Source organism: Sorghum bicolor, chromosome 8 (assembly GCF_000003195.3).
Source record: "Sorghum bicolor cultivar BTx623 chromosome 8, Sorghum_bicolor_NCBIv3, whole genome shotgun sequence".
In the NCBI taxonomy this organism is placed as follows: Eukaryota; Viridiplantae; Streptophyta; class Magnoliopsida; order Poales; family Poaceae; genus Sorghum; species Sorghum bicolor.
The window spans coordinates 53,166,414-53,237,302 of NC_012877.2; the positions used below are offsets into that span (position 1 = coordinate 53,166,414).

Here is a 70,889-nt window from a genome sequence, read left to right on the forward strand (position 1 = left end):
AAAATAATACATGATGAGTTCCTATATGATGAGAGTTTAAATTCCTACCACAGCCATATATACATACTTGCTAGACTTTGAGACACACATTTACTTTTTACTGCTTATGAGCATTGAGTGTGGTCAACCTATGTAGACCCTTAGGAGCTTGTCATACGGTTAAAAATCAAGATTCACTTGCACGTTCACTCACACATGCTGCTTCTACTCCGGAAGTACGCATCCACATATATCCACTCATTTCCATCTCCAGAGCCACCCAAAAGTATTCTACTCCTAATCCGGGAGAGAATAGCCAAAAACATTCTCCTATTTCTGTTTTTCCCTATGAAATAAATGCTCGAGTTATCTTGGTTACTACCACTTACTATATTATTTCAGGAGATGAGTGTTCTCTAAAAAAGAGAAAAAAAGGAAAAAATACGAGGAAATAAAAAGGGGAAAGTGCGCGGAACCTCGAAGAAAAGAAAAAGTGAGACGAGAGGTAAAAATGGACAAGTGTCCGACAGTAGAATTAGGGGTACAAGATACCCACCTGAGAGAAAAGAAAAAGAAAATGTAGAGCATCTCATTCTCCTCAAAAAGCTTCAAAGTGCAAGAAAGGTATGTATCCCCTTAATAGAGCAAAAAGTAGAATTAGACTTTCACCATTGTTATCATCATCATCACCATACACCATTCACTCGCCACACATGCACATCTTGATTTGACTTATTGACTTGTTCTTCTGGATCTATGGTTTGACTATGCAATAAATATCTTGTAAGTATGTATTATCTGTCTCCCACCTATGAGCTCCAGATTTCAAAACCTTATTAGAGTAGGGTGAGAGAGAAGGCAATATCACTATGCCTCATACAAAAAATACCACATACTTTGAGAGAAGGCATATACCATTACTGCCTTGGAAAAGATCCAGAAGTACCACAAAAAGAGAAATTTGAGAGAGTCATACAAGGAATCTCTGAGTTTTATTTGAAAACCTACAAAAACTCCAGAGCTATAGCTGATCAAAGAACAAGAGACATGGCGCTTGACTAGACTGTTCTATCTTTTAACTGCTCAAGACACAAGTGACGGTTGCAAGCCCCATGGTGAAAGGTAAAATGAGTAAGTTTTAAGTGTTAACAGTTTACTCTAACTCAGAGATGAGATCTTGCTTGAACGCATGTGTACTTTTAAGGCATGAAACCTCTGCAGAAACTTTTGAGTCTATCCTTGCTCAGGGACGAGCAAGAGGTAAGCTTGGGGGAGTTTGTTGAAGGTCCTTAAGTACCAAATATAATCATCAAATAAATAAAGAAAAGGATCCAAATGCAACCAACACCCAGATTTAGGGTTTTATCTGACAGAATTCCACGAGTTTTGGTGTTTGTCTATTTCTGCAGGGGGTTATCAGGAAATATGGAGAAAAGACCCACATGTCAGGTTTACATAGAGATATTAACGTGCCGCGCAATTTTCTATCATCTAGAAGTGTCCAGAAGCCATGAGAGCGAACGGGAGGCCGAACGGGCCGGAGGCAGGGCGCCCGCCCTTCCCCTTGGGCGCCCGCCCTGGTACAAGCACCAATCACAGAATGAAGTACACCATTACAAAATCTCGTCGAGCTGATCAAAATGCATATATTATTTGCTATATTTGGAGTTCGGAATCAAGAGATATTAATAAAAGAAGGACTCCACGTAAAAGAGCTGCGGGATTAATTGGGCCCAAATCAGATTTATGGTCCATTAAGACCTATGTGCATTTTAATGAGATATGATGGAAAGTTTAGTACCACATCGCCTGCTGAACCAAAAAGGCACAAAAGGAGGAGGCTATATAAGCAAGGCCCCTGGCCCCTGGAGGAGAACACATCAATATAGATTTGAGAGGTGCCCTCGAAGGATAACCTTTCCTCTATATAGAATTAGGGCTTAGCATCCAATGTGAGATTAGAATTAGTTCTTCTAAGTTCTTCTAGATTGAGAGAGATAGAGTGGAGGTGTAGATCGGAGGAAGCCCGGTCTATCGGTGTCTACTCCGAGGTTGTACCTGCAGGATCAAGTCTCCTAACCCGAGGCTTGCTCCTAGGATTCTTCAGTATTTCGAAGTTCTTGTTCTTATTGTTCTTTGGTTTATGAGTTTACTTTAATCTCTTCCGGTTGAGTTTAGAGTAATCATTGCTAGCGTAAACGTGGTGTTTGGGCTAGGGTACTCATAGATATCCCCTGTCTAGCCGGACCGTGGTAGTAGCGAGGAACGTGACATTTTCGAGTTACCTTTGTAGCCCACATCCCGTTAGCAGGATCGATAGGGTTTATAGGTGCGGGTCGAACATCCTTTGTGGTGTCTAGATTCCGTGAGCCTCCGCAATAGAACAGTAGATCATCCTTACCAAGGTTAGAACGAGAGTACGGTTGTAGTCTTCTCTATACATCGCTCACATCGAATCACATTGTTTGTAGCCTAAAGGGTAGTAGCAATAAATTTGGTTAGTCAGATACACGCTTTCTTCCAGTGGTAAAAATATAAATACGATACTCTGGATAACCTCCCGGGTGAAATGCTCGCCGATATCCGTGCGCTTGCGGATCAATTCCTGATGGCGTTACTAAATATCAACAACTAACACTGCCTACTATCTGTTAGCACGAAAAATAGTTTTCGTGTAACACACTTGAAGGCCCTCAGAGACTGTCTAGAAGCTAGACTTCCTGATCTCCTGAGCCTCAACACATGAGCCGAGTATGGTGATTTGGGTCTATGGTGTGCCAGTCAATTTGACCTGTAAATTAACAAGGAGAAAAGAAAATGTCAAATTATGGAAGACGTTGGTTCCTGCTAGACAGTTCAAAATATATGACTTATGGTAGCCATTAATCAGAGGAAATTAACTAAAAAGTCAACTAATAATAATGCTTAGATAATAGTAGGATGATTATGATATTTATTACTCATTAATCTATCATAATGTTGTATCACAAATTAATTCATTTAAATGCTCTTCAAAGCAAATTGTATGATCGTATTATGAGTGAGAGCGACTAGATCGACTAATTAGTCGATACGGGGTTTATACGAGAAAAGATAGCTTACACGTGTTTATTCTATTCATCTAATCAATAAAGGATAACCTACCAAAATTGGTCTGAAGGCCTGCAGTCTTAATAAGTTATTTTTATAAATGCATTAAATTTATATTCACCTAGTCTAAAGGCTAGCGGGTTTCAAAAAATTCAACACACATTACTAGATTATTTAATATCCTAATCAAATTTACATGCATGCGCTATTCGTTGAAGTATAACTGGATCGGCTATTTAGCCGATACAGAGTCCATGTGGCACGAACGAGATCTATCTATTTTATCATAACCAAATTTGGATCTAGTTAAGCTTAACTTAATATACTTGACAGTGAGGTTTGAAAATGCAGCCGATAACAAGTGATATTAAGCTGAATCTTATTCTAATTCCAAATTAATTATGATCAAATAAATATCTTAAATGTGCAACATGTAACAATCGAGATCGACAAACTACTAGACGTAGGCTTAATTGACTATTTTGATAATGATTAACGTTTATTAGAATTCGTCAAGACAATTTGGAAGTTAACAAAGTTGAAGCTTAATCTAAACAGTCAGATCTCGATTGGACAAAATATTGTTGTAATAAATAAATCATTAAATATGAATAATATTGGTAACTTAATGAATCTACCAAGTTGCCGATTTGATAGAGCCGATAACTAGCTTAAATCAGTTACTTGCAAGAGATTGGAGCAATGCAGCCTTACAAATAAGATCCAAACCGATAAATAACTAAATCAAGCTTAACATGAGATCAAATGATGCAGCCATGTTAGCTAGATATGAACCGTGACAATACTTACAAGCAAACCAAAGGTTGAAATCAACCGATGCAGCTCGATTTGTCGAAAGTCTTGCCGAGATCTATTTTTACTCCTACTCCTAAGGTTTGTGGCTGGAGCTGAAAATATTTTGTATTTGATTGTGTCTCTCTTTACAATAATCGAGTCTTTGATATTTATAACCCGGAAGCCTAAACATAAGTCTTAACAAAATACGACTTGTAGAAATAAAAAGTAACTTCTTTCCCTATAATGAAGTCTGACACGTTCTCTTCTTTTACTTATCGTAGCCCGACACGTCTTGATCGACTATATCACCGTTGAATCCTCTGTTTAGTCGATGCAACAAACTAGCCACCTCTCCTTCCGTGTAGCGACCCCACAAGCAGTCCCTACTCATAAAAGTTTGAGGTCAACACTATCCTAGGCAATGTACAAGGCCTCAGTACACAATGATCACACTTGTGAGTCCTTCACATTCATCTGGCACAACTTTGCATTGTCTAGAGTGAAGTTCTTTCCCTAGGTCATGACCTAGGAAAGGATCCACTGTAAGGCAACGCTGGCCTAGAAGAATATCCTGTAAGACATAGGCTACGATGTCTAATTGTCTATGGCGGTGGCGAAGAGACTACGGACCACATCTTCTCTGGCTGCCCCTTTGTTCGCATATTCTAGCTATGAACTCATTGGCTAGCGCCTTGATGCGTTCGCCAAGGTGACGGTGCTTTAGGAAACCTCCAACCCACCTTAGATTCCAAAGGTCGCAGCTCATAGCATGATATTGTTATGTTGCTATATATGAGATTTGGAAGCACCGGCACGACGTGGTCTTTAGAGGGCTTTAGCAGGACCATGACAAGCTGCTTGCGGTGTGCAAAGAAATGGTGAGGCTCTAGGCTTGCTGCATTCTGAAGAAGTCGAGCACTTTAATCAGGAGTCGACATAGGATCTTATCCATGTAAACCCCTTCCTTATCTATCATCATGTAAACTCGTGACGCTTTAGCTCCCACCAACAGGGCATGCCCCGGTATAAGTGGAATGGAATTCAGGTGAGGATCTTTTCGATCCTCCCGATGTTGACCTCAAAAAATAAATTGATCTACATTACTTCCTCCATAAATAACATACATGCATGACTCATTCTCCCCTTTCTTTTATTCATACATACTCATGGCTTTTGGAACTAAATATGACAGGTTGTATTTTTACAGTAAAATTATACATAAGCATCACATATGTGGTATACTACTTCCGTCCTAAAATAACCGTTATTTTGGGTTTTCGTGTTAAAAGTTTGACTAGATTTATAGAAAATACGTGCACTATTTGTATCTCTAAATAAATTTGTCAAAAAACTAGATTCAAAGATCTTTCCAATAATACTAATTATGTACCATAAATATTAATATATTTAATATATATTTAGTCAAAGTTGTTTCTTGGGAATTGAGAACGACAGTTATTATCAGTATTTTTAATTACACTACTATATGAGACATGGCAATTTATGCTATAATTTTGCTAATTCATCTAAAAGCATTATCTGTTTTAACTTGGTTTTGCATATAAAATTTCTCAAAGCAACACACGGAATATAACATATTTTGTGAATTGTGATGTTTAAGAGCGGGTACCAGCTTACTAGTTCCGCTTTGAAATAAAAAAATCTCTCTCTCTCTCCTTCCGACTGGCATTTCTCCCTTCGCATTCAAAAATCAAAACCTGCGATCGTGATCCAGTGCATTGGATATACAAAGAAATTGGTAGGCCGACGCCATGAAATCTTCACCAAAACTTCCCGTCTGTTGTTTCCTTGTCGTGTCTAATGTTGCTCTCCTGATCACCGGCGAGGCTAGGGCATCCCTGAGTTCATCGACGTCTAGCGCCATCGCTATTCAGCGAGCCAGGGATGGGTCGCTTATTGAAGATGATGGACATGATCGCTTATTTCGCTGTGGGCGTCTGGAATTGGCCGCCTTCCTTCCGCTCCCAGACCACTTGAAAATGGATGGGCTCTTCCTCCTTCGATGCCTCCACCACCACCGCTTGGAAGCGGTCGTGCTCACCCTCTTCCTACTAACTTCCTCATCGCTGCCCCTTGCTCCATAGCTTCGGTGTTCATGGCAATCTTTCCTTTCACCAAAAGCTATCAAAAATTCAAGTACATATACCTTACCCTTTCTAAAAAACATATTAATGAAAATCAAGAATTATAACGATGTTTTGAATATTTTGGCTAGTAAGGGTTATTGTGTTGTTGCCTTTGAAGGCACGTTTTACTACATTCTTGGGTATCAATATTTTGTGGATCTTATGGTATCAATATTTTGTGGATCTTATGGTATCAGTATTTTGTGGATCTTGTGGTATTAGTATTTTCTTTGGTATGAACATACCGAGTGGAATTATTACAGTTACAGTTAGTGCAAGAGGACTGAAAAAAGATCTTATGATGTCAATATATTGTCGATCTTTGGTATGAACATAAATTGCGATTGGAAATATTACAGTAACAATTGGTTGGTAATAGAGGACTGAAAAAAATAGAAACTAGTCTAGCAGACTATACTTTTACCAAGGCATCTACAGACTATAATGAGATGAGCAAAACTTGACTAGATACTACAATTACAATTGGTGATATAGGACTGAAAAATGGAATGTAGTCTTCTCCTTATGGCAAAGAACAGAAATACTTTTATATACACCTTTGCTTTTTTCCGAATCATAGTGTAAGAAGTGTTGCTGCAAAGACCCTCTCCATGACCATCAAATAGATGGTTTCATATATTATGACTGTGAGCCACCAGAATCCATCAACTGGCGCAAATTAGGAATGGTCACACCAGTACAGGACCAAGTTGTTAATGGTAAGACCTTTTGTGGTATATTATGTCATAGGTACATGTTTCATTGTTTTCTAATCTAAACTCTACATGTTTTCCCTTAGGTGTTTGTTGGGCATATGCAGCAATAGCTCCTATTGAAAGCATCAATGCAATAAAAACAGGGAAGTTGGTTAAATTATCTGAATAACAAATCATTGATTGCAACAACTTATCAAATGATGGATACTTTGGTGGCCATGCTTATATGGCATTTGATTATGTTGTCCGCAATGGTGGCCTCATTAAGGACAGTGTTTATCCAGCTGCAGTTAAGCAATGTACTTGTCATAAAGTTTCAATATGTAATTGATATGTTACAATACTACTAGCATACATGTTGAAATAAGCATACTATATACTGGTGGTTCCTAAAGTTGTCCTTTGTGTTACCAACATAACTCATAAGTCTAAGGATTGTCCTTACATTATACTCATTTGAACTCTTTCATTTTTTGAGAAGTTACATATGTTAGATGTTATGACGGGGCAACCCCACATGTATAAGATGTTGTGATTTGGCTGTTCAGTGTCACCACTTCAGGAGAAAGGATAAGACAAGACGGTTCTAGTTTATCAGTTAGATTTAATTTCCTACAAGTTCCATGAAGTTTTAGATCACTAGTGACAAACTAAGTATAGTTACCAGATTCTTTTATACATCTTTTGTAAGGGTGATTAATGTTCATAAGCATAGGCATCTATTAGAATGGTTAGATCCATGATTCCACGGATGTGCCCATTGTTGGGATATGGATCCCCATGACTATGATTTAGGAATAAGCCCGAGAAATGTATCCAGTGCTAATCTAGTCATGTTTTTTTGTTTTCTAGACCATATATTGATCTAACGGACTCATTCATCTGTTTTTTGCTTAGAAAAACTATTATACTAGAATAGCTTATCTAATGACATGTAAGCTCATCTTTGCAACAAGCACTGTGATGATCCCAGCTCCTAGTGGCGTGACTAAAGCGTACATTCATATATCATTTCCTCTTTTAAGTAATATTAATATGTCTGATATCCTTCATAGTTCATACTTAAGTTTCAAATATTATGTTGAGCAAATAAAAAAAATTTGCATTAGGAACTGCAGTTTAAATTATAAAATTGAACTTTTGTTCTTCCTTAAGCTTATTTTCATTTGAGCATCATCTACTTAAATTTGCAATGCGCTATGATTTTAGTGAGGAATGAAATATGAACTCCATATAATATATTAGAAAGTTGCATATTTTATTGATGACAAATTGCATAAGCATCCTATAATCATCTCAAAAACTTTTAACTAATGTCTGCTAATGAGAAAATTGTTCTTTATATTTGACCTCAAAAATATTTTCTTTTTTCCCTTGATACTTCTGATATTTACTGATTCATTGAGGCATTACATTTATGTTGGTATAAACATCACAACTCATTTCATCTTTCAAGAGTAGCAGATAAATGATAACACATTGCTGGGAAAATAATTCTAGAACAGGTTTAGTACAGCAGAGAGAGACAACTATGGTTTTTTTACTAGGGTTGTAAGCAGGAGCCCCATTGCCCTCATGATCATGGCATTATATAGGCAATTGGAAACTTACAAGCGACCTCTCAGTGGGGGTGGATTTTACGTGCCACTCCAATGGCTCTAGTTGGGCCTCTTCTAGGAGACTTGGCCCATTTGAATAGGGCATGTCCCAACAACTAGCTCCTCATCTACTAGGTTATGGCTAGTACCACATGACCTAGTACACTAGAAGAGGCACAATACAACTCAAACCTTGGTTGCGAGGATTGCCCCATCGGGAACCACGCATGTACGCCTCACTAAAAAATCCATCCCAAAACCCTGTGGGAAAAAGGGCATGGAGAAAATAGCACGTGCATGACTCTAACCAATACATGTTCTAAGTCCTGAAGCGTCTACCCCTGAGTGCCTCATTCTTGCAGATGTCTTCACCTTTAGGCTTTGCCTTCTGTACGCACTTCTATGACATGGTTCATTGGCTTTGCTTGGTGCGCATAGGCCTTCATCCTCAATGCCTTCTCCTCCAATATCTTCTCGACGTGAAGGTCTTTGGCACTGAAGTCTTCTTGGCACAAAGTTCTTTATCTTTGAGCCTTCTCGGTGTGGAGGACTTCATCTTCAAGGCCTTCTTGGTGCGGGGTCTTCATCTTCAAGCCTCCTCGGCATGGAGGTCTGAAAGCCCAAGTTTGGTTTTGGTAATTAATGACACCAAGTTGCTAATGCCTTGTGTTTAAGTGATGTGAGTTAGGCATAGCAACACATGTGATGAAGGTGCATGGTGGCATGGAAAGGTGGCCACATGACTATAAAGAGATGAAGCTTGATGTGGAGATCATGGTGATAGACGAGGAGCAAAGTTATCAAGGCTAAGGTATAAACATAGGGTTTTACTTTTGCCGGTCTAAGATGAGTAGAGAAGTGATTGACCGGGCTTAGGATAGATAGCCGACTATCAAGAGGGGAAGTCACGGTCATCTCTCGAATCAAGTGCTACTAGGTCCATATCTTGAGCATATGCATTAGGATCTAGTAAAGTGCTAACTTAACTCCTTTGGTAAAAATGTTTGTGAAAAGCTAACACACATGCACTTTGGTGGTGGACACTTGTTGGTGTTAGCACTTTTACAAAGGAGGTGGAATTCCTAGGGTTGAGAGGGGTGTGGGTTGAGAAAATTAAGTGTATATTTTCTATTGCGCCGGTGGGAATTTTGGAGAAGTCGCGGAAGTGTTTCTCAGTTGGAAACACTCACCGGACGCTCAGTGCTGAGGCACCGGACGCTGGCCCGAGCGTCCGGTGTGCTGTTAGAGCTTGACTCTGCTAGGGTTAAGCACCGGACGCACTCTGGTAGCGTCCGGTGGTTAGCGTCCGGTGTGAGGGGTTTTTGTAACCCTCTCTGCGCACGAGTCCGGTGAGCACCAGACCGTCCGGTGCCCAGCGTCCGGTGAGGTCGTGAATTTGACAAACTCTCTGCGCATGAGTCCGGTGTGCACCGGACACGTCCGGTGTGGGTTTGCAGAGTGTCCGGTGTGTTGCAGGTAGCCGTTAGAGCCCGACACGCGAGATTCAAATAGGACACGTGGCCTATCCCTGAGCACCGAACGCTGGGGGTCGAGCGTCCGGTGATCACTTAGTAGCGTCCGGTGCCCCCATTTTCAGCCCAGTAAAAACAACCAACGGCTAGTTTCTTTGAGGGGCTTATAAATAGTTGGTGGCCGGCTTTAGGAGGCATACTCTTGCACTTTTGAATACCTGAGACATACATTGAGCTAGAGAACACTCCTTCCACTCATCTCCTTGCTTGATTGCTAATCCTAGTGAGATTGAGTGAGATTCAAGTGCATTGCTTTGAGAGTTGCATTTAGTGGCACTTGATTCTTGAGTTTGCTGCGGATTTCTTGTTACACTTGGGTGTTTCCCGATGCCCTAGACGGCTTGGAGCAGCGGTGGTGTTGAGCTTGTGATTGGAGATTGTTTCGAGCCTCACCAAGTGATTTGTGAGGGGTTCTTGAGCCTTCCCCGCGGGAGATCGCAATTGGCTACTCTAGTGGATTGCTCGTGGCTTGGAGGATCCCCATCTTGTGAGTGGATGTGCGGCACCCGCTGAGGGTTTGGCTTTGGATTGCCAATTAGCTCGTGATCCATCAAGTGGGTGCATCGCCACAACGAGGAGTAGCTTGCCGGGAAGCAAGTGAACCTCGGTAAAAAATCTTGTGTCATCTCTTACCGAGGATTCTCTTGTGATTGTGAGTGATTGGTTGGTTATATCTCTACTCTACAACGTTGGTATAACAATCACTCTCCACTCCTTTACTTACTTGTTTACCTTGCCAGTTGTGTAGCTTGTTTAGCTTAGGAGTGTAGCAAGCTTCTAGTTGTGCTTTCTTGTTATAACTAGTGTTTAGCTTTCTTGCTAGACTTGTGTAGGTGGCTTGCATAGCTTAGTTGTGCTAGTGCTAGAATAGCTTCGCCTTTTGTTTTACTAATCAACTTGTCTAGTTGAGGTTTGTAGAATTTTTAAATAGGCTATTCACCCCCCTCTAGCCATTTGGACCTTTCAAGGTCTTCTCTCGAGCCTTCTTCGTGAGGGAGTCTTTGTCCTCAAGGCCTTCTAGTGAGCACCAGACAAAGAGTCTTCATGTTTGGAGCTGTTGGTCCTCTGATATGCTCCCCAAACCCTCTTAGTTGTAGTAGTGGAAGTAGATGTTTGCTAATGTAGACACTGGGTAAGACGAAGTTCCAGCGGAAAAGGTCCATCAATGAACGTGTTGTAGAGCTTGGTGGTGAAGAAGTTGGTGTAGCCCCTCAAGCTTGGCGATGGGGGAAAGGTGCCATCGATGTCAATGTCAAAGGAGTTGATGAATGCTCTTGAACCATTGTAGTGGGTGAGGATGATGGTGAAGCCCCTCTTGTCGAATACTCTCCTACAAAGGTGCTTGGTGGACTAGATATTGGTGTGGACGATGAAGGTGTCAGTGGAGCCCCCTCACGCCGATGTATCAGCGGAGGTGAGTCATCCTAGTTTGCCACGACTATAGACGAAGACCCTCCTGCATAGGTTTTTGGTGGAATTGAGGTTGGTGAAGTCACTGAAGATGACGGCGAAGGCCCTCCTACAAAGTTGTTTGGTGAAGGCCCTCCTGAAAAAAGTTGTTTCAGTGGAGATGATATTAATGAAGTCACTAAAGATGGTGGCGAACCCCTCATGTGAAGGTCTTGGAGAAGGTGATGTAGACACTGATGCCATTTGCTGAAGGTTAGAGAAGTCACGTGAAAATACACCTAAGTTGATCTCCTATATTTTTTAGGGGCTTAGGTTGGGTGTTACAGCTCCGTCGAATATTGACTTGCTTGCAAGTCTTTCGACACTTAGAAAAGCATTGGCTTTCTACTTGCTGCAAAACATGGTTAGTCATTTATTTGATACATGACGGTAGCATGAAATCCTTGGCTTCATGACCTAGTACCTGTGTAGATTTAGGACTTCTTCTAGGATTTTGATGCATAGAGTCCTGGTGCCCATGTTTTTTGGGAATTCTTTTAGGTGGCCCGAGCCATGTTGTGCGATGCACTTATGCAAAGTATGTATGTGATGATAAAAATGAATGCATTTGCATGAGGATAGTAGAAGGGGTAAATGTATTGTGTGCCCTATAAAATTGATGGTTGATCTTGAGCAAAATTTATGCTCTATGTACGAAGAATGATGCCCTCGAATGAGAAACATAGTTTCATATGGCAAGTGATGGTTGCCATTTAAGAACCTGCATTGGTATAGATATGACTTATAATATTGAATGTAAAGAGTATTAGCTCCCTGTGAAGGTTATCTCAAATAACATTTATAAGACCTAAGAAATAACTTGAACAATACAGCCTGTAAAAAGTAGGAGAAGTGTTAGTGTCTCGAAGGTTGATTGTTGGTGGAGGCTGCTGACTAGAAGGCTGCTGACAGATGAAAACTACTGAATGACGATGGCTGATAACTTATGAAGGCTGCTGATAGACGAAGGCTGCCAACTTGTGAAAGTTGCTAATAGATGAAGACTGTTGAATGACGAAGACTATTGATAAACGAAGGTTGCCAACTAAACGTTTTGGATAGACGAAGCCCAATAAGTGACGAAGACTACCGACTTGATGAGAATCAACTGAATAGCAAAAACTATTGACTGGTGAAAGCCACTGACTTTGAAGGTCAATAACTGATGAAAGGTGTTAACCGATGATAACCAATTATAGATGAAGGCCACTAACAAACGTTGAAATCTAATAATTGATGAAAGCTGCTAAATGACGAAGACCATTACTAACGAAGGTCAATAATTGACGAAGTTTGTTCAGCGATGAAGGTCAATAACTGACGAAGACCAATAACTGACAAGACTATTCACTAACAAAGGCCAATAACTAACAAAGCTGACTGACGAAGGCCAAAAGGCTAGTAACTTACAAAAGTTGTTCACTGATGAAGGCCAATAACCGACGAAGGCTAACAACTGACGAAGGTTGTTCACTGATGAAGGCCAGTAACTGACGATGGTTGTTTACTGACGAAGGCCAATAACCGACGAAGGTTGTTCACTGACGAAGGCCAATAACTGATGAAGGTTGTTCACTGATGAAGACTAATAACTGACAAAGGTTATTCATTGACGAAGTCCAACAACTGACAAAGTGGTGGCAATCTATATCTTCTTCTCTACTATAATGAAATAGTTAAATTATACTTGCTCCATCCGGTAAAGCGTCCCTCGCTGAGAGCCTTAGACCACTGTGTACCCAGAAAATTACACACAGAAATCCTACACTTTTAAAATCAATGTTTAATAAAACACATAAACCAAATCCGACGGCCATGATTACATATGGCTTCTCATCCCGCGCCTTCCCACGTGGCTTCTTACCCCGCGCCCGATTAGGGGTGCAAATGAGTGATGATTAGGTGCACCTATAAACCTCTTTAGTTCAAATATTTATACTACTTCTTTAAAAAATTAAGAAGTAGTACAAATATTTGAACTAAAGAGGTGCAAGGTTACCCCTTTGCACCCTAGGCCCGATGTTGCGAAGTCGATCATCAGCTAAGTAAAAAAGTCGGCGTCCATAAACTACGGGCCGGGCACCGTGAGGATCGTCGTTCGAAAATTCCCCGTCGATCGCCATCGCTGTGGTCGCGGGAGGCCACGCCGATCACCAGCCTCAACATTTCAAGCCTTGGATCGCCCGCGCCCACGTCAAGAGAAACCGACCTCACGACGACGCACGCCTAGGATAAATAAAGGACATCGTGGCCCGCCGCCGCCGTGACTATCTAGCGTCGAGCCCGCGACGATCACACGTAGCTCCCTTCCGTTCTCCGTCGCTCCCTACTAGGATTGCCACTCCTCTAACTGATTGCCACTCCTCGTGGCAGCCAAGTGTCTGTACCAGTCGAGATCATCAGGCGGCGACCGAGCAGGTGCACCAGCAGAGATCAGGCAGCCGCGTTGGCAGGCAGGTGCCGAGGTGCGTGCAACTTGCTAATTGCGTTGGCAAGCAGGTGCGGCGCGGGCGTTCCATCGCTCATAGTCGTGGCCATTGACAATTGAGCAAATTAACACGCCAACACCGCGTCCAGCTAAAGATGGCAATGGATACCCGAGACCCGAAACCCGATGGGTTTTTGCTCTATTAGGGTATAGATATGGGTCAACTTCGCTACCCGCGGGTTTGTTAATGGGGCAAAAGCTAGACCCAGCGGGTTTATGGGCATGGGTCTGGGTGCGTAGTACCCAAACCCGCAAACCCATGAGTTTTTTAAACTCGGTTCACCATATCATCACACAATATAATTAGTACATAAAGAACAATTTGCAAGAAAAAATAAACGAAATAGAGAACATGCATGCTCGATACTTTTTTAGTAGAAGCTCCTTATGTGAAAACTACAGCTAGCTAGTGCGTCTTAGTGCATGCATTTAGTTTATCTGGACTCAAAGATATGACAGATGTTGGCACTAAGCATTAGCAGGTCATGGCCCAATGCATGCTAGAGGTGAGTGTTTCTGTCTCAACTCGCAAATGTCTAGTGAGGAGGTGCAATAACACACAACATGATTCTCACCTTGCCAATTGATTCAACTTTAAGTATTTTGGTGCGCTATAAAGTAGACTTGCTCATTTCACTGGATGACCATCTTGTGACATGCTGTGACGGACACGGGCAACCCGTTAAATACCCGTGACCCGATGGACATGGATTTAGACACAAAATCAAACCCGTGACGGGTCATAGGTTTTTTAGTGGACACATTTTATATTAATGAGCATGAGTTTGGGATAGCAAAACCCAGCGGATTTGCCATCTTTACGTCCAGCAGAAGCAGCTCACACCGAGCGCTCGCCGTCCGGCCGCTGCATCTCGCCCCGCTTGATCCAGCGCGACAACTCGCCTCGCTCGCTGCAGGTATCAGGTCAGGAACCTCCTGTATGGTTGTATGTCTTTCCGTTATGTCTTCTGAAATAAGAAAAGCAAGTTATCAAGGTCTTGTTTACTTCCATCTAAAATCCAAAAACTTTTCAAGATTCTCCGTCACATCGAATTTTTAGACGCATGCATGGAGTATTAAATATAAACGAAATTAAAAACTAATTGCACAGTTTGGTCGAAATTTACGAGACGAATCTTTTGATCCTAGTTAGTCCATGATTGGACAATAATTACCACAAACAAACGAAAGTGCTACAGTGTCCCGAAAAAATTTCGTCGGGGAAGTAAACCAAGTTATCAAGTCTGCACTATTGATGCCTCGTAGGTTCATATATCTAGGCCTTGTTTAGGTCTTGTTTAGTTCCCAAAAACTACCAAAAATTTTCAAGATTCTCCATCACATTGAGTCTTACGACACATGCATGAAGCATTAAATATGGATAAAAATAAAAACTAATTACACAGTTTACCTGTAAATCGCGAGAAGAATCTTTTGATCCTAGTTAGTCTATGATTGGACAATATTTGCCACAAACAAACGAAAGTGCTACAGTACCCGAAACCAAAATTTTTTGCAAACTGAACAAGGCCTTACTTCACAAATTTTTTTGTTTTTGGCTACTGTAGCATTTCGTTTTTATTTGACAAACATTGTCCAATCACGGAGTAACTAGGCTCAAAAGATTCATCTCACAAATTACAGGTAAACTGTGCAGTTAGTTTTTATTTTCGTCTATATTTAATGCTCCATACATGCGACCAAAGATTCGATGTGATGGAGAATCTTGAAAATTTTTGCCAACTAAACAAGGCCTAAGTAACAAGAGCAAATTAGTTCCAAGATGAAAGATCTTGAAACAAAATCTAAACAGTTCAAGAAATTCAAAGAGCAGTTAGTTTTTTTTCTCTCCTTGCCATATGCTTTTAGGTACCTTCTTGTATTAGTTTTAGTTAAAGATGTGCAGTGTACCTGTTGCAAAGCTAAGGCCCTGTTTAGTTCCCAGCCCAAAAATTTTTCACCCATCCCATCGAATCTTTGAACACATGCATGGAATATTAAATGTAGATAAAAAAATAAACTAATTACACAGTTTGGTTGAAAATCGCGAGACGAATCTTTTAAGCCTAGTTAGTCCATGATTAGCCTTAAGTGCTACAGTAACCCACATGTGCTAATGACAGATTAATTATACTTAATAGATTTGTCTTGCAGTTTCCAGACGAGCTATGTAAATTGTTTTTTTATTAGTTTCTAAAAACCCCTCCCGATATCCTTCCGACATATCCGATGTGCCATCCAAAAATTTTTTATCTCCAATCTAAACAGGCCCTAATAGTAGTAGCAACTTGGAATCCTTGGCAGTTGGTTAGCTTGACTGGAGCCACATGTGTTTACTTTACAAATTGGTGCTCCTTTGATTTTCTTTTTATTGTCACTGAAAATACTGAATCTTTTAGTTCCATGATACTTAATTTACAAATTGGTGTTCCTTTGATTCTTTTTTTTTGTATTTTTCATTAAAATACAGAATCTTTTAGTACTATGATTCTTAGTTTTATGATTTATTTTTTTATCCTTGTTCGGCGGTTTCAGACGCCGAGCATGCAGGTGCCTAATTTGTGTCCTTGCCTGTTAACAATGGTTATCTTTCGTTCGTTCCAGTTCTACAGCTTGTATAATTATGCTACCATTTTGCTACTTACACTACACCACAACACTTTATTAGAGTCAGACATCCGACGCTAAATCTTTTTTTAACCGATGAGCGGTCTGACGCTATACCTAACTCACAAACCATCTGACGCTAAATCCTCATTTGCCATTTCGCTGTCCGACGCTATATATATGTAGATTTAGCGTTGAATTGTCTGACGCTAAATGTTTATATGGCATCACTCTGTCTGACGCTAAAATCATGTGGGGCCCGCAAAACTCAAGACGCGCCAAATTGGAAACTCACGCCCTAGTTACATTCGGCTCCCGCGTATATTTTTGGCATGCGATGCAATTTTGGCCTGGCCCACTAGAAACCCTAGCACCATTGCCCAGACCTCCTTTCACGCGCCCACCCCTCTTCCTTTCATTTCTCTCTGCCGCCGCCGTTGCCCAGACCTTCCTTTCACGCGCGCCCTCGCTCAGATCTCCGCCGGCGAACCTCCGCTTCCCCTGCCGCCCTCCCCTGCGTCCCTACTGCCGCCCCCAGCTCCCTCCTATCGGCCGGCGCGGCCCACTCCTACCGGCCTGCTGCCGCCCCCAGCTCCCTCCTACCCCGCGCCGCCCACCCCTGCTGGCCCGCTGCCGTGCGCCTCATCACCGGAGAAGGGGCACACGACGCGTCCCTGCTGCTGCCCCAACATCGAAGAAGAGGCAGGAGGGAAGAAGACGCGTCCACCCCTGCTGCGTCCCTACTGCTGCTCGTCGGGGATTTGGACAGTGGAAGCCCCGGCCGCCCCTGCTCCCTCCTGCGCTGGGTGAGAAAATTTTTCCCCTCTGCTCCCCTCCTTTTCTTTCCTTATGTGTTGCTAGGTTGGTACTGAATTAATGGAGTAACTGAATTAAATTTTAGCATTGAATTAAATCAGCTTGATGTTGAGTTAAATTAGCCCCCCTTGATGTTTAGCACTGAATTACCATTGTGAGGGGGGCTAAACTATCATTGTTTAGCACTGAATTAAATTAGCCCCCCTTGATGTTGAGTCACGCTCCGCCACTGTTTGTTTCCTATGACTATCGGTGTATAATGTGGTTGATGTTGTAAGAATAAAAATGGTGATGGTTTCTGTCTCAATCTTTAATTCTTTATTGAAAGATCCAATTTCGTTTATGTTAATCTATTGTAGAGTATGTGTCATGATGCGGTTGCTTCTGTTTTTGTGCTGCTGGGACATGCAGAGCCTTGCACACTCGAGGACCTATTTGTGTATGAGTTTGTCTTCAAAATTCTGTGCTGCTGCTGCTGTGGGTTTGTCTTCAAAATTTTTGTGCTGCTGCTGCTGTTGTGGGTTTGTCTTCAAAATTCTGTTGTTATTACTAAAGGGAAAATAAGAAAAAAGTAGCTAATACTGCTCCATCCTGTTCTAGGTTTGTTTGTTGCCATAGAGAATCAATTTTGTTAACTAAATGTTGTGTTTGCTTCTCTCGTTTATGAATCCAGGGTCTGTGTTCATACTTCATATCACTATGTTCAAACGATTATTTCTAGCTCACTGTACTGTTTGATACATGCGTGCTTAAGGTGTGTACTTGGTGCTTGAAACTCAGCAGGCCTTGTGAACGTGTGACTGCTACACTGACCCCAGCAAGGATTGTGCTGCACCAAACCACCATGAGGCTGACATAAGACCTTCAACAACACAAGACAAGTCTGCTTGTGGTGCTCCTCCACACAACCCAACAAGTTGCACACCTGCTCCACCGACGTCGTCCTCACATTGTTTGCAGCCTACAGATTGAAGTATTTTAGGTATGCACTTAACACTTGGGGTTTCTATGTCCAGAAATAATTTGTGTCATGTCTTCTTGCTCTATCACACTTGGCTTCCACATTTATCTTAGTCTATTTGTAGCTACTGCTTTTTTCTTGTGTTGCTTGCTGTTGGCAATGCAAATGCTTGCTGTGAGTTGTTTATCTAATTTTTAATTGCTCTCCGTTATTAAATTTTGTAGTTTGAACAAATATAATCTTTGAGCTGCTGCTCACAAAGACTCATGGATAAATCATGGATCCATAGTGATGCTAGGCACACAAAGGAATACTTACAAGGGATCAACAGTTTCCTAGCTTTTGCATTTAAAAATTAAGCGGTAGGGGACAAGATTCTATGCCCTTGTAGAAAGTGTGTTAACTCATTTTGGAGAGACTCAAGTGATGTACGTGAGCACTTGATATGTGATGGGTTTCTACAAGGGTACATAACTTGGAACTTACATGGGGAAGCTAGTTCCTCTTATGTGAATACTGACAATGGTGATGGTGCTGATCCCATGGAAGAGTCTAGTGAAGAGGATGACATATCTGCATTGCTTAGAGGCCTAGCCTGTGGTTTAGATGATAGAGGGGATTTAGAAGACAACAGTTCCACAGAGCTTCCTAAAGAACTACTTGACCTCCAAAAGTTGGTAGAAGCCAATAGTCAAGAATTATTTCCTAATTGCAAGAAGTACACTAAACTACGTTTCCTGATTAGGCTTCTTCACATCAAGCTCCTTGGAGGATGGACTGATAAAAGTTTTGACCTTGTGCTAGATCTATTTAATGATGTCTTACCTGAGGGTTCAACACTACCCAGAAACTACTATGAAACTAAGAAATTGATTAAGTCCATAGGACTTAGGTACACAAGTATTGATGCCTGAGATAATAATTGCATTCTATATTGGAAGGAACATGAAAAATCTGAATCATGTCCAAAGTGTGAGGCTTCACGTTGGAAATCAGTTAGGAAGAGTCTAGATGGGAAACACGTGTACAAGGTTCCTAAGAAGGTTCTTCGGTACTTTCCGATAAAGAAAAGGCTCCAAAGATTATTTTTATGTTCTAAAACAGCAGCTCTAACAAGATGGCATGATGAGGTGAGAACAAGAGATGATGTTCTTAGGCATCCTGCTGATTCTCCTCTATGGAAAGACTTTGATCTTAAACATCCTGAGTTTGCTAAGGATAGTAGAAATATACGCCTTGCATTTGCCACTGATGGTTTTAATCCTTATAGAACCCAAAGTATTAGCTATAGCATTTGGCCGGGTATATGTATTCCCTACAATTTTCCACCATCAATGTGCATGAAGCAATCAAATTTCATACTCTCTTTGCTAATTCCTGGGAAAAAAGCTCCTGGTAGTGATATGGATGTTTTTCTCGAGCCATTTGTGAATGATATGGTAGATATGTTTGTCACAGGGGTTAGAACTTATGATGCATCAAAGGGCGAGTGGTTCCAATTAAAGGCAGCAGTGTTGTGGATTATTACAGACTTCCCGGGTCTAGGCTATGTATCTGGTTGTGTCACTGCTGGTGAAGCGGCATGTCCTGATTGCCACTCATATACTTGTTCACATAGACTTGGTAACGGCAGCAAGACTTGCTATATGGGCCATCGTAGGTTTTTGGATGAAAACCACCCATTTAGGTTTGATGATGATAAGTTTGGTTCAACTGAATTTAGGCAGGCACCTACTCCACTATCTGGGGAGGAAGTGTTGGAGTGTACTAAAGATATTGTTACAGTTTTTGGCAAGGATGCATCTGGAAAGAAACCAGCAAGGAAAAAACGCAAGGAAGGGGAGCCAATAGTCGTTTTTAAAAGGAGGTCTATTTGGTTTAAACTTCCCTATTGGAAAGATTTGATGCTGAGACATAATTTTGATGTCATGCACATAGGAAAAAATGTGTATGAGAACTTTGTTAATACATTCTTGGGTACCGAAGGAAAATCTAAGGATAATCTAAATTCTCGCTTAGACCTTCAAGCTTTAGGTATTAGAAGTGATCTCCACCCTGTTGATGTTGAAGACCAATTTTATTTACCACCAGCACCATATACATTTAGTCTTGATGATAAGAAATTATTTTGTGAAGTACTGAAAGGGGTAAGGTTTCCTGCTGGTTATGCATCTGATATACGTCACAATGTTCATGTTAATGAGAGAAAGGTGTTTGGGCTTAAGAGTCATGAATGCCACATCGTTCTACAAGACTTACTACCACTGGCTGTGAGGAAAGTATTGCCAGAAGTAGTTAGTGCTACAGTGATACGTGTCAGTCATTTCTGCAAGAAAATTTGTGCTCCTGTTTTCCGCAAAAGTGATATGGATAGTGTAGAGGCTGAAATAGCTGAAACCTTAAGCCTTCTAGAGACTATATTTCTTCCCTCCTTTTTTGACATGATGGTACATCTGATGGTCCATCTTCCTGCCCAAGCAAGAGTGGCTGGTCCAGTACATTTTCGTAGCATGTGGCCTGTTGAGAGGTAATTTCTGTGAGCGTATTGCAGCATACGTATAAAAAATACGTACTATTTTGACAACATAATCGGCTTATTATATATGTGTATAGGTTTTTGATTAGATTGAAAGGTGATGTTCGTACAAGAAGCCATCCGGAGGGATCGATTATGGAGGGTTCTATGTTTTATGAGAGCCTTACACTATGTGGACACTATTTACACAGCCAAGTGCCTAGAATTTTTCAAGGGCTGCAATCTGAAAATTCCACAACCCCTTTCTTTGATCGCATTGGTCAGGGTTTAGCTGGGAAGTGCACAGTAGGTTTAGACCACAAGACTTGGTTGCAAGCACACAGATATGTTTTGTTCAACTATGCAAATATAGGGCCTTACTTGGAGTAAGTAGTTTGTTTCACTTCACAGTACATTATGATTACATTTTCTTGCACAGTTAGATTATAGATTCACCTTTGCAGAAAGCATGCTCACTATCTATCCTCAATTGGTGTTCGAAACCAACGAGCTATCAACCGAATGCAACATGAATGCTTCCATGAGTGGTTTAGGTTGCATGTAAGTATGAATAAAACTTATGGCATGCTATCTAAGTTGAACTTCTCATTGACCTTAATAATGATATTTCTTACTAATCGTAGGTGGAAGGAACATGTGAGGAAGTACCAGATGAGATACAAATCTTAGCCAAGGCGCCAATCATGAGTGCACAAAAAATATAGTAGTTACAGAATAAATGGATTTGATTTTCACACCAAGTCCTATGATGTGGGTAGGCCTGTCCAAAATAGTGGGGTCGCTTTAGTCTCAGAATCCACATGCTTTGAGAGGGGCGATAATGAAAATGTCATAATAGGAAGCGAGACTTATTATGGCATTATAAAGGAGATAGTTGAATTGAACTATAACCACAAAGGAAATGTTGTTCTTTTCAAGTGTGATTGGGTTGACAACCGTGTGCGGGGAAAATGGGTTAAAACCGATCAGTTCGGGGTCACCACTGTCAACTTTAAACATTTATTCAATACTGGTGAAAAAGTATCAGATGAGCCTTTCATACTAGCATCACAAGCAGTGCAAGTCTTCTATGTTCCTAAACATGCTGGTTCTGAGTGGGTTTCTGTTCATCAGTCCAAACCAAGAAACTACTATGATATGGATAATTTGGAGAGTGAGCACCTAGAAAATGGCAATGGAATAGTTCGGCCATTGCCTGACCTAAATGCCAAGGTGATTGTGGATGTTATTAATGGGGTTGTCCCCACTACTAGGACAGACATAGATGGTATAATAGTTGAGCCTAAAAAGTAAGTGTTATTTATGTAGTATATGATTTCCTCATTGATTACATGAAATTTTTGTTCACTTCAGTTTGTATTATTTGTTATACAAGGAAAGGATTGATAATTCCTTTGCACCTTTTTAGGAGAAAAAATGGCAAGCGCAAGAGGAAGAGGTAGAGATGATGACATGACTGAGTATGAGAGGAAGAAATGGGAACAAGTTGCAAGAAACGAGGAGATGATGGAATCCCTTCGTCTTCGTCAGCTCAGCACTATAGACCAGCCTCCCCAACCAAATAAAAGAACAAAGGTTAGCCTTATGATGTCAGAGTCATGTCTATATTATGCAAAGGAATTCTAGCTATTGAGTGATATTTCTTAAGTGCAACACAATTGACATATTGCCTTGTGCATTGTCATGTAGAGAACTCATAACCCAAGTGATGCAGCCATTGGTCATCATAATTTGCGACCAAGATCACAAAGAGATAATGTTGAGACTGCAAATGAGCATACTACTGATGATCCTGATTATGATGTAGTTGGTGAGTTCTTACGTGACAATGAAGGTATTGTATTTTCGAAATTTTCAGAGAACATTTGCTGCAATTTCTTGCTGCAATTTCTGAGAACATATGTTGATATTGTATTCTCATCTATACAGATTTGCACAGTACTCAAAAGAGGAATGGAAGGAAAATCACCACAATGAATGACATATTCTCAAGGAAACCTGAGATGCCCAAAATCAAAATTACAGCCAATGATCTTGGGCAGCCTGTAGGAGAAAATTATAGGCAATTTGCTAGTGCCATTGGTTGTCAAGTGAGAAAGACAATACCAGTTCGATTTAAGGATTGGAGGCTTGTTCCTATGCAATGAAGGATCAAGTTTGGAAGGACATGCAGGTATAACATTGTTTGCCCTTGTGCAAATTACCCAATTCATAGCAGTTTTTTTTTGTAGCAATCTAATACCCACATACCAATTAATAGCAGCTTAGTATAATTTTTACATGATCTGATGGCTCCTTTTCAATGACAAATTAGGCGTACTATGATATGGATGAGGCTGTCAAGAAATGGTTTATGGATACTGCTGCAACAAAGTGGAAGGACCGCAAGACACGCTTAAAACAGAAGTATTTTGATGAAACATTAACAGATGTGCAAATGAAGGAAAAACTTAAAAATATATTAAATGTCGCTGACATGAATGAGCTGATTGAGTTTTGGAGGTCTCCGGAATTTCAAGTAAGCAACAATCATATGAATCTCTCTTTTCCATTACTTGCCTATGAATGTGCTAATCTCAATGATTTATGCCATAGGCTCGCAGTGAAAGAGGAAAAGCAAATCGTGCAAAGTTGAGGGTTCATCATACTTCTGGAAGCATTAGCTATGCTTGTCGTAGTTATAATCTGGTACAGCATCCTATCATGTTACTCATCCTGTAAAATTTTTGGGGGCATTTTCAATGGTACATAGTGTTACAAAACCTGTAGGGTAAAGCACTTGGACGCCCCCCTCGAAGAGATGAAGTGTACATCAATACACATACAAGGAAAAATGGAGTACCTTTAAGGGAGGCAGCAGGAACGATTGTAAGCCCCCCACCAAAAAAAGAAACATGGATCTTTTATGTATACTTTCTTATTTATATTTTGTAGGATAAGCTTAAAGCCATTGTTGAAGCTCAACCAGAGTTGAAGGGTAAAACAATTCAAGAAGGCGATGTGTATGCTGCTGTTTGTGGAGCAAAGGAGCCAAGAGGACGTGTTCGTGTTTTGGGTCTGGGACCAACTCCACAAGAGATTGGTATCCCAGGGCTGAAAGGACTCATGTCACAAGGCTGCAAATGGAAATTTGGGATCGACACAAAGCTGAAAGTATGAATAGAGCTCTTGAGCAACGTGTTCAGGAATTGGAAGAGGAAAGGATAGCACAAGGAAGGACAAGTGTTGATGTCCTATCACAGCATGGCTCTAATTTACGACAGTATGTGGTAATAAAATCAATCCTAGCTATTTTGTTTGACTTGCCTATGTTGCTCATTGTTTGACTTGACAATATTTTTATGGAACTCAAAGTTATGCTGATGTTTTTCTTATTATTATTGTTCTGATTATTGTGTAGATTCCAACACCTGAAGGACCTACCGATGAGGCACATAATGTTGCTCGGCTTGAAGAATATGAAAATTATTATGTAGAGAATGAAGGCTATGATCAGTATGAAGAGGAGGATGAGAACTTGCTGCCTAATAGGCGCGCTCCAGCCCGATCAACTTTGAACATTACAAATGATACACATGTAATCTTCCTATGACCTTGTTTGTGATATCCAAATGAAGGCTATTTTGTTTGTGATTCTGAAAATGTCCCCTACTCTAGGTTGACATGCAAGAGAGGTTGCCCCACTCTAGGCCTGCTGTAGCCGGATCAGCTAGAAACATGGTTACTGCACCACCAAGTGATATCCCTCAACTTCATCATCACTTTGCAAATGATACACATGTAATCTAGCTATGCTGCTGCAATGTTTGTCTTTATGATTTCAAATATGTTCCGCACTTTAGTTCTAATGAGTGCATCATTTATTTCAGGTTGCAACAGAAGAGAGCTTGGTGGCCCCTAGGCCTTTTGTAGCCCGGTCAACAGAAGATAGCTTGCTGCCCCCTAGGCCTGTGGCAGCTCGATCAGCAGAAGAGAACTTGCTGCCCCCTAGGCCTGTTGCGGCCCGACTAACAAAAGAGAGCTTGCTGCCCCCTAGGCCTGCTGCAAATGATAAACATGTTGTCTTGCAATGCTGCACTTTCTTTGTGATTTTAAATATGTTCCATGTTTTCCAGCTCTCATGGGTGTATGTTTACTTCAGGTTGGGACTGACAAAAGCTTGCTCCCTCATAGACATGATGCAGCCCATTCACCTATAAACAAGACAACTACAGCAACAAATGATGTCCCTCGCCTTCATGATGACCTTGTAATCTTTCTGTCTTCCTGCATTCTTTTGTGGTTTCATATACATGCCTTGCTCTAACATTCATATGGGTGCATCATTTATTTCAGGTTGGAAAGGATGTGATATTATATACTATATTGAGATCTGAGTTACCTGTGGCTAAGGGGACAGTCATTTCAACTAATCCAAACACTATTGTAGGAGGGCAGCCTCTTGGTAATGAATATTGTGAAGTAGTAGTCGATGTTGTGATGAAAAGAGATGCTATGCTGCCTCGGACTTATGGCGGGATGCTGACTATGGCTAGTGCTCTCAACATGAGCATTGCATGGCCATTCAATAAAGTAATAAACTAGACTTGTCATAATTTTTATTTTGGTTTGACCTGTGATGCATGGCCAATGTTCCTAATTAAACCTATCTATGCTAGGTAAAGGAATGCAGGAAGAGGGAAGGCAAGAAGGCATCTAGTACACCTCTCAAGGGCACAGCAGGTATCTTCTCAAATTTACATTTATGACTATGTCCAAACCTAGTGACCAGTTGTAAATCACATAGGATGTCTACACTTGAATATTTCTAGAAAATGGAAGTCTTCACTAGATTTATGTGAACTGTCAACCTTGTTTTCTAGATCCCAAATGATGTTTATGCTTGCTCTTGGATATAATGGGGAAAAATCTTGTTTATGTTTTATACTGCTGTGAACTGGACATGAACTGTGTTTTGCTCTTGGTAATTAATGAATACTGGAAGAGCAGTAGGTTACTAGAAATATTGCCTTCACTTGTTGATGCAAGACTGTTGTTTGGCTGCTGGTTGGTTACAATTAAGTTGCTAAGCTCTGTAGATAGCTTTGTTATGGACAACTTGTTAGCCACTTATTGGTCTATATTCTTGTTTGCTACATCCTGATTGCTATTTATGCTTGCTGCTCTTGATGTTTTGATCACCAGTAAATCCTCTAATGTTTTGATGGATTATTTTCCTTTTACTATGATGGATATAGATTACAAACTTGTATTGTATAGCAGCTTTATATTTTTTTTGTCCACTTGGCTAATTACAAGTTACATTTTTCAGGAAGTGCTGGCCACAAGTCTGTCAGTTGAGTGTATGGAAAATGAATCACATAACCTGGTGGATGTGCTTTTGGCTCTTTTCAGTTCCTATAATGGACCTGGTGGATGTGCTTTTGCCTTTTTATTATGTGCACAAACCTTAGTATAGCAAACACAAACTAGTATATTGCTTGCTAGTGTGCATTCATGTAAGCTTTTGGTAGGCGACTATGACAAGGTTGTATGTCAAGACTTTGTTGGATGATGTAGTGTGCAAGACACCATCGTATCGTAATTCTATTGACCTTCATGTGATGTATGTGCTTCTATATATTTGTGTGATGGACATTATGCTTGAATGTGGGTTTGATGTGTGCTAAATGTTTTCTAATATTTTTTTTTGATATTTAAATTGTCCTATTGAACAATCTGACGCTATAAATACATTGATCATTGGATGATCTAACACTATATGTTCTGCCTAAGAGTGTCTGACGCTAAACATTACCAGTGGACTATCTGACGCTAAACATTTTCACAGCATTAAACTGTCTGACGCTAAAAGTCTAGTCTGACGCTATATGTTTTTAGCGTCAGGACTTACTGCGTTAGTGGAAGTCTGACGCTATATATTTTTAGCGTCAGATCGTCTGATGCTATAGCCGCTTTTGGCGTCAGATCATCTGGCGCCAATTCTGGTGTTGTGGTGTAGTGTTATATATAAAATTATATATAAAGTAGAATTGAACGATTTATTTATATGTTTTTTCCATTGCATTGTGCAAGTAATTACATGGTCACTGTTTTATGTGATGGGAAAAATAGCCTATAATTATGATTTGAGTGTCTTTTCTCTATTGGGACCATCTTAAATTTCTTAATTGTCCTGTGATTTTTCTCCGCAATCTTGATCTAAATAATGGCTTATGCTGTTGTGCAATGGAACAAGGCTTATGATCAGAGATTGCAAGACAATGCAATTGATGCTGGACAGCATGCGTGGAAAAGGATGTTCATACCAAGGCTCCTATTATCTCCCTCGGATGATATTTCTGTTTGTTTCAAGTTCAAGAGAAAATAATTCTTAGTGCAGTTGAGTTTTGCCATAACGATACATAAATCGCTGGGACAAACCATCCCTAATGTTGAAATCTACCTTCCAGAACCCGCATTCCCAGCATGAACAGCTCTGTGTTGGTTTTATCAAGGGGGTGTTAAGATCAACAACAAAAAATTTGACAAAAGATGATATTTGCCATTTATCAACACTGTAAGCGTATATAATTTCTACTTAAATTTTGTAGGCTATATAGCAAATAAATAAATTAACTTATTATCTGTCATTCACACAGGTCACGTTCACTGAGGACGGAATTCATAGTGGACATTTTATCAAGCAATGCAAATGAATGTACAGAAAATATCCCTAAAAAACTCTAAAATTTACAACAACAAATTAATTAGCTATAATACGCAAGACATGACTTTATTATGCTTTGTTATGCATGAACACATTTGTATATAATTGAGTGTGACTTAAATTATTGAAAATGTCGCCATTTGCTTGGTTTCATGTAAATCCCTGAGATAAAACCGTAGCGTTAGCACGGGCATTATACTAGTGTTAGTAAAAATCAAATTCGACATAAGAAAAAGATAGTTTTTGAATTATCCGGTCAAGGCCAAGCATGTACACGCAGCTCTGTTCGCTTGAGCTTATCTGCCGAATCTGTCAGCTATTCAATAGTGTTTTTCTCTCACAACAAATCAGCGAAGATGTTTTTTGAAATTTTCCTTGAGTGGCGAAAGTTAGTTTAAGAATGTGACAAAATAAATCATAAGGACAAAAAATATTAGGTATTATAAGCTGGTTAGAATTTATAAGTTGGTGAGAAATATTCAATTATGCTGGTTTGATTCCTGCACGAGGATACTTCGTTAAGTTGTATGCTCCTGCAAGATAAGACACTTTAACATCTATATGAGACGTTATTGTTTGATATTCAAATAGTTGTAGTTTGGCAAAGAAAACATGAGATACTTATTTTAAGTATATATTGGTGATCCTAATCCCTTAAAACTGAAATTCCAGCCTTCGGGAGAAGTTTCAAATAAAATCGATCAAGCAATATTGTCACAAAAGCTTTGGTCATTGCGGTGATTACACCAGTTTTGTGGGACTCATAAAGCTCGAAGGTCCAGGCTTCAATTCGTCAGATTTTTAGTTTTGCCAATTTTTTGTATTAATAATTTTGAGATGAAGAGGGAGAGAAAAATCCATAAGTTAGCCAAGGTTTCAGTGAGCGAAGGTCAAAAGAAATTCTAGTGAAAAATCCTTCTAGAAGATCTCGCGAAGGCCAAAATGTGTCCGTAGAAAATGCCAACGGCGACGCCTACATACAATACATAAACAGAAAACTCGTATGATTCTCTAGCTTTATTATAGCTACCAAGCATTTAATTTGGGACATTTTTGTAGTATGATTCTTTAGCATTTATTACCAACCAACATTTAATTTGGACATGTCTGGATTATATCTACTATAGGATTTAGAAACTTATTATTATTAGACACTATACTTACCAAACATTTATTATTCGAATGCCATGCTTGCATAAATTTAAGACCTTAACTAACTCTAATGCCATTTTTTCTAATAGATAGATTGAGGATGAATGTACGGTCCCAGTCTTACAGACCTATACACTCATTTATCAAGGCGGTCACGTCCAATTTGTTTCACTGAAATTTGACTTATGCTGATTTGTTATGAGAGAAAAATATTATTCGTTCGATGAAAAGTATTGTTAGAGTAGTACTGAAGAACAATGTCTTACAGACCTGCAATCAACTAAATGAAGGGTACTTGTGCTGCCCATGCAGAGACTACACGAATCTGAGATAATTTCGCAACCCCAAGCAGATACAATATGATGTTACTTTGTTACCCAGGGTTTTGTGGAAGATTCGAAGATACGGAATATGCACAATGAAGAAGGTGATAATGAAGAAGATGATCAAGGTGGCGATGATGAGAGCATACCCTGTCGAACATAGTGTCAATGCGGATGATGTGGTTAATAACGATTTTCTTCGAAATACATTAGCACTAACATGGTAAACGATGACTTTTCTAACAATACAGAAAAACAGAAAAAAAAACATCGTGGTTCGTAGCATTTTTTTAGCTATGTTGTAGGGTAGAAAAAATCTCTAACATTTCCAAAAGGACCTTAGAGTCTAATTGGTTGCTTTATAGTCATAGCTTGCATTTGACCTTATGCATTATAATTTAAGTCAATATAAACATATACAATGTCTTAATATTTAGTAGTTATACACAGGGAAGCCTCGTTTGATAAAAAAAAAACACAATTGTTTGTTTACATTTCGTAGTCGGTGTCCTAGTTGAGGTCTCGTACTTATAGTCGAGATGTGAATATTTCACTTTTTTTAATGTACGTGTCAACTTTTGCAAAGCTGCGTGTGATCTAAACTAACGTGCTAGCTAATGCAAACACTGTATAATGCATAACAACTGCTAAATAAGAAAAAAAAAACTCACGCTACACAACAAAACAGCATCCATCAACTTATCAGCCGCAAAAACCATCAGCCAAACTGGATGCAAGTCTTGGTATATATTGGATGGAAGAAGCAACCAGCTCGAAATTCTGAGAGCCACCAAAGCCAGGTGCCTGGCCTTCCTAAAATTTTTCAAATTTTTTAAAAATTTTCTATCATATTAAATTTTTGAACACATACATGAAGCATTAAATATAAATCTAATTGCATAGTTTGTCTATAATTTACAAGATAAATTTTTTTAAACCTATTTAGTCTATAATTGGATAAAATTTGTCAAATACAAACGAAAATGTTAGTAAAACTAATATTTTTCATGAACTGAGGCCTTATTTAGTTCGCAAAATTTTTTGTTTTTGGCTACTGTAGCACTTTTGTTTTTATTTGATAAACATTGTTCAAACAAAGAGTAACTAGACACAAAAGATTCATCTCACAAATTACAGATAAACTGTGCAATTAGTTTTTATTTTTCATCTATATTTAGTGCTCTATGCATGCGACCAAAGATTCGATGTGACAGAGAATTTTAAAAATTTTTGCGAACTAAGGCCTTGTTTAGATACACCCAAAAACCCAAAACTTTACAAAATTCTCCATCACATCGAATCTTGCGGCACATGCATGAAACATTAAATATAGATACAAAAGATAACTAATTGCACAGTTTATCTGTAAATCACGAGATGAATCTTTTAAGCTTAGTTGCTCTATAATTGGATCATGTTTGTCAAATAAAAACAAAAGTGCTACAGTGTCAAAATCCAAAAAAAAGTTTTTGTCTAAACAAAGATGTGTGCACTGTGCACCCACGGCCAACATGCACATGTTTAGGTTTTGTTGTCCGTGAGAATCAGGGCCTAACCACCCACCCGCACCCAATCACAATCAATCACGCTCGCCGGCCACCTGGATGATTAGCGCCGCCCCCGCCCCCCATGCATGGCCCGGTGGCCACCGCCATTACCCATGGGCACATGTCGCTGTCCTTGACTAGCTGCAGCTGCAGCACAGCTGTGCCCCAGCTGTGCGCCGCGCACCGCGTCTGCCCCCGTTCCGGCTGCTCCCTCCCTCCCTCCCTCCCTCGACGCCGCGTTTCCGTTCGCCACCCTCACACGCTTCTCTCTCTCTCTCTCTCTCTCTCCTTTATCTCCCTCCCTGTCTGCCGCCACCCTCGCCCGCCCACACTCTCTCTCCACTCCTCCTGTCCTTTCTCATCTCTCACGAGCACCACCAAGACAGCTACACAGGCTCCCCTCCCCTTTCCCCAACTTGCCGCCGCCGTCTGCACACTCCGTCCGTCGCGCCGGCGCCATGGCTAGGCTCGCGCTGGCACTCCTGCTGCTGCTAGCCGTGGCGGCGTCTTCGGCGTCGGCCACGGGCGGGAGCCACCACCTGGACCTGGACCTGGGCTTCCTCTCCTCCTCCTCCGGGGCCCGCCGGAGGGAGTGCCGCGGCACGGTGGCCGAGTGCCTCGCCGCGGAGGAGTCTGAGGAGGAACGTCTGGACCTGGTCTCCTCTCCCGAGTCCCACCGCCGCGCGCTGTACGGCAACGGGTACATCAGCTACGGCGCGCTGCGGCGGGACAACGTGCCCTGCTCCCGCCGCGGCGCCAGCTACTACAACTGCCGCCCCGGCGGCCAGGCCAACCCCTACCACCGCGGCTGCTCCCGCATCACCCGCTGCCGCGGCTGAGGTGCTGCCCGGATCCGCCGCCGGCACCGCTCCTCCGCCTCCGCCGGCCCAGAATAAGTTGTTTGTTTCTCCTACCGCTGCTACCCGCTGCTGGCCTCCTGCTGTTTTACGAGTACTAGTAGAGCTATGGATTTCATTGCATTGTTGTATGGATTTGTTTGTCAACTCAAATCTTTGTGCTGTTGTAAAGTAAGGGGAGGGGAGAGGGGAAGATGGATGGATTCTTGCCCTTCTCCCTGCCCCTATGTCGGCTTAATACTCTTATGAACATATATATACTCTTATATTCTTTTCATTGCTTTGATTTGATTGCTTGGTTCCTGGCTGCAAGTGTCCTGGATTGATTGATTGATTGTTGTAGAACAGATTCAGAGTTCTGCTTTGTTGATTTATGGAATGGATCATTGGAATGCTGTGGTTTCGCTCACCCGGGAGAGCCTGGGATTCATCCTGCAGATCTAGAGCAGCATACCAATTACCAAACCAAAACCATGGTCTGGACTCTGGAGTGCCGTTCCACTCCTGATCTGCAGCCAGCAGATCTGTGTGTTCCTGGCTGCTCTGTTCTTTGTTTTGTTACAATCTCACCTGCATTGCTAGCAGGAATGGAGTGCCCCAGCAGCAGTCCAGCAGCACCACCAACAACAGGAACATGGAACAAGGAAGAACATGCGTCCTTGTTTTGAGAACATGCGTCCTTGTTTTGATGAATCTATCATCTCTACTACTAGTTTTCTACTCCTACTCGCTAAACATGTACGGCACTACAGGCAGCGTCGTCTTCTTTGTTTAATTAATACTAGCTCTTGCAGGCTGGGATCAGAGGATAGTGATACCCACGTTGCCTCGCGTGTTTTTGTTTACCTGATTGATTGGTACCGCTGCTTGCATTTTGACCACAGATTGACAGTATCGTCAGGTAGTCCAACTCCATGACTTGCATACATTCTCAGATTGTGAAATCAGAAGCAGCTACTAGTTTTATTAAGAAAAAAAAATCTTAAGCACCTGCCATGGCTGTCTCAACCGCTGTGATTTCTGTAGATTCTGCTGAGACCTGTGAGAGGTAGGCGGCGTCGTGTACAAGTAGATGAAAGTAAAGTAACAGACCATTTTATTTCCCCCAAAATAGATCCTATGCTGGAGGTGGATTTTATATTCGTCTGGACGGTAGGTGAGAGGAATAAGTGGACCCGTGTTGTTCATCATTGTGCGTGCCATGTGGATTTGCTGTTTGTTTGTTTATCCAGGGAATAAATGATCTGGTTAGGTTTTGTTTGGATGTTGTCGTATTCAATTCAATCCATGTGTGTTGGTGTGGATTGGGGTGGAATTTAGTTCAAGTTCCATTCCAATCCACCTCAATACATGTGGATTGATGTGAATCCGACAACATCCAAACAAGGCCTTAGAGCAACTCCAAGACTACTCTATATGCACTTGGCAAATCTTAATTTTTGGCAAAACATAGAAAAAGCTCCTCCAACACTACCCTATATGCACTTGGCAAAATAGGATGCTTGGCAAAAAGAGGGCCAACTGGCTTAAATTTGGGAGCGTTGGGAGCGCTTGGCATCTTGCGTGCATGCACGCTCCAGCACCACGCTCGCTCACGCATGCCTTAAATAGATTGTAACTTTTGCATAAAAGTCTCTCTGAGAATCACAAGATAGTCCAAATTTGTTGGAGAAGCCTCTTTTTTCACTTGGTATTTGAGTTTTACACTTGGCAAAATCCAAAATTTGCCAAGTAAAGTTTAGGTTCCTCTTATTGTTTGTCAGCAGAGTACTGCAAACGCCTGATGAATGCTGCCTCGGAACGACGCATCCCACAATCTGCGGTCGCGTTCCAGAAATAGTTTATTCGTCTGCAGGGCGGTGCTCTCTTTGTGTTTTTTAAAGTAGTTTATTTATTTATTTTTATAATATACTTTTTTTATATAGGATTTAGAAGTTATTTTAAACAAAATTCGGATCAAATATTAGAAATATAAATCATTAATAACTTTTAAATTGTTGAGTTTGCAAATGTGAAAATTATATGAATAGATTTATCTTGAAAATACTTGCATAAAAGTGTGTGTATATATATATATATATATATATATATATATATATATATATATATATATATATATATATATATATATATATATATATATATATGGGGCTATTGCGTTCTTACCCTTATTTAGAAGTCTAATTGTGATTTTACCCTTGTTTTTCTCGCCATTGCGATTTTATCCTTACTCTGTGAAAACGAAGCTTCAGTTTACCCTTACTCTGTGAACAGCAGGGTAACGGTGTTAAATGGGCTCGCTAAGGACAAGTTTGCCCTTGCGAAAATGGGCCTACTTTTTTTAGTACATTGTGATTTTACCCCTACTTCTAACTCTATTAGTTTTTTTGCAATAAAATAAATAAAAAACAAAAAAAACCCTTTCTCATTATCTCCTCTATTGATTCCTTTCTCCTGTTCTACGAAACCCTCCATTCCTCGCGTACTCCCGTACACCTGTTCTAGGACAAAAACCCTAGTGTGTCGGGTCTGGGCAACGAGGGAGGTTGTAGCTCCTAGCGCCGTGCGGGCAGGGCCCTGAGAGGCCACCCCCTCAGTCCCTCGCAGTCAGGGCCACGAGCGCACGGTGCCCCGTGCAGCGCGGGTGGCTATCGCAGGCTGCCGTCGCGGATCCAGCGCGCGGCTCGGCCAGTGATGCAGCCGCAGGCGCACAGGGCCAATGCATGGGACGACAGCTGCGTGGGTAGGTAGGTAGGTAGGCGGCCCTGGAACCAGAGGGTAGCGGGTTTAGAGCCAAGGAGTTGGTGTCCAGGTATAATTTTTTAATCTCTGAGTGTGTATTGGTCAACTCTGGGACGAATTAACCTCAGGCTTTAGGCAATTGCACTAATTTGGTTTCAATTGCTCTGATTTGTAGGCAAAATCACATAAATTTGAAACATGAATTTAAATCTAGTTGTTAGAGTTTCTGTCATTTTTCAGTTTACCAGATGGGGGACCAAAATCATGGCAACAAGGTAGAACCTTGCCTACTTTAAGTTGTTGACATGCATAGCTTCAGCTTGCTACACTTTCTTTTGATGTGATATTATCTATCTATATTTGCATATTGTGTGAAATTATATGTAACAAGTTGTCCAATGTTGCTGCTATTTTTTAAAAAACAGGGGTAAAATCACAATGTACTAAAAAAAGTAGGGGCATCCGAGCCCATTTAACACCGTTACCCTGCTGTTCACAGAGTAAGGGTAAACTAAAGCTTCGTTTTCACAGAGTAAGGGTAAAATCGCAATGGCGAGAAAAACAAGGGTAAAATCACAATTAGACTTCTAAATAAGGATAAGAACGCAATAGCCCCTATATATATATATATGTGTGTGTGTGTGTGCGCGCGCGCGCGCGCGCTATATTCTACACCAAACAGTTATACTGAACAGAATTCAGTATTGTTCAGTATTTCGCTAGGTGTACGGCTCGATGATACTGAACGTTATTCAGTATTGCTCAGTATTTTTTCTACTCAGTTTTGACTTGCGGTGTAGAATAATATTCTACACTTATGGTGTAGAATAGCGCTACCATATATATATATATATATATATATATATTGTAGACTGTGTCAAACGACTTCTAAATCATATACGGAGGGAGTATATATGCATCTCCAAAGATAAAATACTAGAGCAACTCAGCGAGAACATAAAATGGATTTATGGTTTTGGAGAAGATAAATTACTAGAACAGCATTAGCACTTTGATTATGTGCTCTTTATTATTGAAAAATCTTTTGGCTTCAATATTTTTGCTGTTTGTTTTCCATTGCCATTAGCAGCAGCTGGCTCCTGATGGTCTAGAGTAGGGGCGGCCTGGGCTTGGCCTGTTTTCACTCACGGGCTATACGGCCTATAGAAAGATGGGACTTTACGGCCCATTATCATCAAGCAGAAATGGTCGGTCGGTCGCCTCCGAGGTCCGGACCAAAGGCCCGCCTAGCAGTAGTGTCTGAGGGCGGCGGGCTGGTGGGCCGAAGTTGCGCTGAACCAGACGGCCCAGATACCGGCGAAGGCCCAGCGGCGGGTGCAGGGGAACTGGGCACCAAACACCGAGGCCGGCCCATGGAGTGGACTGGAGCAGCTCTAGATGGACCGCGGAAAAAATGGGCTGGACTGGCCGATGCCCATCTTTGTGAGAGAGAGAGATTTTTTTTGACAAGGGTGTGAGAGAGAGAGTCGAAGTCCCAGTCTACTGCTACCCGTACGACCAGTGCCGGCCCTAAGGGGAGGGCAGTAGGTGCGATGGCCGAGGGCCCTCGTAGGATAGGGTCCAAAAGTAAGTATATAATACAACATACTTTTTAGCTATAGTTTTTGTTTATTAGTATATGCATATATATGGTGCAATGGTTTATCAAAAAAAAAACGTGAGCCAAAAGAAGTCGAGCCACCAATGCCCGTACACGAGTTGCCACACATAGCGATCACGAGTCACGACTTCTGGACTTCTGATGAGACGGCGAGACCGCGAGGAGAGACGTTCACCAGTTCACCACACGATCACCAGCTGCAGTGGATAATACCAAAACCTCTGTACCCGAGTTCTAGCCTTCCAAAATCCAAACGATAGCGGCGATCAGCTGGCAGGGCTCGACGAGGACTACGATATGTGATCTTGGTTATTTCCTTCTACCCTTTTATTTTTTGTGATTTGTGAATCTTGGTTCTGTGAATTAGTTCATGTCCCAATTGTCTAGGCACTAGGTTTTTTTCTTGTTTAATTTTTTGCCTAGTACTTTATACTCATAAAGTTATATTTTTCTTCTAATTTAGGTCAGGTGTTAGAGTTTTAGAATGTTACCTAAAAAACATCATTTGTCAGGGATCAAAATGAAAAAGACAAGAAGAACAGTTTATCTATATATAATTGGATTTGTTTTCCCTTTACGAAAAAATTAGATTATATTATTATAAAATTTTATATTTTAGGGGTCGTCATGATGAATTCGCGAGAGGGTCCTCAAAATTCTAGGACCGGCACTGCGTACCAAGGACCGGCACTGCGTACGACCAAGGATGATGATGGGCTAGAGTCACCACCATGATTAGTACTACCTCCATATCTCTCAAGAAAATCGTGTTAGACAAGTTTTGAGTCAAATATTGAGAATATAAATCATGAAACTTTAAAGTTGTTGAGTTTAAAAATATGAAAACCATATGGATAGATTTGTCATAAAAAAGACTTATATATATATATATAAATTTTTGATAGATGTTTTTATAAAAACAAGGAGTCAAAGTTCAGCTTTGAGACTGTGTCACTATAGGTATAGAGGGAGTCTATTTTCACGAGTTTTGCTCAACATATACTAGGGTCTGTTTGGATCCTATGTGATCACTAAACTAGACTATTTTAACCCCTGAAACTTCAAACAGACAATTTGGAGTTGATTCTAATGTTTAACCAACTTTATAAAAATGGCATTAGTTCATTAAACCACAAAATTAAGCTAAAATAGTCTAAATTTTAGTACTTAATTTTAGCCAACTAAATATTAAATCGTGAGATCCAAACAAGACTTTACTTAATACTCCCTCCATTCCAAATGATAAGTCATTCCAAGAATCTTGAAGAGTCAAAGCATTTTTAAGTATGACCAAAATTATAGAGAGAAATACTAAGATTTATAACATAAAGTGAATATACTATGAAAATATAATTAAGAAAGAGTCTAATGATACTTAGTTCACATCATGATAATAATTATTTTATCATATAAATTTGGTCAAACTTAGAATAATTTGACCCTCTAAGATTCTTAGAATGACTTATAATTTAGGATGGAAAGAATAATTTGGTTAAGAGACTATTACAAAGCGGCCTGATTTCGGCCCACATCCATGCTAGTTTTACCGGGAATCTGGGAAGATTGATAGCTATGCTTTCCACACTGTTTATGCTGGGTTTTCCACACCCATGCTTGTTTACTCTACTGGAACGATTTGCCTCAACGGCTTGGGTCCTTCCACACATGAAGTTCTTGGCTCCTACTTGTTCTTTGAAATTATCTTTTGTGCACAAGAGTTCTGATGGTGAAAATTTCTTGAATTGTGTTCTTTCACTAGTTTTGTTAACGATCAAAAACGATTTTCATGGCCAGTTTAAAACACCACACTATGCTATCGATGATAAACATAGGGCGTTAATAGCGTCAAACATCTTATGGTTCCTGGAAAAGCATTTCTAGGGTTTGTTTGGTTAAGAAATCCACCCCTAAAAAATATGTTTTTAAGGGTTGGTTTACGACAACCGCCCTTAAAACTATACTTTAAAGAGCGGTTGCTGCATGACAATCGTCCCTAAACCAAGTTTCCAGATGTTATTACCATAATGAAGCTGCCCTTCAAACCTGTTTTTTAGCAACGACAATGGTAATGCAACCACAACTAAAAACACATTGTTCTTGGTATGAGCCCTCCTAGAAATGTAAACCACTTATTCAATGATTTGGTGAAATTAGGGGGTCACAAGCACAACCTGAAATTTTTGACAGGTGCAACAGTGATTTGCTGGGCAATTTGGCTGATAAGGAATGATTCGGTTTTTAATAATTATTATCTGGAAACTTTTTTACAGGTTCTTTTCAAGAGGACATTAGATATGGTTTGGATAAGTGCAAGGAGTAGATCATACAAGCATGTTGGCTTCTAGAGACAAGAACCATAATGTTTTTCGCATCATATGCATGTTCTTATGTTTCTTTTTGGACTGGTCAGTAATTTAGAACTTACTAGTTGTGGACTGATTCTTCTTTATCCAATGAAGAAGTTTGAAGCTAGAACTAATTTTCATTGTGTATAAAAATGTTTTGCACGTTGTGCTAAGAGTAGAATCCCAGAGTGGCAAAAATCATTCCTTCTCCATTTGCACATTTCTCTTCTCGGTCATCAACTCATCATGTTACATGTGCATGCGCTAGTACATGCGTACGTTACCTATGCTCTTATACACAAACGCACGCACGTACCATGCACTCATCTGAGCTTTCAATTCACGTCGCTAGAGCATGCATGGTGCGATCAACTGATCACTGCTTCTCCTGGCCTCCTCATCACGATTACTCTCATTGTCAGTAGAGCGTGCTGTGATCACCGCTTAGTATCCTTGGAACTGAGGCGGTGGCGGCGACGCGTACTTCTGCGCCATGATTGGTGGCAAGATGACTTCCATAGGAGCCGGTGGTGGACTTAATGATGGTGCCGGTGGAGGCGGTGAGCTCACTATAGCAGGTGGTGGTGGAGAGCTGACCGGTGCAGGTGGAGGAGGGGACTTTACTGGAGGAGGTGGTGAGCTCACAGGTGTTGGTGGAGGTGGTGAGGTCACTGGTGGTGGTGGAGAGCTTACCGGAGGTGGTGGTGGTGGAGACTTCACTGGTGGAGGTGGAGATCTTGCCGGAGTTGGCGGTGGAGGTGATATGACCGGTACTGGTGGAGGTGGAGGTGGAGATGTTACAGGTGGAGGTGGTGAGCTCACTGGAACTGGCGGGGGAGGTGATCTTACAGGTGGTGGTGGTGAGCTAACTGGTGCCGGTGGTGGAGGGGTTTTCACTGGAGGTGGTGGTGAAATCACAGGAGCCGGTGGAGGAGGTGATTTTACAGGTGGTGGTGGTGGTGAGCTAATAGGTGCCGGTGGTGGAGGGGATTTCATGGGAGGCGGTGGTGAAATCACAGGAGCCGGTGGAGGCGGTAATTGTTTAGGTGGTGGAGGAGATTTCACCGGAGGTGGTGGTGAGCTCACTAGAGCCGGTGGAGGAGGTGATTTTACTGGTGGTGGTGGTGGTGAGCTAACTGGAGCAGGTGGTGGAGGGGATTTCATCGGGGGCGGTGGTGATCTCATTGGAGGAGGTGATTTTATAGGTGGTGGTGGTGAGCTGACTGGAGCAGGTGGTGGAGGGGATTTCACTGGAGGCGGTGGTGAGCTTAATGGAGCCGGTGGGGGAGGTGAATTTACAGGTGGCGGTGGCGAACTTACAGGTGGTGGAGGAGGTGGTGATTTCACTGGCGGTGGAGGTGATTTCACCGGCACCGGTGGTGGCGGAGGTGATTTCACTGGTGGAGGTGGTGCACTCACCGGTGTTGGAGGTGGGGGTGATTTTACTGGTGGTGGTGGTGGTGAGCTAACCGGAACCGGTGGTGGAGGGGATTTGATAGGTGGGGGATGCAAGCTAACAGGTGCCGGTGGCGGTGGAGATTTCACCCGTGGAGGTGGCGAACTAATAGGTGCCGGCGGCGGTGGTGGGCTCACTGGTCGTGGTGGCGGGGACTTCTTTGGTGGTTGTTTCTCCGGTGATGGCGCCGGTGGCAACGGCTGTGGACTAACATCCGGTGGTGTGTGAACCTTCTTCGACGGTGGCACGGGCCCCTTGGAACAGACGTTGGTGCGGCAATCGACGGGGTGCGCGAGCACAGGCGTGCACTCAAGCGACGACTTCTGCTCTGGACGCCCGCCATGGAGGCAGTTGCCGCTGTCGTCGAGCGCCACCGGCGAGTCCATGGACGGCACGCACGCCTCTGCCTCGACGCTGAAGAAGTTGTGCGCGAAGCTGAAGTTGGCGAGAGCCGGGAGCTTGCAGACGCGCTCTTCCACGGCGCCGGCGAGCTGGTTCCGCGACACGTCGAGCTGCTCCAACCTGGTCATGTTGACGAGCCCCTCCGGCAGCGTGCCAACGAGCGCGTTCCCGCTGACGTCCACCACCGTGGAGTTGACGAGCTCGGCGAGCTCCGGCGGGATGCAGCCGTCGAGGCGGTTGTTGAGAAGCATGAGCTGGTCGAGCGTGCCGGCCATGCGGCCGACGCTGCGAGGGATGCATCCTACGAAGGCGTTGTTCGCGAGCACCACCACGGTGGCCGTCGAGTTGCCGAAGTTGTCCGGGATGAAGCCGACGAAGCGGTTGCTGTTGACGAAGATGGCGTCGAGGTCCTTGTCGAAGAGGTGCGGCGGCAGGGTGCCGTCGAAGTCGTTGAACCGGAGGTCGAGGTACTTGAGCACGGGGATCTGCAGCACGACGTCGGGGAAGCCGCCGACGAGGCGGTTGTTGCTGACGTCGAGCTCGTGGAGGAGCGCGAGGCGGCTGAAGCTCTTGGGGATGATGCCGCAGAAGCGGTTGGAGTTGATGTGGAAGAAGGCGATATCGGTGAGCAGGCCGAGCTCGGCGGGGAGGTAGCCCGCGATGTCGCCGCCGTTGAGGTCGACGCCCGCGACGACGGTGGTCTTGGCGTCGTCGAGGGCCGGGACGCACGTGACGCCGAAGTAGGAGCACACGTCGGCTCCGACCCAGCCGCCGGTGAAGTTCTTGGGGTCGGAGTATATGGCGCGGCGCCAGGCCTGGAGCGCGACGTACGCGCGGCGCAGGCGCTCGTTGGCGAAGGTGACGTCCACGTGGATGTCGAACTCGAAGTCGTCGGGGAGGTCGCCGTCGCCCTCACGCAGGGACAGCAGCTGCCGCCGCGCGATGTGGGACGCCTCGGCGTCCGAGAGCGCGGCCGCCGCCGTGGCCGCTGCCGCTGCCGCGAGCAGGATGGCGGCGAGGTAGTAGACGAGGCTGCTGTCGTTCCGGCATCGGCGCGGGCGAACCACCACCGCGGCCGTGGCGCGGCGGGCGGCCTCCATTGTGTTGGCGGGGGGAAGGGGCAGTGCGGGAAGCCACCCCTTGCAGAGCTTCCTATATGGGATGGGGGGGAAGATATAGGCCTGCGGCGAGGAGAGGACATGGCCGAGCGAGCGGCGGCGCGCGTGTCCCGGTGGTGCCCGTTGCGTTCTGGTGGTTGCTGTGTCTTTTGGGCGGGAAAGGAGGGACACGTGGACAGCTGCTCGGATTGTCTGTTCCTCTCTTCTCTCTTGGGTGAAGTGTCAATTTGCCATATGCGTCATATACTAAAACTGGCCTCCAGTTTTGTGATGTTGTGACAGAGAAATTTGGACCTAACAAATAGCAAACTCTTTTACGTGACAAAAGCGCGCGACCCAGGCCTCCAATGCCCAGCAGCCTTAGAAAGGGAGGGGGCCTTGGCGTGGTCGGCCGACGATGGTGACGAGTTGAGGACAGCGAGGGAGGCAGTGGGCGGGAGACATAGGGTTAGCAAAGAGCTTGCAGTGGGGGCAAAGGGCTTAAACTCTGGCTCCTCCGGTCGAGGTTAGGGGAGGGCAGGTGGGCAGCGCACCCCGCGGTGAGGGAACCACTAGCAGGAGGCGGCGGCTAAGGCTAAGTGAGGGAGCAGGCCGGCGTGGTTGTGCCTTTGGTTGAGGTTAGGGGATGGCAGGATGGAGTGGCGGGGTGGGCGGTGGGCGGCGCGGCGAGTGGTGAGGAAGCCATTGCTAGGGGATGTGAGGCTAGGTGTGGGAGCAGGCTGGCGCGGTAGATAGAGCGGCAGGCGGTCGCGGCCTCCCCTAATGCGCGACAAGTTGTGCATTATGTGGCTCCTAACAAATGGTGTTGTTTTTTTGGTTTATGTGTGGTGATATGGTGTCTGCAGCAAATTTCAACAAAATTTGGCAAAAAAATCTGAAACTTCACATTTTTTTGTTGGGTGCCGAATAAGAGGAACCCGAACAAATAACATATATCGGTCAATATTTTCAGGTGGTGCTTAGTTTTCCTTTCATCCAAAAAAATTCTAAGTTTAGATCTATCATTTTACATAATGGAACTAAACACCATACAAAATTTTTAACAAAAAGGAGACTATTCTCTATTTTGGATTTTGACCTCAAGAGGCAGAAAAAAAACCCAAAAGAGCCTTAAGTGGCCATAATGAGAACAATAAATTTTACATTTTGGATGAAACTAAACATAATTCTAAAATTTTAGTATTTTATCATTCCAAAACAATTGACATTTTGCATTTTGTATTCAATGGGCAACTAAACAGGCCCTCAGTCGAATTTGGCCTGCGCCCAAATTCCGTGCCGAAATGGGCCAAAACTCCAATCCCGGCCGGCCAGCCCACGTACACCTCACACCTTTCCTTTTGTTTTTTTCCCCCAAAAAAAATCGCTACTCGTGATCGTGATCCAGGCGAGCCGCCGCCGCGTAGCTGCCTGCCTGCCTCGCCTCCCGCCGTCGCCGCGTGGCCGCCCCGTTGTGCTGCTGCACCGCCCCGCCTCCCGCCGTCGCCGCAGTCGAGCAGAGGCCAAAGGTGTGTAGCGGGGCGGCTGGCTTGGCGAGGGCTCTGGTCCCCTGTCCCCATCCCCATGGCCTCACCCCTCACGCATGGCTCGGTCGCCGGCTTGCTGCTCTTGGGCAGCATTCGTTTGTATTTCAGTTTGAACTGTCTACCGCTCGGCGCTGGCACATAAGCCATGTTCCGGTATGTTGACGAACCACATTTCCCCGCTCAATAGCAAGCATTTGTTACGCTTTGTTATATATATATATATATATGTAAATGTGTTGTAGATGGATTAGAGAGGGCTTCAACTAAAATATAAAAGTTTGAATCTGTTTAAATGTCCGAAATTTCTGAAATTCCTGAAATTTTGCCGAATTTTTGTTTCCTACCGGTATAAAAAACCCTTGTGCTAAGGTATTGGTGGAAGCGGCATACACTACATCCGTATGTGTGTGTATATATATATATATATATATATATACTTGGTTATTAGTACATGCAGGCCATGGGTTCATCTCATTGGTAGTTTAATTTTAAATTCCATCAAATTCTGTTGAATTCGTGTGTATTTAGTACTGGCTATCATGCAATTTATACTTTTGTTGTGGATCATTGTTTGATCGTTTGAACCTGATTGTGTTTCGTTTAGCGGTGTTTGGTCCAAGTGTCTTTGAGTTGTAATGAACGGCTATACTCATTCATGCATGGATAGATGGAGGAGGCCAGAATACATTTTATACCTGAATCTCAAAAGAAAAGTATATGACAACACTTTGTCGTTGGAGCACACATTTTCTAAAGCTTAAGCATATATGGCACACATAAGGAAATCAACTTGACAAGCGAAATGTCACACTTATTACAGATGGAACCATACCCGACAATGATCCAGAGAAAATAAACCCCACAAACACATCCGAATACATGAGCATGGGACACCCGGAAGAGCCACATGTCCCATATATATGCTCAAAGCAGACTCATACCATAAGATAAGCAAGCATGCATGCATGCAGGCAGGCATGCTGTGCAAATCGAGATGAAGGCCACACACACAACAAGGAAAATCCAAATCGATACATAAGCATAGTCGCACACAGGTGCTATGCTCAAGCATGCATGCATGCACACAACCGCAGACGCGCACAGTCCCTTTGCAGGAGCCCGGAGGTAACAGACACAAAGATGCACACAAGACACAAGCACAGAGCATAATACCGATAGCTTGCACACAAACAAGGCCTGGAAATCAGTGATGAGTGTAGAGTACTGGATGAATGTTAAGTGAATTCCTTGCAAACCTTTCCTTAGCCAGCTAGCCTCGACTCTTGATCTTCAAGAAGCGGGAGATCAGTGGAGATCCTGTATCATCGCCCTCTTCTCCTGTGCTTGTTTCTTTTGCTTGGCCTTTTTGCAGTGGCCTCTTGTGTGTAAGAACAGGTTTCCCTTTATGTGCTGTAATGTCTTTCCTCACCTGATAAGGCACATGTTCACCACTGCACTCGATCTCCTTCAACTTCAGAAGATTGCTGATGCCAGAGAGAGACTTCATCTCACTAAAGGACCAAACAATCCTCTCTAGCTTAGGAGCAGCTGATTTGTCGGTGAAGCTAATGCTGTCAATGTTACGACACTCGACAATAAGAAGGTCAAGTTTTGGGAACTCATCTTTATTGAAGGTAAGCTGGCTTTCATCGTAAGACTTGTCTGATAGCACTAGGCAGTGTAGGTTTGGTTTCTTTCCAAGTTTATGTATATCTTCTTGCTTCAGATGAGTATCTTGAAGGGTCATCATGGAAATTCGATAGGTTTGGTCAAAAAACTTGAGAAGGAATTTGTCACCCTTCAACTCGACCTCCTTAAGTTTCGGAAGTCCATTGATCCCAGTAAGTGTGGAGCTTGTGTCGTCCAAGGTTAATGCGATCTTCTTGAGCTCAGGAGCTGCTCCAGGTTCGAAGATGATGTTGGTCATTTTGGAGTCCTTAAATCGAAAGCACACGAGATGTTGGAATTTGTCCTTCTTGAAGGTGAATCTGCTCTCTGTGTTTTGCTTAGGAACTGTATTCTGCTCAGCAGCTCTTGTATTGGTGTTTTGGTTGGGAACTCTGCTCCGAGCTTTTTGCTCAGTGCCTTTGCTCTGAGTGCTTTTCTCAACGTCTTGGTCAGCAGCTGCTCTGCTCTCGGTGCTTTGCTCAGGGGCTCTGTTCTGAGTGTATTGCTCGGCAGCTGCTGTGCTCTCAGTGCTTTGCTCAGGGGCTCTACTCTGAGTGCCTTGCTCGGCAGCTGCTCTGCTCTTGGTGCTTTGCTGATCTTGGGTGTTATGCCCGAGAGCTCTGCTCTCTGAATTTTTGTCAGGGTCTCCATTTTGGGTATTTTGCTCGTCATCTTTGTTCTCAGTTTGTTGCTTAGGAGCTGCTTCTTCATGAGAAAATGAAAGAAGAAATTGGTTTGCTTCTAGCTCAAGCTCCTTCAGTTTTGGAAGGTTGTCAATCCCACAAAGAGACCTTATGTTGGTGAAGGACAAGACGATCTTCTCTAGCTCAGTAGTTGCTCCATCTTCAAACTTGATGTCAGTTCCAGTCATGCTTGTTTTTCCATCTGTCATGTCAGGACCCTCAACAAGAAAGTACTTGAGTTGTGGGAATTCTTCCTTGTTGAAGGTGAGTTTTGTCTCACTATATGCAGTGCATCGGAGCCTGACAGAGTGTAGTTTGGGAAGCATAGCAAGAACCATTAGGCTTTTCTGTTCCAACAAGGTGCTGCTTAGAGTTACCTTGGCAAGATCGTCGCAACCTTTGGCCAATGATTCGAGAAGCTGCACATTTTCTGTGTGTGTGACTTCATTGATGGTTAGGCTCTCAAGCTTGCGAGTATTTTTTCTCCAAATCTTTATATTCTCTTGTAGTAGTCTCTTTTCGCTGGAGGATACTTTCTTAGTTTCAGTGAATGGTGATATAGTGACTGAAAGAGACAAAAGGCACTCATGAAGGTCACTAATAGCTCGGAACAACCTCCTGAGGTGATTGTAGTTGTCTTCGATAACCACACCTAGCTTCCTCAGCTGCCATAGGTTTCTTATTTTTTTCAAGTCACTGCCGTCCCCAGAAGCTTTGACATTTGACAGTACCTCCAAATTTTCCATCCTATCGATTTGGTTGGGAATCTGGACAGCAGAGCATGGCTTGGCACACATTCCTGAACTTGAATCAACACGATCTGCCAGCAAGCGCCTCAGCTTCAGGAGCAGGACATTTCTTGTGGCATTCTCAGGCACCCTTGTCTGTCTGATATCCAAGACCTCAAGCTCATGGAGGTTGTTGATTTCAATGGGCAGTTTGGTAACATTTGTTCGTCTTAGGCTCAAATACTTGAGAAGTAATATCTTGTTGCATATGTCCTTGAGGTACTGATTCTTCTCAAAGCAGTTGATGCCTTCCAGATCTAGCACCTTGAGCAATGGCAATTGTGGTGAATACTTGGGGAGCCTTTGCACAAACTTCTCAATCCTATCAGAGGCACGGAGTCGGAGGCCACTAAAGATAGAGAAGTGGCGAGCCCATTGATCTGCCAGGCGTGCATCCAAAATGTGCTCTTTATTTGCCATCTTGGTGATAAACCTATGGACTTGATCACCTACAATGCAGCTCTTGACCTTTCCTGTGGCATCAATATCATGAGGCAAAACAAGCCCTCTTTTGATGAGAGCATCAAAACATCGCTCGGCATGACGCACAGTAGTGCGCCAGTCTTGCTTAGTTATCAGCCCTTCAGTGACCCACCGTCCTATTAAGGTCGACCGCCTGATGTTGTGGCCTTGAGGGAAGATAGCAAGGTACAACAGGCAAGTCTTGTATTCTCTGGGCAGTTCTTTGTAGGAGAACTTGAGTATCTTTTTAGCTTTACTGCCCAATGTCATTTGGGGAACCAGGTCTTGATGCAACTTGCACAGTTCCTGGTAGCTCCTGTTGGGATTAGCAAAAAGAGCGTGCGCGAAGATCTTCATGCAGAATTCATGTGGATGGCAGCTGTCCAAGATGTCATGGAGGATCTGAGAGTTGTAGCCGTCATTTCCATTGTTCACCCGTTGCTCTGTAAGCTGGAGCACAATATCATGGTAGAGGCCAACGAGAGAACAGGTTACTGGCTCCCCAGGTGGATTGCAAAATTCTTTGGCCTTTTGGCTATTCTTTGTGGACACAATCACTGCGCTGCCGGCAGCGCACCCTAGTAGATTCAAAGCATATCTGGTATCCTCCCACCGGCGGGACACAAAGTCTTTATCATCATCTTGGAGGATGATCAGAGTCTTCTCATCCTCCAGGTGCTTGTTAATCATGTCCACTACCCCTTTATTAAGCATCTGACCTATAATCTCCCCAATGATATTGGATAGCTTTCTCTTGGTTTCATTGATAGCAGTAGCGACAGCACCACTAGCCTTAGCAGCCTCCCCAGAGATATCCTTCATTTTCTCCCTGGTTTGTTTGATAACAGTTTCAGCAGCAGTAGCAGTACTATTGGCGACTTGATCGTGGCCACTCTGCTGCTGCTGGATGCTGCCTGTGCCAGAGTTGCCTTCGAGTTGCTGCTGCTGCTGCTTGGGAAGAAGCTCCCATATGATGTTTAGTGTAATCCTGTGGTTGTTGATTATTTCTTTGATGTGATCCTCGCCCAGTGTAGTCGCAGTCGAGCTGGTGGAGGTGGAGGCTTCCTTGGCCTGTGGTTGGGGGTTGTTGCTCTCCGCGAACAGCTTCTTCAGGATATCCTTATATTGGGTAACATGGAGACATATCTGGGGCTTAGCCTTGACTTCTCGTTCCATATTACTAGTTGGCTTAGTCTCGACTTCTTGTTCCATGTGAGTTTTCAACCTGGAGGCAGTTTCCTCCATGGCCGCATCCCAGGATAGAGGCGAACCCGTGTCAGGAATTTTCTGCAGGAGCCGCAGTACATGCAGGAGTACGCCTAAACGTTTATCTGTCATGCTCGTGATCAAGTTCTTGGATGATCCTTCAAATTCGTTGCTGTCGACTTCTCCAATCTTCTTCAAGATATTTTGAATCTTTACATTGATATTTCCAATTTTAATCATACCCCAGATTTCGCCAATGAGATTGTTTTTGTACCGGTTAGCTCGCTGTCGAGGATCTGGATCCTGATCCTCGACCTTCTTGTTGTCTTGTACCACTTCTTCAGCTTGCTGCTGCATCTTCTCCTGCTCCTGGATCTCGCACTCACGCAGGATGTAGGCGAGAATCTCTGATGGTAGAAGCGGAAGATCCCATGGGAGGTGCAGATCTGGAAGATTGATCCACACCTTGCGCGTGAAATGGCTGATGGCCAAATTCAAAGACTCACGTGCAATGGCGCCGGCGTTCTCGGCATCATCCGGCGCAACAATGGCAGTGGATGCTATTGCCACCTCCTTGGTCTTGGATTGCAACTCTAGCCAGCTTGCTAGCTTCTCGGCGCAGTAGTCCTCCAGCAGAACACGAGGTTCTTCAAGGGCTATTCGACGGGGATTGGGACCATCAGTCCCTGCTGCTTCTGCCGCTTTATCCTCTTCGTCGTTGTCATCATCCTCCTCTTCTGCAGCCGCAAGCGCTGCAGTAGCATGGGACGGCCACAGCAGCATAGATGATGCCGCATCAGCAGTTCCTCCTCCTCCTCCTCCTGCTCCTGCTCCTACCGCGACCGCGTGGTTCCGTGGGATCTCCACACCGTACCGCAGCCGCCTCTTGCCGACGTCACGCGCCCGTTCCTTGAGCTCGCGCAGCCGGGTGGCTGCGCTGTGCTGGGCGACCATCTTGTGCACCAGCCAGTCAGCCCACCAGAGGTAGCGCCAGCGCCGGCCCCTGGCACGGTATACCGCGAGGTCACCGCGCCGGTGGTGGAGCTCGATAAAGTTGCTGCAGTCACGGGCGAGGTCACGAACCTGCTTCATCCACGTGCGCACCTGCTCGTCGTGCCCGCCAGCGGGACGAGCCGTCCTGGCCAGGTGCTCCAGGAAGCTCTGCATGCTCTCCATCTCCTCCTTGATGAACTCCATGTCGCTCCCGACATTGCTCAGCAGCAGTGCCTCGTTCCGGAGGAGGCCCAGCAGCGAGCTCACGGCGCCTGACGCGAGCTCAGCCATTGTTGCGCCGGCGTCTCTCACCGGCCGGCTAGTCGGTGTGCCTACACTCCCCACTCCAGCAGAGGTAGATAGGCTTAGATCGACTAGTTAATTTAGCTGAGCTAGCTAGCTGTTCGTTGTCCAATAGAGTGGATATGATGACCTAGGAGCCTAGCCAAATTAAAAGGTGCCATGCCAATGCATTATTGGATCTTGCATTGTGGGTGCGTGGAATGGATGACCGACCCTTTTGTTTTTCGGGCAACAACAATGGAGCATGACATGCTCGATAGTCCTACAACACAAATGCTTTTCTTTGCTTTGCCCTCAATGCTTTGCTTGTTACTCTTTGTTTCGGTTGAGATGGCAAGCATAGTACAATTCCTGTGAGGAATATGCAAATTCTTTGAGTGTTTCTTCAGTTAGTTAATTCAGAACTATGTCCGGATCCTTTACTTGATGCATATGTATCCTTTCTGCTGCCTTGCATGTCTGTTCTAGCATCTAATCCACTTTGTCTGACAAAAGGACAATCCATGAGCTGTTGTCCAACCTGACAACAGGATGCCTTGCCAAGTTGCAAGTGGCCAAGCTCACTATGTCCACATAATGTTAATTTCTTCTTAACAGACTACTGCTGCAATTGCGATTAAGTGGGTTTATTAACATTCACTTGTATGGAGTCCAGCAAAGAGAAAAAGAGAGAATGGTTAACAATTCTTAAGATTAATTTTCATAAGAGTGAGGTGTTTGTGTTTGGAGTCAGCAAAGAGAAAAAGAGAGAATGACAGACATTCATTATCTATCGTGATATCCAAGGGCACCACACTGTTGCAGTTCTGGCTGAATATTTGGAAATCTGGGAGATGGTTCAGGAAGTGGTTCTGCAACCTGAAGTGACTGATAAGCACAAGTGCAAATTTGAAGCCTCTGGAGATTTTTCTACTAAATCAGCGTATAGGGCCTTCTTCAATGGTGCTATCTTGTTCGAACCCTGCAGGCTGATTTGGGGCAGCTGGGCCCCCAGGAAGTGTGAATTCTTCCTTTGGCTAGTGGTTCATAACAGGTGTTGGACGACAGATAGGCTGGCCAGACAGGGTTTCCCAAATCCTGAGCATTGCCCTCTTTGTGACCAGGAGGACGAATCTATCCAGCATCTCTTATGTTACTGCGTTTTTTCACGACAGTTCTGGACTCTGGCATCTGCTGCTCTGTCATTTTGGACTTCCTGACATAGGTCCTCAACCAGACTCAACAAATTTCTTTGATTGGTGGCTTCAGGCCACCAACTCTTTCAACAAGGAAGTTAAACGGGGCTTCAACTTGCTGGTTTCTTTGGGTGCTTGGATTCTTTGGAAAGGTAGGAACGACAGGGTCTTCAATGGCATCTCACCCAATCTGAGTCGTGCCCTTCTCCTTGCAAGTGAGGAGGTTGATCTCTGGATTTTGGCCAGTGCCAAAGGCCTCAGAAGACTTAGAAGTCTGGTTGCTGTTCGCAATGGTGGTTAGAGGCTTTTGTAGTGTTTTTTTGGTCGTCTTTCGTTGTCTAGGTTTTCTCTGGAGTGGTTGTATTTGTAGGCTGGTTTTGTGTTTAGTGTTCCTTTTGGGTGTGTTGGTGTGAGTATGGGGTGGTGTTAAATCTGTTTTGTACTTCGGCATTTATGCCTCCTTTTTTCTCCTATCTTAATGCAATGATACGCAGCTCTTCTGCGTATTCCACGAAAAAAAAATCTATCATGATAAGAGTGGTTAACAGGTCTGGAGATTAATTTTCTTAAGAATGAGGTGTTTGTGTTTGGAGTCCAGCAAAGAGAAAAAGAGACAAACATGCTGAACTGTAACTTGGGGGATTTGCCTTTGAAGTACTTGGGGATAGCATCTGAATATGGGGGCTTTTGATCCCATAGTTCAGAAAATGTTCAAAAGGTTAGACCCATGGAAACGGAGAAATCTTACTTCTGGGGGCAGATTGGTCCTGACCAATTCCTGCTTAAGCAGTATTCCTATGTACTGCATGAGCTTCTATTGGCTGCAGGAAGGGGTTCATAAGAAGATGGGTGGTATAAGGGCTAATTTTCTTTGGTAAGAGAAGTTTAGGTATCACATGGCCAAATGAAAAATGGTTTCCAGGCCAAAAGACCAAGGGGGTCTAGGGATTATTAACACCAAGATAATGAATGAATGAATGCCTAATAGTAAAGTGTATTTGGAAAATACACCAAGAGCCTGATGAACTTTGGTTCAAATTAAGACTAAATATTTGGATGGTTGTAGCTTCTTCACTTCTAAGAGCAAAGGGGATGGACTAAACTGCAAATTTTGGCAAGACTGCTGGTTACATGAGGTACCTCTTAAGATTTCCTATGAGGATCTGTACAGGATGGTCAGAGATCCTGAGTGCTATGTATATGACTGCTGGGTGTAGGACTGGTACATTGACTTTTTAGAAGACAGTCTGTGCCTGAGTTTGAGAGGTGGAAGGCCTTAAAGGATGAACTAGCCAACGTTGTTTTAGATTCTGATTCCCATGATGTGGTTATCTAGGCTTTAGAGAAAAAGCTTTTCACTACCAAATCTCTATATAGGTTCCTCACTAATATGGGAGTTTCTAGCAGGATCGCTGGTTACATTTGGAAAAGTAGGATCCCTTTGAAGATTAAATTCTTTCTTTTTTTTTGCGAAAGAAGATTAAATTCTTTCTGTGTCAGATGTTTAACAACAAACTGCAGGTGTCACTAAGCTTGACGAGAAGGGGTTGGAATGGAGGTGATAAGTGTTGTATGTTGTTGGATATTATGGGCCTAGTCCATTTATTTAATAATATCTATTAAACTCTATGGTCCTTACGTGTGCATTAGTTTGTTTTGTAACGTATAGAATTTAACCGAGAGACGACTCTACTTAAATGCCTGATTGTTGACCAATCAATTTGAGAGGTTGATGAGGAGTCACCAGGGTGCCACGCGCGCGCCGCCGTCGCCGCTCGGCCCAAGCCCGTGCGCGTAGGCGTGGGCCTGGGCGTGGCGTGGCGAGGCAGGCGAGCGGACGGGTGGGCGAGGCCTTTAATTTTGCATCTCATTCCTTTCATGGTCTTGATTGAGAGAAGTTTCTGATAACTCGTGGTCTTGATTGAGAGGAGTTTCTGGTAACTCCCGTAACTCCTGTCCTTTTCCGTCTCCACCATCGCTTGATTGAGAGGAGTTACTGGAGTTTCTGCCGTAACTTCTGTCCGTTTTCGTGTCAACCATCGCAAAGATTCGCGACCTTTCTGTTCCGCCGCGCCTGGCCTTCCTTTTTCTGGCTTCTGCTTGCCTATAAGAGAACCCGCACCCTCTCAGTTCTCCTTAGAAGGAAAAACCACATCTAGTTGCGCAAGTCCTTTCCGTTCCATCTTCGGCGAGCACTAGAGATGGAAGAGTAGGCCTCCGTAACGTGTCTCCGTCGTGCGCTTCATCTACTCGGGTGAGGATGGGCGATTACGTTTTTGGGGAGTGTCGTTGGCGACACGACTACTCGCCGGTGATTCTGCGGCGGCGACTACACGACAATCTTCTCTACACTGCACCGAGCGGGACGACTACAACGGCAAAGCACCACCATGGCCTTTCCCGGTGCGCGCGGTTCTGCCGCAAGGTATAATCTCCTTCATCCTATTGTTAATTTGACTGTTAATATCATGATGTTCCTGGGTAGCACTTTGCTATTATCCAACATGCTTTGCTTGGATTATCATGTGAATAATCTTTTACTGGTACCATATATTACTGTACTCATCTTTGTTTCGATTATTGAGGATACACTGCTCACATCTGTGATGATTCACATAAATAAAATGATATTAGTTGTATGTTCTGTCTCCTTAATTTGCTTCTGCAAATTGATAGTCATCCTTTTAATATTTGTCATGAATTGTTTTTCTCAAATAATTGATGTTGTAATTATCCCTTTTATTGTGTCATTTTTATGGATTAAAATAACTGTGAAAATGCCTTATATTTCAACAATCTGCCTTATATTTCAACAATCCAAAAATGTAATTTCAGGCCATTTTCATTGGCTTTGTGGGCATGCTAAAGCCTACGCTGTTTAAGGGCACTCACTACAAGAGGTGGTGTGAGAAAGCCCTTCTGTGGTTGTCAGCCATGCACTGTGGTCATGTGCTCCAGGAGCAGCCTGCCGGTGAGAGATCCGAGCAGGATGAGGAGGCCTGGGGACATGCTGAGATCATGTGCAAGGCTGCACTATTGAGCATCATCCATGATTCGCTGGTTGATGCCTACATACCACTCCCGTCGGGCAGAGCTGTGTGGGAGGCTCTTGAGGCCCGGTACGGTCTTTCAGACGCTGGTTCTGAGCTGTATATTATGGAGCAGTTTCATGACTACAAGATGGTTGATAACCGTTCTATAGTCGAACAGGCTCATGAGGTACAGGGACTAGTGAAAGAATTAGAGCTGTACAGATGTCCTCGTCCTCTCCCTGACAGGTTTGTGGCAGGCTGCATTATTGCTAAGCTGCCACTTTCCTAGACTGATTTTGCTACTACCTTGAAGCACAAAAGGCAGCAGTTTAGTATTGCTGAACTTGTTGGCAGTCTTGATGTTGAGGACAAGGCTATAGCAAAGGATGTTAAGGGGAAGGGCAAGGGCAGGAATGGTGAGGCGACTACTAGTGCACATGTGGTGCAAAAGTTTCGTCCTAAACCACAGAAGAAGAAGCCCGAGCAGGAGCTTAAGCAGAAACCCACTACTTCCTTCAAGAAAGGTAATAACAAGAAGATGAGATTTGACAAGGCGAAGATGACTTGCTTCACCTCTGGGAACAATGGGCAGTTCTCGAGAGAGTGTCCTCAGGCTAAATGGAAGTCCCCACCAAAGGCGAAGACAGCTAACACCATTGAGACTGATGTAGGTGCTTCTGGGTATGGAAATTTATCTGCATTTTTAGTTTGTTCCTCACCTGATTGGTGGGTTGATACAGGTGCAAATATACATGTGTGTGCTGATAAGTCCTTGTTTTCCTTTTACCAGGTTAGGAGGAGTGGAGCCTTGCTGATGGGGAATGGTGCGCGTGTTGGTGTTCATGGTGTTGATACGGTGGATCTGAAGAACGTGCATCATGTCCCCTCCATAAGGAAAAATCTAATTAGTGGCTCTTTGCTATGCCGTGATGGCTTTAAACTTGTGTTTCAGTCTAATAAATGTGTAATGTCAAAGTATGGAACCTTTGTTGGAAAAGGCTATGAAAGCGGAGGCTTGTTCCGCTTGTCGCTAGTTGACACTTTACCTATTGCCGTGAACAATGTGGTTAATAACGTTAATGTTGAGATGAATGTTTGGCATTCTCGATTATGTCATGTTAATTTTGGCTGCATGTCTCGCTTAGCTAATTTAAATTTAATTCCTAAATTTGATGTTGCCAAAAATTCAAAGTGCCATACTTGCGTTGAGGCAAAACAACCTCACAAGCCTCACAAGGCTGCTGCGGCGAGAGAGTTGGCACCACTTGAACTCATCCATTCCAATATTTGTGAAATGAACGGAATTTTAACAAAAGGTGGTAAGAGATACTTCATATCGTTCATAGATGATTGCACTCGATACTGCTATGTGTACCTAATTAAAACAAAAGATGAGGCATTGCAATATTTTAAAACCTTTAAAGCTGAGGTTGAGAATCAACTTGAGAAGAAAATCAAACGGTTGAGGTTTGATCGCGAGGGAGAATATTTCTCTACTGAATTTTCTGAGTTCTGTGCGGTGCACGGTATAATCCATGAGAGGACACCTCCATATTCACCTCAATCTAATGGGATTGCTGAGAGAAAGAACCGTACTCTAACTAATTTGGTGAATGCTATGTTAGAGACTGCTAGTTTATCTAACAAATGGTGGGGTGAGGCAATTCTAACTGCGAATCATGTTCTAAATAGAGTGCCCACGAAGAACAAAGAAATTACTCCATTTGAGGAATGGAAGAAAAAGAGATTAAATATTTCTTATCTTCGCGTTTGGGGTTGTTTGGCCAAAGTGAACGTGCCAATAAACAAAAAGCGGAAGCTTGGACCAAAAACTGTAGATTGTGTTTTCCTCGGCTATGCCATTCATAGTGTAGGCTATCGGTTTTTAATAATAAACTCTAATGCTCCTGATATGGCTGTTGGGACGGTCATGGAGTCTAGAGATGCCACGTTCTTTGAGAATGAATTTCCTATGAAAATAGGTGCACCTAGCGTGTCTATTCATGACTCTCTTCCTGAATCTCATGATTCTTATATACACGCTGATGACAACACCCATGAGCTTGAGCAAAATTCTGAGGAGGCTGATAATACTGTCACTCGAAGAAGTAAGAGGCAAAGAGTTGCTAAATCCTTTGGAGAAGACTTTATTATATACCTCGTGGATGACACTCCCACAACCATTTCTGAGGCATTTTTCTCTCCTGATTCTGATATGTGCAAAGAGGCGGTGGAAAGTGAGATGGACTCTATTATGTCCAATGGGACGTGGGAAGTGGTTGACCGTCCATTTGGCTGTAAGCCTGTGGGCTGCAAATGGGTGTTTCAAAAGAAGCTGAGGCTTGATGGTACAATTGAGGAGTACAAGGCAAGACTTGTTGCTAAGGGCTATACCCAGAAGGAAGGTGAAGATTATTTTGACACTTACTTACCTGTTGCCCGACTGACGACCATTCGTGTGTTGCTATCCCTGGCTGCCTCACATGGTCTTCTCATTCATCAGATGGATGTTAAGACAACTTTCCTAAATGGAGAGCTTGAGGAAGAGATCTACATGGATCAGCCCGATGGGTTTAGTGCAAATGGTCAGGAAGGTAAGGTCTGTAAGTTATTGAAGTCCTTGTATAGCCTAAAGCAAGCCCCAAAGCAGTGGCATGTGAAGTTTGACAAAACTTTAACATCAGCCGGCTTTGCTGTGAACGAAGCTGATAAATGTGTATACTATCGTTTTGGTGGTGGTGATGGTGTGATACTATGCTTATATGTGGATGATATATTAATATTTGGCAACAATTTAAATGTGATCAAAGAAGTAAAAGATTTTTTGTCAAACAATTTTGAGATGAAAGACTTGGTTGAGGCTGATGTCATTCTTAACATTAAGCTTTCACGGGAGGAAGGAAATGGTGGGGTAACTCTTATGCAGTCCCACTATGTGGAAAAGGTCTTGAACCGATTTGGGTACAGTGAGTGTACGCCTGCTCCTACCCCGTATGATCCAAGTGTTCATTTGAGAAAGAATCGCATAATTACAAGAGACCAATTGAGATATTCACAGATAATTGGCTCTCTCATGTACCTAGCTAGCGCAACTAGGCCTGATATCTCATTTGCTGTGAGCAAATTGAGCCGGTTTGTGTTAAATCCGGGAGATACTCACTGGAACGCTCTTGAAAGAGTGTTGCGCTACTTGAAAGGGACAATGAGTTATGCCATTTACTTTTCTAGGTACCCGAGGGTACTAGAGGATTATTGTGATGCTAATTGGATTTCTAATGTGGATCAGCTTTATGCCACGAGTGGATATGTGTTTCTATTTGGAGGTGTTGTTGTTTCTTGGAAGTCTTGCAAGTAGACTATCTTAACGAAGTCTACAATGGAAGCAGAACTGACCGCATTGGATACTGCTAGTGCTGAGGCTGAGTGGCTTCGAGATCTCCTGATGGACTTGCCGATTGTTGAGAAACCAATCACGGCAATTTATATGAACTGTGATAACCAAACTATGATTACAAAGGTAAACAATTCTAAGGATAACATGAAGTCCACAAAGCATGTGAAACGGCGTTTGAAGACTGTCAAAAAATTGAGAAACTCTGGAGTAATTGGTATGGACTATGTCCATACATCAAACAATCTGGCAGATCAATTCACTAAGGGTCTGTCACGAAATGTGATAGAAGGCGCGTCGAGGGTGCTGGGTTTGAGACCCACGTAGAGCCAGCAACAGTAGTAACCTGTCCTATGTGATCGGAGATCCCGTGAATTAGGATGGTGAAACAGGCTGTTGATTGACTGAGGGAGAGACCTCTTAGACTATAACTCAGCTTGTTGGAGATGCACCGTCTCTCTAGTACTGTAAGACAGGTTGATTAAGTTCTTAATGTGATCTGAGCGGCTTAGTATAGCGGGGATGTTGTCCTACAGGACATCCTATAAGGAACACACCTATATGAGCTCGATTGCTAGTCACAATCTATGAGATGTGGGTAATCTCTAGATGCTCATGAAAAAGCCCCGAAGTGTGACTTATATGCTTCAAACAGAGGGAAGGCACTTGGCAGCCTAGTATCAGTTAAGAGGCTTTGCGAAACTCATCTCACACAAAACTGTCAATTCAAGGTTCTGTCCATTGTTCAGTTGTGGCTGAGTGTAGCTAGTCTTCTAGATGGATGTTCAACTTAACAGTCTCCATCGAAACACTGGTATATAAAAAGAATGTGGTATTTGAGAACTTCAAATTGTGTACCCTAGAGTTTGGTGGGGATTGTTGGATATTATGGGCCTAGCCCATTTATTTAATAATATCTATTAAACTCTATAGTCCTTATGTGTGCATTAATTTGTTTTGTACCGTATAGAATTTAACCAAGAGACAACTCTACTTAAATGCCTAATTATTAACCAATCAATTTGAGAGCTTGATGAGGAGTCACCATGGTGCAACACGCGCGCGCCGCTCGGCCCAAGCCCGTGCGCGTAGGCGTGGGCGTGGGCGTGGCGTGGCGAGGCAGGCAGGCAGGCGAGCGGGCGGGCGGGCGAGGCCTTTAATTTTGCATCTCATTCCTTTCATGGTCTTGATTGAGAGGAGTTTCTGATAACTCATGGTCTTGATTGAGAGGAGTTTCTGGAGTTTCTGGTAACTCCCGTAACTCCTGTCCATTTCCGTCTCCACCATTGCTTGATTGAGAGGAGTTACTGGAGTTTCTGTTTCTGGTAACTCCCGTAACTCCTGTCCGTTTTCGTGTCAACCATCGCAAAGAGTTGCGACCTTTCTGTTCCGCGCCTGGCCTTCCTCCATCTGGCTTCTGCTTGCCTATAAGAGAACCCGCACCCTCTCAGTTCTCCTTAGAAGGAAAAACCACATCTAGTTGCGCAAGTCTTTTCCGTTCCATCTCCGGCGAGCACTAGAGATGGAAGAGTAGGCCTCCGAAACGCGTCTCCGTCGTGCGCTTCATCTGCTCGGGTGAGGATGGGCGATTACGTTTTTGGGGAGTGTCATTGGCGACACGACTACTCGTTGGTGATTCTGCGGCGGCGACTACACGACAACCTTCTCTGCACTGCACCGAGCGGAACGACTACAACGACAAAGCACCACCATGGTCTTTCCCGGTGCGAGTGGTTCTACCGCAGGGTATAATCTCCTTCATCCTATTGTTAATTTGACTGTTAATATCATGATGTTCCTAGGTAGCACTTTGCTATTATCCAACATGTTTTGATTGCATGATCATGTGAATAATCGTTTACTGGTACCATATATTACTTGTACTCATCTTTGTTTCGATTATTGAGGATACACTGCTCACATCTGTGATGATTCACATAAATAAAATGATATTAGTTGTATGTTCTGTCTCTTTAATTTGCTTCTGCAAATTGATAGTCATCCTTTTAATATTTGTCATGAATTGTTTTTCTCAAATAATTCATGTCGTAATTATCCGTTTTATTGCGTCATTTTTATGGATTAAAATGAATGTGAAAATGCCTTATATTTCAACAATCTGCCTTATATTTTAACATATGTGTGGTGGCTTAGAGTCTGTCAATCATATTTTTTCCGCTCGTTTTGTTTGGAGTATCATAAAGGAGGTGTTCAGTTTGAATCATTTTCCTAGATCACTAAAAGAATTCTCGGAAACCTGGCTGCAGGCCAAGGGGCCCTTGCCTATCCGTTTAATCGTGTTCTTGTTTGCAGGCTTCACCTGGGCGATGTAGGCCACGAGGAACAAAGATGGCTATTGAAAAAAGACTACCTAAAGCTCATGCTGACATGATCTATGTCGTTTTATGCAGATAAGGGAGCACATTATGCAGACCAAGTGTAACATCATGGAGTGGATGAAGACCTTCAAGCCTAGTGTAGTTACAGCTTCGGACGTCTATGAGTTTTATAAAGCTGTAATAGTTCTAGTACTTTTTTTCTCTCGTTGAAGACAGGTATCTCCTGTACCGTAATGGTTACATTGCTTTCTTAAAGCAGAGGAAACTCCCTTTTTTTTTAAAAAAAAACATTCAGTTGTCCGCCTCATTTCAGTCATGTAGCAAAAGCCTAGCTATGACTCTACATTCATCAACCTTGATATGAACATATACGTGGATCAAACAGTCAAACCACACAAGGAAGTAAACAGGCGTGGGAATAGAGAAAGAATGTGGATCAAGTAAAGAAGGACCTTCTCTGTTCCTTTATCTAAAACAAAGTAAAGCATTGTCTTGCAGACTACGAAACTAGCACTCTAGCACTACATCAAAATAGATCGCTGCACAACTAGTCACCTCTATCCTTCAAATTAACGAGATCATGAACACTAAAGACTCATGTCCCTCCATACTTTTCCCTTTATTCTTTGATATATCCCTCAGACTTATGCCTCTATCCCGTTTTTTCCTTTATTCTCTGGTACAGCACATCCACCTCCTCTCTCTAAACCACGAATTCATCTGTTGAGAGGGAAAGCAACAACGTACCCCTAAACAATGGGTAAAATTATCAAGATAATACCATTAGAGAAGTACATCCTATCGGGAAACCTACACATTCATTCGCTAGTACAAAATTAAAAATTTGAGGACATTATTAACCAGCATGACAGTCAACAAATATGTATGTCTCCCTAAATATGTGACAATTTCAAGAGATGGTAGTTTTATTTAGGGTGTGTTTGGTTAGGCTAGCTTTCAAAAGTCTTTTTGCTACAAAAAGTCAAAAGTCAACCAAAGGGGTAGGATGACTAGCAGCTTCTTTTAAAAAAAGCAGCTTTCATCCAGTACAAAACTCACATCAGCTCACGACTTGCTTTCACTGGCTGCAGGGGCAAAGCTTTCATCAATACTCATCTGTCATTGATTATAGGGGGTGTACCCCTTCGTTATTTTTCCTTGTGCCGTAATTTTTTAGTCTTCTCAACTCGGTTCTCCATTGTGCACATATCTTGGCGGCAGCGGCAAAACCAGAGGCTGTGTAACACCTAGGAATTAAGTAAGTTTAGTGAGGAGTAAGTAAATGAGGATGGCATCACAGTTGGGGGGGTGGGGTACTTTGCTTTGCTTCAAAAGACACAATTCTAAGGCAGATGATCTCAATTGGCTGTGAACATAAGTGGGGCAAATATGTAAGATCGGTTATGGGGAATCAGTTGCAATGTTTGGACTTGGTTGTGCGGATGGTGTCAGTTGATCCTGCCCCTTATGGGTTTCACCAGAATTGGGTTAGGAGGCACCCTTTGACCATCCATTACCAAACCTTGACGTGGATGTGGAACGCCTGCGGTGCCCATCTCTATCTATCCCCAATGAAGTCCAAATTTCTTGGTCAGTTTGAGATGAATGTCGGACTGATGATGTCTTGGTAGCCCTTGAGGAGATCCCAGAATTAGTCCAGTAAGTGTTGCCTCTACATCCAGAATCATTCCAGCAAGTGTTGTCTCCACATCTATTATTGCTAGCTTTCTCCCTACTTTCCATTCATTTGTCTCAATCCCATTGTTTTTGTGCTTATGTTGCATCCTTGCAGGAGACATTCCTTAGAATGTGGGTGGTCCTCTTGTTGCTCGATCTATCACTGTTGAATAATTCTATCTGCCTCCAATGGTGTGAATGTTCAATTATGGATGATGTGGAGCCTTATGAGATCACAAGGGCTGTTGATTCTGATGATGACCGCCCTGTTGGAGAGCTGACGGAGAGTGATATTGAGGCGATCAGGCATATTTACTTATGTCTTCCATACCACATCTCCTCTTCAAGCCATCAAACTTCTACTGCACATCCATGTCTTCTTGGAGATCCGACCCATTCGGAGTGCTAGTGACATGAGCAGTCGAAGCACCATTGCGGCTTTCTGATGATGTTGAGCGCCTAGATGGATTGACTTCCTCGAGCAAACTATGGCAGTAGGTCCTTCAAGTATCAAGACCAAGATGATGACTCGCTACTACAAAAAGCCTTTTGCGAGGCATTTGGGAATGGGCCTCAGAGGTGGTCAGGCATTTCAACTACCTCACTTAATGCCTTGGATTAACTGAGGCAGTCGTTTTTTATTAACTAAGGCAGTTACAATCAACTGCCTCACAAAATTGATTTACAGAAGCGGTTGAAAAATAACCACCTCCTAAAATATATTAATAGAGGCAGGCCTTATAACTGGCCCGCATCCAAAAATACCTCCATTTTTTAAGGTGGGCACCCTAAGTTAACTGCCATGGAAAAAAGGCATCGGTCCAAATAGACCCAGACCGAGGCCCGATAGGCGCCTCCACTATAAATATGCAACTTAGGGTTTCGTTCGACAGTCCACTCACCTCACCCTCTCTCTCGCAGCTGCTATCGAAGCCCGATAGCATGCCCCTCCCTCTTGTGACTTCTTCCAAGCAACTCCGCCACCCTCTCCTCTTTCCTCTCCCTCTCCGAGAAACATTGCCATCCTCCCTTTCCTCCCTTTCTCAAACCCTTCCCTCTCTTCCCTGGCTCCTCTCCCGAGCTCCTCCCACAAAGAGGCAGCAACACTAGCAATAAGGGAGAGGCGGGCTAGCAGCACGGGCAAGGCAGCAGTGCTCCTCTAGTGTAGGAACGGTGGTGCGAGGAAGCGCCCTCCTCGGTGCAACCTTCTCTGATGATGGCGCCTAGTGGGATAGGCACCCTATGGTGACACGTGAGGAAGCACCACACCCGTTGCTCCTTACCCGTGGATTAGGTGGATTTGGTCTATAACACCACTCCAAAGCATGGATCTAGAGGCCATGTTCTAAGCTCATGCCCTGATGGTGGTAACACTCCAATGGTAGATCCCTACGTAGATCCAGTGAGGAGGAGGTTGTTCGCGGTGGATCCAATGAGGAGGAGGTACCTAGCGGCAGTTCTAACAAAGAGGAGGTACCTGGCAGTGGTTCCAGCACGGAGCAGCTATCGGTCATGGATCTAGTCACGATTAATAGTGACCTTATAATGGTGGTGGTTGCTTTTGCCCACCTCCAAAAACAAAAAACTCTCGCTTTTGAAAAAAATTCTATATTAGTGACTTCATGGTAACACTAGTAGATACATAGGCTTCATTCCCAGTTGGAACAACCTTTAGTCCTGGTTTTCCTAACTAGGATTACAGATCCAGGAGTAAAGGTCATGGCCTTTAGTAATGGGTTGCACAACTGGGACTAAAGCCCATCCTCAAGACAAAAAAATAAATTAAACCCAAAAACATCTCTTTGCGGTGTGTGAGGTTTGAACCCAGGACCTCTTGTCTCGCATGTAACTTTCTTACCAACTCAACTAAACACCACATGTGACAATTCTAGGTGCTCTCATTTTAATTTTATTCGTGAGGGACTTTTAGGATGTTTAGTCCTGGTTAGTGACACCAACCAAGACTAAAAGGTCACCCTTTAGTCCGCGTTGGTGTTATCAACCAGGTTAAAAGGGTCAAGGCACTTTAGTCTAGCTTGGTAACACCAACTGTGACTAATGTATACCCTTTAGTCCGGGTTGGTAACACCAACCAGGACTAAAGGACGTTAGTCCTAGGCCCAATTCTAACCAGGAGTAATACGTTGAACTGAAAGTTCTTTCTCTACTAGTGTAACAACGACAACTAAATCCTTTATTTATCATACCATTTTTCAACTTAATTACATGACATCTACAACTATACACATAGCCTTGCAATTTCATTGAATGGTTGGATCACCCTCATGCCTAATGGAGGTGGAAATAAACAAAGGACAATACTTTGCCAAGATGACTTAGGCTTGTGAGGTGGAACGATAGATGTAGCTTGAGCAAGAATAGCGATTGAGGGTGGATCAAATCTGTCTGAAGGGAAAGGAGGATGAGTTTGCAAGGAGGCGAGAGAACTAAGTCTGCTTGAAGCAGCCATCAAGTGTCAAGAGGAAGAGCTTCAAGCTGATGAGATAGCTCTCAAGAATAAGAGTGACAAGAAGAAGAATGTAGAGGAACCATTTTCATGGCATGGGAGAAAGGGGAAACAACCATGCTAAAACTAGTAGAAAAAATGTAATAGACCTAGAAAGTAATATTCCCTAAGGCATGTTAGGACTAGTGGTGGAGCTCTAAACATTAGAAGTAGAGTTCCACACATGCCATTGCAAGTCATGCTTTGTTTAAGTTCCCTAAGGCATGTTATGGTTAGTGGTGGGACTATTTAGGTTCATATACCTAGAGTTCCACATATGCCATGTATTGTTTCATGTACTGTCCATGTAGTGTTGGGTTAATCAAACGTGCGTGTTAATTCAAATGGTTGAAATACCAAGCAAGTTATGGTGTAAACAGGTAATGTTTGACCATCAAACTAACCTAGAACTGCTAAGGAATGAAAATGAACTAGGGTTTATGTTGATGACATTGCTTGAAAATGCTTCTAAGTGTTCTTATCAAGTGTAAGTACCTTTTCCATGTTACCATTTTAACCAAAGTAGAACTTTAATTTCTATATGATTTCTGGTGTTTGATCTTTAATCAAAGTGGTAGACTAGTGTGCGCTACAAACTTTATTTTTGGAGCAAACCCTAAATTAGCATCTAACCTTATGAAACAGTTGGCACAACTTGAATTTGTTTTTGTTTTCCCTTCCAAAGTTTTGTCCAAGTCCTTGTTTGCCAGTTTTTGTGATGCCATGTTTGGGTGCTTCCATTTCGAATTTTGTGTGGCAACCCCTTTTAAACCCTAAATAGAACTTGTAGCACTCCTAGAAAAACTAGCATGCAAAGAAACCCCAACTTTGTTTTGTCGACACCTTTTGATCTCCAATTTTGAAATCTAAAACAAAAAGCCTGTTGTTTTCATGGCTAACATCGGCGCCATTGTGCACGGCACCGACATCTATGGCGCTGCAGCCCAGTCCACGTAGGCACCACACTGGCTCCACTTCCACCGCCACGCCACATAGCTCGGCGTAGTGAGTCACGAGTCGAGCCCAGGGTAAAAACTAGAAATTAAAATGTATAGGGGTCTAAATGTGAATATTTTTCAAAAAAGTGCTAAAAAGTAAAAACATTCAGAATACCTAAGTAGGTCATCAGGAATTCCCTAGATTTATACCCAAAAAGTTGAGTATATCCACTACATCTTGGGCATCACACCAAAACATTACACTTCAATTTTATGGAAATTGATTTTAAGGCCCAATACTTGCTCAAAAACATAAGGTAATAACTTCATATTTTGGGCTTGCTCAAAATCATGTTGAGAATAGTGTCATCATCATATTGCAAGATTGATAAACCACCATCTACTAGATGTGGCACCACTCCACTTAGCTGCCCAACATCTTTGGCTCTACTGATTAGTATTGTTAACATATATGCTACAATATTGAATAAAAGAAGAGATAGTGGGTCGCCTTGACGAAGTCCTTTCTTCATCTGGAAGAAATTCCTAACCTTTTCATTCATTTTAATTCTTACACTAGCACCTATGATAAAGGACTCATCCTATTTTATCCATTTAGGTGAAAATCCTTTCATAAGTAGTGTTTGTACCAAAAAAAGGCCATCTCACCTTGTCATAAGCTTTCTCAAAATCTATTCTGAGAATCACCCCATTAAATTTCTTCCGGTGAAGTTCATGTGTATTGTCTCATACAAGATGACAACTCCGTCAAGGATACTGAGTCCTCACATGAAAGCTGATTAAGTTGGACTTATTACATGATCAACACCAAAGTTGAAGCCGTCAGTAGCCACCTTAGTAAAGATTTTGGAACTCATATATTGACCAGACAAATGGATCACTATTGTTGAACTCGGGTTGCTTCTAGAATACTAACCGCCTTAGTAAAGATTTTAAAACTCACATTGAACAGACAATGGGTCTATATTGTTGAATTTGGTCGTCACCTTTGATGACCCTTCCAAAGCTTTTGATAAAACTCAGCTGCAAAACTATCTGACCTAGTGTTTTATTATGTTCCATGTCAAAAACTGCATCTCGAACTTCTTTTTTCGAGAATGGGGAGGTTAGAAATTAATTTTCTTCCAAGGTGACTTGTGGTATGTCATCAATTCTATAGCTATCTAGGGCACACAAGGAATCCTCTGGTGGCCCAAACAGTTCTTTGTATAAAGTCAAATTAAGCAATGAGTGGGGATATTTGTAGTTTTATCTTATTGGCAGCTTCTCAGAATTGTCAATGATCTACGCTAGTGTTGTCATAAGTTTGCGTAGCAGGAGGACAAAAGATAGACGACGAAGTTACTACATCCGTCTCATAGGCGATTAGTCAGAGGCTACCACTAAAAAAACATCCAAGAGAGAGATAGAGCCATAGAGGGTCGAACCTTGGGTTTGTTCCATGGTTGGTATGTGTACAAGCTTATCCATTAACTATTCTAGTTATTATGGTCGTGTTCTTTCTTAGACTGGATACAACATTGAGACCGACCAATATGATCACCAAAAACAAAAGTCCACTAAATTGACATATTTGAAGCATTTGATAATACAAGCTTTGAACAAGGATTTTCTGATCCTACAGTGCAAGTGCAAGAGCAACGAGCAATATAGTAGTGATTTAAGAACGGCAGAACCGACTGGCACAACAACACTTTGGCAAATCGGAGGTCATCTGCCCAACAAGCCAGCATGCTATCATGAGGAGCAGCACCTTGCACATCCTTTAACATAACCAACTGCTGCGTCGGCCGAGGAGGAAAGGAGGGGTCCTTTGAAAGTGTCACCTTCCACATGTCCACATGATCTGGCAGCAAGTTGTCAGCCAAGTCTGATATGTAGTTCATGCCATCACTGAGGGGACACATCTCTTCAATAATGTTGCTCCTCAGCACCTCGCACCAGTGCCTGGCATCCGGGTGGTCCCTGAGCACCCCTCCAACGATCTTGGCACCGAAGAATGACCCATTCAGCTTCCTTGCTATTGCTTTCCCTGCAGAGATCAGCCTCGGGTTCTCCTCGACGTCTCTGCCGGCAAATGCATGGGCCTTGAAGAAGAACCAGTACTCAGGGCATTGCAATACCTTTAGCATGATTGGCTCCACTGTCCCAACAATGTTTGCGACACGTGGATTGTTTGTCGTGATGATCATCTTGATCATCCCAACATTGCTACTTCTTGGGCTCCTGAAGAACTCTTCCAGTATCTGTTTCTTGTGCATCTCCACGTCCTCAAATATCACCAAGCACCTCTTTTGCTCACCACGAAAAGTAGTATTACTCTGGACCAACTCCAGTGGGTCATTTGAAGAAGTTCCTTCGTTATTTTTAACACCATAAGTGGATGAGAGACAGTACAGCATGATCACTGGGAAGTGGCTACGCACTCTGGTATCGTCACAAGCATACTGCACCAGGGTTGTCTTCCCGACTCCACTGCCACCAACAATAGGTAGCACACCTAGTTGATCATCTTCGTGCAGCAGAAAGTTGATGATCTTCTCCTTCTCAACATGTCGACCAAACATCTGCCCATCCCGGAAAATGTTAGTCGGTAGAGGGCGGCGGATCGGCTTGCAGTCTTGCAAGAGCAGGATGAACTCCCTGAGATCTTGACACATGCCCTGCAATCTCTGGAGCACCCTCTCAATCTCATCAACGCCACCGATACTGTCATGGCTCCAGGAAGATGCATGAGTCACGGTGCAGCCAGCTGCTGCAACCCTCACACGCTTTGCTGGATTAAACAAGGACAAGGTGGAAACTTGGGGATTTACCTTATCATCATCATCATCATCATCTCTTTCGACTTCCTGCTTGCCACCTCCATACCCGACAGATTCTAGCAAATAACAGCCCTGGTACTCGACGTCGATGAGCTCTGAGAGCCACTGGAGGGTGCCGTGGTTGGAGATCTGTCGCCCTTTTGCTTCCTCTACCACGCTGTGGATTCTGATGACCAGATATCTCATCCTTTGCAACCTGTCTTCAGTGCTCTCCTGGTTACTAAAACGCCCGATGAGAATAGAAATAGCTCTACTGACCAGATCACTGATGATAGCGGAGATGATGGTATCTGCCATTGTAGAATTCTGCGGCAGGAGAAGCGATCTACAAGTTTTTCAGCTGGAAATATATGTGCATATGTCATGTGTGGTCAGCCTCGTTGGACCCAGCCCTCTAGTCATTCTTGGTGGAACTCTGAAGTCAACACAAGCAAGTCAACATAAGATGTATTTGTTGAAAACTGACCGGTCTTTATTTCGCCCTCGGAAGGAAAGCGACTACTTTTTTTTTAAGCAACGAAAGTGAGCTGAAACAACCGAGGTGTCATGAAAGAATGGTTGCAGAAGTTTAGTTGATATATTGAGATAATTGATACCACTCACACTAGTGCTTTGTTGTATTTGGTTCAGAAAATGCTTCTGCTATCAAAAAGCAGTACATATATCTTAGTATGAGAGAAAACACAAGGAAAAAACTCCATTAATCAACTAACTCTGATATCAGTTTTAATTTTGGGCTGTTCACATAACCAGAAAAAGTAGCAGCGCTCATCACACACTACTGCAGACAGGATCTTTGTCGAGGGCCTCAGGCCTTCGGCAAAGGCTATAAGACCCTCGGCAAAGGCTTTGCCGAGGGCTGCCCTCGGCAAAGAGCCCTCGGGAAATTTCCCGTTGGCAAAGGGATCTTTGCCGAGGGCTGTTTGTCGGGCACTCGGCAAAGATTTTGCCGAGGGCTGACGCTGGCCTTCGGGGAAAAAAAGATGCCGTTAGGCCACGGGCTGCAACTGACGGCGTCTTTGCCGAGTGCCCAACGTTGGGCCCTCGGCAAAGAATTTTGTAAATTTTTATTTGGGTAATTTCTTTGCCGAGGGTCCCCATGCTGGCCCTCGACAAAGAATTTTTAAATATTTATTTAGGTAATTTCTTTGCCGAGGGCTACCATGCAGGCCCTCGGCAAAGTCTTTTTTTTTATTTTTTCTGGAGAATTCTTTGTCGAGGGCCTTGACCATAGCCCTCGGCAAAGACCTGTTTTCTATTTTTTTCTGAGAAATTCTTTGCCGAGGGTTGTGGCCAAGGCCCTCGGCAAAGACTTGATTATTGTTTGTTTTTGGAATTTCTTTGCCGAGGGCTATGGTCAAGGCCCTCGGCAAAGACCAGAGAAATTTTATTTTTTTTTGTTTGTTTATTTTCATCCAGACAAAAGACAGATACATATATATATACCATCACACAGAGTCCACAACAAACACATACATCTCATAAACATCACATATATATATCACGAACATAATGTATGTACATCCAGTAGTCCACAAGTTCACCAAATCGAACCAAAGTTCCAAACAACCGACATATACGCACCGTAGGGCTGCGAGAACACACCATCCTCCCCAACCGTCCTACCTCTGCGTCGAGGGTGGTGTGTCGAAGGCTCCAGGATCCGGTGACATACGAGGCGGGTTATTGGATCCCGCTGTCGACTGAGGCTGCACAAACAGTTAGATGTTTATGTGAGATTGCACTACAGTTACAAAGAAGAAGTTAACTTTGACACTTACAGTAGAACTAAACGGCGGCGGCAGCTGAGGCGCTAGAGCTGACATCGTGACGTCCACACCTGTATGCTGCCAGCCAGAACCCTCATCATCTCAGCCATCCTCTTGTCTTGGGCCTCTTGCGCGAGACGCTCAGCCTCCAGCCGAGCAGTGAGGGCCGTGATCTACTCCGTCTTCTGGGCGTGGTCGGCCTGCAAATGTAATTCAGTTGCGAGAATATTAATTTACTATGAGTGAACCTAGAATTACCTGGAGCAAAGCTAACATGCTCACTGTCGGAGTCGGCCGTGCGCGGATGGGCTGTCTGGAGCTCGTGCTCTGTGCTCTGAGCGCTGGCTGAGAGTGGGGGTGGTGTTGAGGTCGATGGTGGCGTTTGCGATCCAGGCCCGGCCGTGCTTCCTACCGCCACCGAGCCACATGACGGCCTCAGCATCTAGTGGCTCGGTGCGGATGTCGTACTCTGGCCCGTACCGCCGACGTGTACTCCTGGACCTTATCGTACACGTTGGGGGTCGGAGTACGCCTCGCGAGGGGCAGCTGCGTCCCAGGTCCGTTGGCCTGCAGTCTGGTGAGACGCAGCCCAAGCCGTGAACATGGACACCTCTTCATCCGGGTGCGCAGCCTCCCACGAGAAAAGGGACAGAGGGTGAGCAATCAAGCATACATTAAACGCGAAACTAAATAGAAGACAAATCACTTACATATGATTTTTTGAAACTGGGGACGCTCTTGCTGCCTTGGTGGTGAGTGGCAGCTGGTCTTTGCAGACGCAGTGCCCGCTGAGACTCGTGCCTGTCTAGGTAGTCCTGCGTGAACCAGCTACCCACGATCGCGGCCCAGGCATCAGCATGCGCCCGACACCACCAGGGAATCACCTACAAGACAATGAGTGTTTGACAAATATGAAGATATAATTGAATATATTAAATTCAAAAAAGAGACAATCTGAATGTTATTCATCTACCTCCAGGTACTGCTCCTGGGTCATCGTCATCGTCCGCGCCTGAGCCTTCGTGATAGTCATACTACGCGCCGACGCGTAGAAGTCTATCACTGCCTGGACGCGCGCCTCGTGGTGCATGTCGGTGACATACTTCCTACAGGAGGCGTGCGCCACAGACTCAGCCAGGGCCATGTCTTCGTCCTCCACCCTGAAGTACCTCTACACAAAAGATAATACATCCAATCATTATTTGCAAAAAAAAATATATTTTAATGTAATGGATTAATTATTGTTGTGCGAAAGGAACTTACCCAAAACTCGGCCAGTATCCGCTCCTGGGGGTTGCGGTACGTGTCGTCCACCGCTAAAGCGTACCTGTCCTAGGTGGTGGCCGGCTCGCGGGCCCCCAATGCCAACTCCACGAGGCCACGGAAGTACTTCCGGCACAGGGTACCCAGGATGGTCGGGGGAGCGCGCACGGGAGTACCCGACACCAAATCCCAAGACCTGCACCAGTTAGAAAAAATTATCAGTTTCTCTCTAAACCCTCAAACCTATCATATGAGGTAGTTGTGATATCATTTAGATTTACTTACTTGGGCGGTACAGGGCGAAGCAGTGCTCGACTCTGAGGTAGTGGGTATGGATGGAGTTTCGCGGGACCTCGCTGGTAGACACCCGACGCCGCGCCTCCCTCGTCCTCGGGCGCCGCGCCGTGCTCCTCGTCATGGCCCTCGTCCTGGCTCTGGTCCTGGTCCTGGTCCTGGTCCTCGTCCTCGTCCTCCTGGTACTCCTCCTCCAGCGTCGGTGCCACGGGGTCTGGGGTTGGACTCCGCGGCCTCCTACGCCCCTGGCTGGTACTCGTCGTGGAAGGCCTCCCCCTCCTGTGGCGTCCTGCGCCGGCTGCCCCTGACGACTCTGCCTCACCAGTGAGGGAGGGCGTCTCGCGTAGGCCGAGGGTGTGTCACGTCGTGGCCGCCTGCTCGCCATCTTTGATCAAACACCTGCACACACAAAGAATGAAACAAGACTTATTAGTAAGCATATTAGAGACTTCAAAATAAATAAACAAAACAAAAATGTCAATAATTTAAAAAAGACATAGTATTACATGTATTACGAATAGTCCTCGTGATTGGGATTACAGGTCTCGTCATCACTGTCAATATTATCCAAATAAGCGACAGTATCCGAAGGTCCTACGTCATCGTCTTCGTCTTCGTCACCAGCGACAAGTAATCGCTCAAGCATTTGTATGTCCTTGGCATTTTGCACCACGTCTCCATCATCCCTTGGTTCATTCCAAGATTCACGAACAAATTCCCCGATAAACGGTTGCACCTCAGTAAGGTTGTTGAACAAGTATAGCATGATACTGCGCCATTCGTTATTTGTCAAAATCTTCACGATGGATGCACTTGCGCTACCGAGTTGTCCATGGAAAAGACTTAGAGTCGATTCATTTTCGTCGACATTGTAACGTGGAAGTGGGTTGTGATTGCTCGGAAGATTGGGCTTGTAGTACTGTGTAGTGAAGTTTGCCACCTCCTCCCTCAGGTATGCCTCTGCAACGGAAGCCTCAATTCTGGCTTTATTTGTACATTCTTGCGAAGAGTCTTGAGTACCCTCTCCACTGTAAAACACCA

The 70,889-nt window shown here is 43.5% G+C and overlaps 6 protein-coding genes and 1 long non-coding RNA gene across 7 annotated transcripts; 3 read left to right on the top strand and 4 right to left on the bottom strand.

The window, feature by feature from the left end:
* LOC110437607 (extensin-like) lies at nt 11,230-18,203 on the top strand. The gene is made up of 4 exons (XM_021466084.1): nt 11,230-11,274; nt 13,683-13,774; nt 16,767-17,210; nt 18,004-18,203. Exons 1-4 carry the CDS (start codon nt 11,230-11,232, stop codon nt 18,077-18,079), a joined length of 657 nt encoding a protein of 218 aa, XP_021321759.1. The 3' UTR covers nt 18,080-18,203.
* On the top strand, nt 22,657-26,323 carry LOC110437458. The gene is made up of 12 exons (XM_021465907.1): nt 22,657-22,890; nt 23,032-23,235; nt 23,313-23,405; nt 23,487-23,585; nt 23,652-23,986; nt 24,118-24,294; nt 24,375-24,497; nt 24,587-24,775; nt 24,859-24,966; nt 25,053-25,289; nt 25,376-25,439; nt 26,029-26,323. The coding sequence occupies exons 5-12, from the start codon at nt 23,840-23,842 to the stop codon at nt 26,055-26,057; spliced, it is 1,074 nt and encodes a 357-aa protein (XP_021321582.1). The 5' UTR covers nt 22,657-22,890; nt 23,032-23,235; nt 23,313-23,405; nt 23,487-23,585; nt 23,652-23,839; the 3' UTR covers nt 26,058-26,323.
* Nucleotides 30,669-31,594, top strand: LOC8066312 (protein RALF-like 22). Its single transcript, XM_002442223.2, has one exon. The coding sequence runs from the start codon at nt 30,907-30,909 to the stop codon at nt 31,285-31,287; it is 381 nt and encodes a 126-aa protein (XP_002442268.1). The 5' UTR covers nt 30,669-30,906; the 3' UTR covers nt 31,288-31,594.
* Nucleotides 38,203-41,011, bottom strand: LOC8066313 (leucine-rich repeat extensin-like protein 3). Its single transcript, XM_021445894.1, has one exon. The coding sequence runs from the start codon at nt 40,969-40,971 to the stop codon at nt 38,458-38,460; it is 2,514 nt and encodes an 837-aa protein (XP_021301569.1). The 5' UTR covers nt 40,972-41,011; the 3' UTR covers nt 38,203-38,457.
* On the bottom strand, nt 43,786-48,606 carry LOC8067252. Its single transcript, XM_021466085.1, has one exon. It carries the CDS (start codon nt 48,604-48,606, stop codon nt 43,786-43,788), a length of 4,821 nt encoding a protein of 1,606 aa, XP_021321760.1.
* On the bottom strand, nt 65,257-66,825 carry LOC8067253 (putative disease resistance protein RGA1). Its single transcript, XM_002443262.2, has one exon. The coding sequence runs from the start codon at nt 66,817-66,819 to the stop codon at nt 65,257-65,259; it is 1,563 nt and encodes a 520-aa protein (XP_002443307.1). The 5' UTR covers nt 66,820-66,825.
* Nucleotides 68,011-68,926, bottom strand: LOC110437686. The gene is made up of 3 exons (XR_002455603.1): nt 68,574-68,926; nt 68,304-68,491; nt 68,011-68,231 (listed from the first exon to the last, which is right to left on the bottom strand). It is a non-coding gene; the product is annotated as an uncharacterized LOC110437686 (long non-coding RNA).

Coding starts and splice junctions, on each gene's coding strand:
- LOC110437458 (XM_021465907.1), top strand. CDS start 23,840: ATGGAAATTTGGGATCGACACAAAGCTGAAAGTATGAATAGAGCTCTT. Junction 24,498..24,586: donor ACTTTGCAAATGATACACAT/GTAATCTAGCTA, acceptor CATTTATTTCAG/GTTGCAACAGAAGAGAGCTT. Junction 25,440..26,028: donor ACCTCTCAAGGGCACAGCAG/GTATCTTCTCAA, acceptor TACATTTTTCAG/GAAGTGCTGGCCACAAGTCT.
- LOC8066313 (XM_021445894.1), bottom strand. CDS start 40,971: ATGGAGGCCGCCCGCCGCGCCACGGCCGCGGTGGTGGTTCGCCCGCGC.
- LOC8067253 (XM_002443262.2), bottom strand. CDS start 66,819: ATGGCAGATACCATCATCTCCGCTATCATCAGTGATCTGGTCAGTAGA.
- LOC8067252 (XM_021466085.1), bottom strand. CDS start 48,606: ATGGCTGAGCTCGCGTCAGGCGCCGTGAGCTCGCTGCTGGGCCTCCTC.
- LOC110437607 (XM_021466084.1), top strand. CDS start 11,230: ATGAAGGTGTCAGTGGAGCCCCCTCACGCCGATGTATCAGCGGAG. Junction 11,275..13,682: donor ACGCCGATGTATCAGCGGAG/GTGAGTCATCCT, acceptor TCCTCGTGGCAG/CCAAGTGTCTGTACCAGTCG. Junction 13,775..16,766: donor GTTGGCAGGCAGGTGCCGAG/GTGCGTGCAACT, acceptor CTGGCCCACTAG/AAACCCTAGCACCATTGCCC.
- LOC8066312 (XM_002442223.2), top strand. CDS start 30,907: ATGGCTAGGCTCGCGCTGGCACTCCTGCTGCTGCTAGCCGTGGCGGCG.